This window comes from Hemiscyllium ocellatum, chromosome 25 (genome assembly GCF_020745735.1).
Source record: "Hemiscyllium ocellatum isolate sHemOce1 chromosome 25, sHemOce1.pat.X.cur, whole genome shotgun sequence".
Taxonomy (NCBI): Eukaryota; Metazoa; Chordata; class Chondrichthyes; order Orectolobiformes; family Hemiscylliidae; genus Hemiscyllium; species Hemiscyllium ocellatum.
Window position 1 is genome coordinate 10030399 of NC_083425.1, and position 72089 is coordinate 10102487.

At 43.3% G+C, this 72089-nt stretch overlaps 2 protein-coding genes across 2 annotated transcripts; both read left to right on the forward strand.

Moving 5' to 3' along the window:
* Positions 1-1377: 1377 nt before the first annotated feature.
* p4hb (prolyl 4-hydroxylase, beta polypeptide) lies at positions 1378-34583 on the forward strand. Its single transcript, XM_060844768.1, has 11 exons — positions 1378-1814; positions 13885-14091; positions 17747-17880; positions 20775-20912; positions 27241-27345; positions 27776-27901; positions 29229-29429; positions 30389-30509; positions 31068-31249; positions 31464-31550; positions 33769-34583. Exons 1-11 carry the CDS (start codon positions 1676-1678, stop codon positions 33853-33855), a joined length of 1527 nt encoding a protein of 508 aa, XP_060700751.1. The 5' UTR covers positions 1378-1675; the 3' UTR covers positions 33856-34583.
* Positions 34584-41776: 7193 nt separating this feature from the next.
* Positions 41777-47289, forward strand: ppp1r27b (protein phosphatase 1, regulatory subunit 27b). The gene is made up of 3 exons (XM_060844449.1): positions 41777-42101; positions 44386-44536; positions 46429-47289. Exons 1-3 carry the CDS (start codon positions 41921-41923, stop codon positions 46547-46549), a joined length of 453 nt encoding a protein of 150 aa, XP_060700432.1. The 5' UTR covers positions 41777-41920; the 3' UTR covers positions 46550-47289.
* Positions 47290-72089: the final 24800 nt, after the last annotated feature.

A 72089-nucleotide genomic window follows, 5' to 3' on the forward strand; every position in this document is an offset into this window, starting at 1 on the left:
TTGTGAATGTATTTAATTTGAAGTAAATGTGACAGAATTAGTTTCCGCTTATTATTGCTACTTTCAGTAACAGTCTCAGTGTGTCTTCAGTTTCTTCACGCTGTTGTCACTTTTTTTTGTTTGGGTCAGACCCATAAAGGGTTTTTCCCAACTCACTCCTATTCCTAGTGAAAGGTCAAAACCATAGCATCAGCTGGTCTTTCTCTTTCTGATGAGAAACAGACTCAATGTTTAGTTTCAGTTCCACCTTTCAATTTCTTTTTCATTTTGTTTGTGTCTTTTTAAAATACATATGCTATTGTTATTTTCCATACGTCAAAATAGGAAATTTGTAACCAAGGGTCAATACTGAGGAATTCCAGGAAATGGCACCTGTCAAGCTTTGTTTGCATATAAGATTTCCTTTAAAGAGTGTGAGAAGGGTCAAAACCTAACATTATAGAAAGCAGCCAATACAATTATATATCTGACAGACAAAAGCGTATCCGAGTGTTGAGCAATCCTGGCAGTGTCACAAAATACTAACATCACAGAATAACATGTTAACAGGTCTGCCATAGAACAGAGTGCATTAGGGCTTTGCGCCACTGTTGTAGTGTCCCCACCCCTGAATCAGGAGGCCTGGGTTCAAGTCCCAGTTGTATCACAACATGTCTGAACAAGTCGTTTAAAGTAAAAATAGAAGAGTGTGTAGCGAATTGGCTTTGATGTAGGAGGGGCCTCTCTTTGTGGGTATGGTGTTGAGGGGGGAGTTCTCTATGGGGTGGTTTGCTATCTTTGAGAGGGATAGGTGTGAGAGTCTCTCTGTTGGGGTCGTATCTGTCTTTGGGAGATTTGCTTTGTAGGAGGGGGTCGTGTGTGTGTGGGGATGGTTCTCTTTTTAGTGGTTTTGATGGGGAGGGTCTCTATCTTTGTGGTGGGAGAATTTTTTTAAAGAGGAGTTGATATGGACAAGTGTACCCTTTTGGGGACTTTGGTGTGGGGGTCTCTGTATGGGGGATTTGGGAGCTGGGGTCTCGCCTTCTGTTAATGGAGATTTGGTGTGGGGGGTCTTTCTATGGGTGATAATGGAGAAGTAATTTTAATGGTTATCTCTTTATATAAGGTTTTGGTGCTGGGGAATCTCTCTCTCTGTATGGTGGGGGGGTGCTTTGGAAGTCTGTGCCTGTACTGAGGAGATATTTGAGGTTGGGGGGAGTGGTGTAAGTGGAGTGTTGCATCTGTGCCTGGATATGGTCGCCGCCATCTTTGATGCTGGCAGCGGGGGGCCCGACCGTTGATCCGGAAGCTGCGGGCGGCGTGGAAGTTCCACATCCGGAAGGGGGAACGGGCTCGGCCAATCAGCTTTCTCCACGAGCCGCTCAGCGGGCATTTAAGCGCGTGCGCAGTCGCGGCGCTTTCTCTCGGTCGCCACGTTCCCTCAGTCAGTCCGTCCGTCCGTCCCCCGAGGCCGCACTCTCCCTCAGCCCGGAGCGCCGAGCCCGGCTTCTCGGTCACCGCCAGCCCGCCCTCTGCCTCCCCGCCTGCCGGCGCGCGCACACCGTCCCCCCCCCCCCCCCCCCTCAGAGAGAGAGTGCCCGCCTTCCCTCAGGGTCACCGGGCCCTCAGCCTCGCCGCCGCCGCCGCCGCCTCTACCCCGCTGCCGGAGCCGCACTGACCCTTCCCGGGAGACGCCATGTGGCCTGTCCGCCTGCTCTCTCTGGCCGCCCTGGCCTTGGCCGCCGACATTCCCGAGGAGGAGGAGGTCTTGGTGCTGAAGAAGGACAACTTCGACGAGGCGCTTCAGAAATACCAGCACCTGCTGGTGGAGTTCTGTAAGTGACCAGGGCCACAGCTGGTTAACCCGGGGGCCTAGTAACCAGTCTGTGTGTTAAATGTGGGCTGTAACTAGTCAACATGGGATCTGACTCACAATTGGACAATTGTCCAAAACAAAACTAGCAACTAAACCACTCCTGTAACTTGCAATTGTTTTCCCCTGGAGCTACTAATAAACCATCTGTAACCAACATCTAATCCTAACTAGCAACAAATCTCCTATAACCAGCCACTTTTTCGCTTGTAACGGAGTAATATGCGCTGTCTGTTACTGTTACCTGTTCCCTTTGCAACCAGTAATAAACCACTGGTGAGAACAACTAATAGTAACATATTTAACGTCTAATTGATTTAAATAATTCAAAGTTTGGGAGAAGGTTGTAGCTCGGGTGCTCGTTGTTGTGGTTCTGGGAATGTGTGTTGCAGATGTTTCGTCCCCTGTCTAGGGGACATCCTCAGTGCTTGGGAGCCTCCTGTGAAGCGCTTCTGTGACCTTTTAAATAATCTGTAATTAAACCTTGTTTTTTGGGTCTCGTTTCATCCACTCGCCCCCAGACGTTGAGTTGCACCTTTCCCCTGCCTGCATTTGGATAGCTTCGTCTTGTGTACCAATTCTGTAACTGGTTACATAGTCCCTGCGTTTCTACCCAGATCGGTTCCGTGATGTTCTCACCAGCTCACTGACCAGCTGTGCTCTTTAGCTCCTGGTTTTGTACTCCCTTTTTGATTTATGTTGCCCCTCTTGTGTTCCTGGCTATGTATGTCTGGGGTTAAATTACTTAAAAAGGGAGCGAGGTTGCTGTTTTTCCTCCGGTGGTGCAGACAAGCAATTGTTTTATTTTCAAAAGCTGTGTTTAGAAACTGAAACCCTGCGGATGTTGGCAATGTAAACGAAAAGCGGAAAACGTCGAACACTTCATTGGAGAGTGAAAGAGTTCATGGTTCAAGCTCGGTGAAGACGGGACACTTTTGGAGGAGGCAGGGCTTTTTTTCTTAATTCCTTTTTAGGGTGAGGTTGTACGTGTTTAAACTACACGTACTTAAAGCAGGAGGGATGACAAGACTGAAACTAACTGACAGTTCTGTCGGCCACTAGCGACCCGCAAAATCAAAAGTGAAGGAGGCGGGTTTTCTGCAACTCGGGAATGTTGACGTGTACGAGAGTCAATGGGTGGGGGAGTGACTGCTCTCCAGACCCCCACAGTGGACCGCAGAGGGAGTGTCTGTGGGCAGTACTTTCAGCTAGCCGTTTTAAAGTTAGGCTGACGCGCCCCCTTTTTATTTGCAATTTTAAAAACTCCAGTGTGATGTGTAATCTTCTAACAAATGCAAAGGCTCTGAGGGATAGTTGCCTATTAATATAAAGTACTGTATTGTCAGCATTTACTGTCTTGCTAGTTAGTGACCTTACTTTGATCCAATGAATTTGGAAATTGAAAGGATTGAGATGTGGAAAGATCCCTGTTTGTGGCAAAGGTGAGGGCTGGCTTTAGGACATGTCTGAAATCAATTGTGAAGGCAAAATGCTGCAGATGCCATAAAAGTTTTTAAAAATCTAGAGCTCACTCTGGACAAAGGTGAAGTGCTACATATGGAAGGTCAAGTAAAGATGGAAATTAGTGAATGGCAGAACCCTTGGGAGTGTTGTGTGCAGAGGCGTCTGGGTGTGTTAAGTCCACAGATCACTGAAGGTGGCAGTGCAGGTAGGTAAGGTAATAAAAATGACCTATGGTATGTTCGCCTTCATTGGAAGAGGCATGGAGTGTAATGATAGACAAGTTATATTAAGCTTTTTAGAGATTCAGTTAGGCCATGCTGCAGAAGGGTCTGGATGCTTTGGAGAGGGTACAGAAAAGATTTACCACAGTATTGCCCGTTATAGGGGATTTTAGCTACGAAGGAAGATTGGATTGACCGAGTTTGTTTTCACTGGAACGTAGGAGATTGAGGTGTGACCTGATAGAAGTTTGATTGTGAATGAGATGGATTGGGTGGAAGGTGAGGCTTTCCCCAGGTTTTTTGGGGTGGGGGGGGTGTCTTTAATTTCTAGGGGTCACAGGTTCAAGGTGCAAGGGGTTAAGTTTGAGATCTGTGAGGCACGTTTTCTCTCGAGGATGGTGAGTGCCTGGAACGCACTTCCAGAGGTGGTGGAAGCAGACACAAAATAGCAGCATTCACGAAGCACCTGGGTGAATACCGGAAAAGGAAGCAAATAGAGGGGTATGGATCCTGTAAGTGAAGACAGTTTTACTATGGAAGGACAAAATGTTTGTATGGAGAGAAGGAAGAGAATAGAGTACTAAACTTGTGTGAAATTCCAATATGACCCTTAAGCCATTTACAGACTTGGGATGTGCAATCAAGATAAATGGGTTGGGGTCAATCTTTTCACTTCCCAACATGCACAAGTTTCTGCCAGCCTTGATATTTTGCTTAAAATGTCAATCATGTAAGTTTTAAAAAAAGAAATTGCTACAGGTTGGGAAAGATGTGATTTAATCATCCAGCACAGAAACTGACCCTTCGGTCCAACCAATCCTTGCTGACCACAATCCTAAACTAAACAGGTCCCACCTGCCTGTTTGGAGAAAGTGAGGACTGCAGATGCTGGAGATCAGAGCTGAAAATGTGTTGCTGGAAAAGCACAACAGGTCAGGCAGCATCCAAAGAGCAGGAGAATCAACATTTCGGGCATGAGCCCTTCTGGAATCATTCCTGAAGAAGGGCTTATGCCCGAAACGTCGATTCTCTGTTCCCACCTGCCTGTTTGGCCAATATCTCTCCACATTTCTCCCTAACTGTGTACTTATCCAAATGTCTATACCTATATTCACCAATTCCTCTGGAAGTTCATTCCACATGCAAAAAACTTTTTTTTAAAAAAAACCCTCGTTGCCTTTTTAAGTCTTTCCCTTCTCTCATTATAAATATGCCCCCTAGTCTTGAAATGCTCCATCCTATGGAAAAGGCATCTTGTTTGTACCCTTGATTTTTATGAACACCTTAAGCTAACCTCCCCCCCCCCCCCCCCCCCCCCCCAAACCTCTATGCTCTTGACCTATCCTCTCCTCAACCCAAAGTCTCCATTCCTAGAAACACCCTTGTAAATCTATTCTGAACCCTCTTCAGCTTGATATCCTTTCTATACCAAGGTGATCAGAACTGGACACGTACTCTAGGGGAGGCATCACAATGTCCTGTACAACCGCAACATAACATTCCCAGCTCCTGTACTCAATGGACTGAGCAACGAAAGCGAGCGTGCTAAGCCCAAAGCCTGTCGCATCCTATCTGTCTGATGCAAACTCTAAAGAATTATGTACCTGTGCCCCAGTCTCTCTTCATAACGCTATTCAAAGCCCTACTTTTTAATTGTACAAGACCTACCTTTATTTCTTTTACTAAAATGCAATACCTCGCATTGATCTAAATTAAACTTCATCTGTCACTCCTTAGTCCATTGACCTCATTGATCAAGATCTCTTTGTGAAGTGCCACAAGGATCAGTGCTGGGTCCTCTACTTTATCATTTACATAAATGACTTGGATGTGAGCATAAGAGATATAGTTAGTAAGTTTGCAGATGACACCAAAATTGGAGGTGTAGTGGGCAGCGAAGAAGATTACCTCAGATTACAATAGGATCTGGACCAGATCAGCCAGTGGGCTGAGAAGTGGCAGATGGAGTTTAATTCAGATAAATGCGAGGTGCTGCATTTTGGGAAAGCAAATCTTAGCAGGACTTGTACACTTAATGGTAAGGTCCTAGGGAGTGTTGCTGAACAAAGAGACCTTGGAGTGCAGGTTCATAGCTCCTTGAAAGTGGAATCGCAGGTAGATAGGATAGTGAAGAAGGTGTTTGTTATGCATTCCTTTATTGGTCAGAATATTGAGTACAGGAGTTGGAAGGTCATGTTGCGGCTGTACAGTACATTGGTTAGGCCACTTTTGGAATATTGCGTGCAGTTCTGGTCTCCTTCCTATGGGAAAGATGTTGTGAAACTTGAAAGGGTTCAGAAAAGATTTAAAAGGATGTTGCCAGGGCTGGAGGATATGAGCTATAGGGAGAGAACTGAACAGACTGGGGCTGTTTTCCCTGGAGTGTTGGAGGCTGAGGGGTGACCTTATAGAGGCTTACAAAATTGAAGGGCATGGATAGAATAAATAGACAAAGTATTTTCCCTGGGATCGGAGAGTCGAGAACTAGAGGGCATAGGTTTAGGGTGAGAGGGGAAAAATGAGACCTAAGGGGCAACGTCTTCATGCAGAGGGTGGTACGTGTATGGAACGAGCAGCCAGAGGATGTGGTGGAGACTGGTACAATTGCAACATTTTAAGAGGCATTTGGATGGCTACATGAATAGGAAGGGTTTGGAGGGATATGGGTCGGATGCTGGAAGGTGGGACTAGATTGGATTGAGATATCTGGTTGGCGTGGACAGTTTGGACCGAAGGGTCTGTTTCCAAGCTGTACATCTGACTCTATTATCTAAATGGTCAGTGCAGCTGGTTATCTGTATGTATATCTATGCTTGCACTATATCCACTTGTTAAAGATATGTTAACACCTGACTTTTTTAACACGTTAATTTTGTACATGATTATCAATGCAAAATCTGCTGAAAGTGTTTGTCAAAGATGCTTTAGGCAGTTGTTGCTTACAGTGAATCAAGAAGTTGGCAAATATTTTACTTCATTGCACCAAATCAGTTGAAGTCTGGAATCAGGATTTGCAAGTCCTCTTACAAGGAAGTAAAAATCAAATGTGGCAGGCACCATAAGTAGAATTTTTGCGTAAGACTTTTTAAAAAGTAAAAGGAAGCTAACTGGCTTAAATTGCTAGTAGATTTAATAGTGAACCATGAAGGTACAGCAGGTTTGTTTCCTACATTCTATCTACTTTCATGGGAATTTTGTTCTCATTCACTTAGTTAAATACTTAACGTCAAAACTTACTTGGCTTGCACACTGATTTGTTTAGCAAAATCCTTTAAATTACAGGGAGAGGTAAGCGTTTTGTATAGAAAGCCTAGACATGCCACAGCCTCTAGCTTCAAAGTTTCTAATTTTGACTACTTTGGAATGTGTTGGTATAATTGTAAACTGTGCTCTCTTTTGCATACAGTGTGATCACTGTCTTGTCTTGTAAGAAGTTGAATTAAAGCCTGTATTGAAGTACCTCTTGTCGTTTCTGTCAACTTGACAGTTTGGGACTAAGACTGCAAATTATAAAGAAGGTGCCAGAGATGTTGTAAATGGTTCCAGCTTAGGATTTGATCCATTGGGGCACTGGAAAAGACTAAAATGGAGCAAGATCTTTGAGGGTGTGACAAGGTGATATAGATACAGATGAAGGTATCCTGCTTGAGTAAGAAGATCAAAGCTGGCTGTCATAATGCAATAATCACTAAATAGATAAAATAGGAATTTTAAGAGAAACTACTTAATCCAGGGCAGGATTAAAATGTACTGCTTGGAATGGCTGAGGCTGATTTAGGGGAACAAAGATGTGCTGGAGTTTGGGGGCGGGGGGGGGGGGGGCGGGTGGTGGAATGGGAAGTTATGAAGTAAGATGCTGATGGGCGGAGCCTTTTGAACTGTGTAAGCACTGATGCAGGTTCAATGTAATCTGATATCTGAGCATACAGAACAAGGGTGGGGAAAACTTAGTGTTTGCCTGAAATCACTGCTGAATTGTTATGAAGTGTTGTTTGTGCAATGACTCTGATTCTAGTTATCTCTTGTTTTCTTGAATCAAGATGCTGCTTTCTGTTGCTGCAATTATTTTAGTGATGGTGTAACTTTACAGTGGACTTTGCCATTACAAAGATAAATGAGTTTCTTTGATTAGTTGGGAGCCATGTTCTGTACTCCTTTCTGACCTTACAGTATAGATTAAAGGAACTTGGAAATAATACCCTGAAAATTACATTTTTGTGTAGACTATCCTATCCCTAGTAAGGTGCTAGCGCCTGTTGGATGGAGTTGAAACAAATCTATGGTTCTGATTTTTATATCAATGTGTAATTAGAAAGGGATTGGAGTTAGAGATTCCTTGACTCCAGATTGTCGGTCAATTGTTATGAAACTTGTATTAACAGAATTTTTCAAAAAACTCCACCATATCCTTAGTATGAAGAGGCCCTCCTTGCAATACAAGATCTCTCATTTGAGGTCTCTGCTACAGATTGCTGTCTGTGAGGTAACTCTGGTGCAAAGAGACATCATTCACGTCTTTTAAAAATGCCTGAAAAGTGGTTTGGAAGGGTCTATACTGAGTAACCTCTTAATGCAGGCCTTTACTCTCCACTGTTCCCAAGAATGCATGAAATGCTCATTAGTTGCTGCTCAACAGCTGTGAACTCAGAAGCTGCTTTTCATCTGCATGAAACATTCTTGCTTCCAACCAATGTCTAACCTCCAGGACTACCATACTGAGGAATGCACTGAATTGAGTTGTCACTACAGCCTTATTGTGACGAGTTTGCAATTGATTGAACTTAAATTCAGTTAAAACCTGGAATAAAAAACTAGTTTTTGTAATCGTGCCCATGAAATATCTAGTTCAGTTTTTTTGTGAAGCAACTTTGGTCTCCTTGTCCAGTTTGGCCTGCATGTGACTTGATCCACATTGAACATCAGTGGTGTTTTTTTTCTTAACTGCCCTCTAAAATGGCCTAACTAGCCACTTGGTTCAAGCGCAACAAATGCAGGCCTTGCCAATGCCCATATCCTATGAATGAAAGAATAGAAAATGGCAATTTTGGACTCTGAGGCTTTCTAACTGAAATCTTTTTGGTTTTGTTTAAAAATGTTTACATTCTGTGGAATGAAGAGTACAGAGGACATGCCAGGGGCAGCACTAAGTTTCAACCTGGTGAAGCTATAAATCCGGACTATTGTGTACCAAACAGTATAACTAGCAAGTGGACAGAGCTAGTAGTCTCAGACTAACAGATTAGATCCAGCCTCTGCAGTCCTGCCACATAGAGTTGAATGGTAATGGACAACTAAAAACCCACTGGAGGAAGTGACTCCACAAAATCCCTATCCTCAGTGGTGGAATAGAGTGCATCCAGTGTGTAAAACAATTTAAAGCAATCTTCATCCATAAGTGCCAAATGGATGATTCATCTTTGGCCATTTCCACTGGTCCCTAGCATCACAGATGTTAGTCACCAGTCCCTTTGCTTTACTTCTGGATAGTTTTTTTGGCATTTCGGAAATGGTTTTGGGGTTCCTCGGTCAAAATCCTGGAATGCCTTAATGACACTGGTCTACCTACAGCACGTGAACTGCAGTGGCTCAAGAAAGCAGCTCACCACTCCCTTGAGGGTCACTACAGACAAGCAATAAATGCTGACCCAACCAGCAACACTCACGTCCCACAAGTGAACTAATATAACTGCATGTCAGGCTATGCTGAATGTAGTTAGCCCAATTGTAACTTGATTAGTTTAATAATTCTTTTTACTATTGAGGCTTTGCCTCAGCACACGTGGCATTAGTCTTGTTGGTTATGTTGAGCTAATTGATTTTTTTTTGCCTGTGGAGTCCTGCCTCATTGCTCAATTCAATTTGCTCATTTTAAATATTCAATGGGTGGATGTTTTCCATTGTAGTACTCAGTCACAAAATTCAAAGTGATCTTGTCAAGAGTTGTATGAGTTTAAGATTCGTGCTGGCTAAAATCTGGATGCTGTTAGTGTGGATCATGAGGGAATGTGAAGATGCCTCTCCCACAAGAGTTTTCATTGTCTAGTCTAGATATTGCTTACTGAATAATGTATCATGAAGTTCACTTGAGTCGCTCTAATTGCATGTAGGTTAAGTTTTATTGATCTGTAACACAGCACATCCTAGAATCGATATTAAATAATGATGAGAACAATTTCAGCTCAAAACTGAAAAAGTGACTGACATTCCAGTGAATCTTCAAGGGCTATGCTATATTTTGTTCAAAGTCCTAGTTTTGGGATTGCAGTTAGGCCATGGAGTTGGTTTTCCCCTATACACTTGCTGGCTATCCTTTTGTCAGATATGGGGTCACTTTTTTTAATGGCGTATTTAAAAATAAGTGTCAGAAGTTGGGTAAAGTGCTTTTGAATATTGACTTTTTCCTATCCAAGCTTTGAATTGGAGCAGTGTATAAATGCAGAGTTCTGTTTAGAGTAGAAGCCTGCCTTGGCTTGCCAGACAGACACTCTACTGTTTAAGGGTAGACAAGCAGCCTTGCTGTGTTGTGGCATTAGATTGGTGTGATGCAGGTTCAATGCTGCATTTCATTTTGAGATGAAGTGCAAACCAGTTGCATTCATGGACTTGCTCAAGGTGTTCATTGAAGTGTGTACGCACAGCCTATTTTGATTCTCTGACAATTCTAGGTGGTATGACGAGGGGTGGAGGATAATCTTGAACAAATCATTGTGCTACCATGTTTTAAAAATCATTGTCTTGTCACTGATCATTTTGGTTGACTTAACTGCAAAAATACTTCTATGCCTAGAGCAGAAAGCATAATCATACCCAGACTGCTGGTCCTTTCATTGCCCCCACTATTCTAACCTGTGCTTTGCACCTTCACTTGAAAAGTTGCTCACTATAGCTCATCTCCCATGAAAAATTAATTATTAGCTGTTCAGTTTTAAGGTTGCATTGGTTGAAGGGGTATAATTACTGGCTGAATACACAATCGAGATGTAATAGGATGTTGATTAGCCAATCTACTGATATTGGCTAAACTTTTATCTGGATAATCGGGCTGTTTAATCTGCCAGAGACCGTTCCCTTATTCCATGTCAAGGGTATTGGATAGCTCAGTTAGCTGGATGACAGGTTTGTGGCCATGATGTCAATAGCATGGGTTCAATTCCTGCACTAGCTCAGATTTCCATGAAAGGCTCTTCAACCCTTCCCTTCTATAGGAATAGTGCCAGAAGACGGAGGATTCCTTTGCTCAAGAAGGGGAGTAGGGGCAACCCTGGTAATTATAGACCAATGAGCCTTCCTTTGGTTGTGGATAGTGTTGGAAACGATTATAAGAGGATTTATAATCTAGAAAGGAATGATTTTATTAGGGGTAGTCAAGTGTTTTGTGAAGAGCTGGTCCTGCCTCCAAACCTTCCTTTTGAGAAGGTGACCAAACAGGTGGATTAGGGTAATGCATTGCTGTGGTGTATATGGATTTCAGTAAAGCATTTAAGGTTTCCACGGTAGGCTATTGCACAAAATATGGAGGCATGGGATTGAGGGTGATTTAGCAGTTTTGGATCAGAAATTTTCTAGCTGAAAGAAGGTGGTTGATGGGAAATGTTCATCCTGGAGTTCAGTCACTAGTGGTGTACTCCAAGGATCTGTTTTGGGGCTACTGCTGTTGGTCATTTATAAAAATGACCTGGATGAGGGTATTAATATGCATTAGTAAATTTGTGGATGACACGAAGGCTGGTGGAGTTGTGCACGTTGCAGAAGGACGTTGCAAGTTAGAGGGGCATCAATAAGCTGTTGAGCTGTGGGACATGAAGTTTAATTTGGACAAATAAGATGATTCATTTTGGAGGAAATAACAGGAATACAGAATACTGGGTTAGTGGTAAGATTCTTGGTGTAAATGAGCAGGGAGATCAGTATCCAAGTGCATAGATCCCTGAAAGTTGCCACATAAGTCGATAGAGTTGTTAAAAGGCATACGGTGTTTTTGGGTTTTATTGGTAGTGGGATTAAGCCATGAGGTCAAGTTGCAGCTGTACGCAACTCTGTTGCGGCCGCACTTGGAGTATTGCACACAGTTCTGGTCACCGCATTATACGAAGGATGTGGAAGCATTAGAAAGGGTTCAGGAGATTTTACTAGGATGTTGCCTGGTATGGAGGGAAGGTCTTGAGGAAAGGCTGAGGGACTGGAGGCTGCTCTCATTAGAAAGAAAGTTGAGAGGTGACTTGGAGACGTAAAAGATCAGGTTAGGGTGAGCAGCGAGAGCCTTTTTCCTCAATAGTGATGGCTGGCATGAGGGGACATAGCTTTAAATTGAGGGGTGACAGATATTGGGCAAATGTCATGTAGTTTCTTTACTCAGTGAGGGTGTGGAGTGCTCTGCCTGCAATACTAGACTCCAACCGTAAAGGCATTTAAATAGTCACTAGATGATCAAATGGATCATAATGGAAAAGCGTAGGTTAGATGGGCTTCTGATTGTTGCACCAACCTGTGAAACCATTGAGGACCGGAGTGTCTATACTGCGCTGTAATGTTCCACGTTCCCCTTGCCAGAAGTGTGGTGACCCTCCGGTTTATCCATGTTCGTGAGCGAGTAGTCCTCTGGGACTAAATTTATCTATCTTCACTATCAGATGTCACCCTGATGGGGAGTGCAGGTGAGGCAAAGCTGCAACTTGTATCACCTTATTCTTTCCTCCCTCCTGTCCTGGAGGACACTGCATGCCATCATGCTTTCTAACATCTGTTTTAAATGTTGCTGGCCACTTGCAGTAATGTAAAGGTATTGCTAAGTGTTACAACCTGTCCATTGACTTGAGTGACTCTTTGAGCAGTCAGTTATTTTGCAGCCCAGTGTTAGCAAACTGTCACAATTGCTTCTCTCCTGTTGCTGAGCAAAGGACTGCTGCTCCCTGTGTATAGGATAATGTTAACTGGTGGACTGTCCCATTAATTTGTCACTTCCATCTCCTTATTGACTGAATATTGAAATGATCTGAAGGTCATCTGCCCAGTAGTACCCAACCAATGGAGTTAATTGTACCATACTTTAAAATGATGCTCGCATTGGTTGGAGGACATGACTCCGAATGTGAGTAAATGTCTGGGTGTTGGATTTCTGTGGCAAGTTTTTCCCTCTGAAATAGCTTTTTCCCTACTGTCCTGTTTGGTTGTAGTGAGCTGAATTTGAAGTGGTTATGCTGTATTGAGTTTCCCAGTGGTCAGTACAGACAGGAAGAATGTATACAATGAGCTCGTGATTTGCTGCATTGAATGAAGGTGTTGCTATGCTTTCACTGCTGTCGTTTTGTTTGAGTTGTGTGGTTTTGTTGTGACCAGCTGCTACATCGATGCATATCGTCTGGAACTTTTCTTGTAAATGCTGAGTTCCCTGCAGAAGAGTAGGATATGCATTGCAGCAGTTACAATTGCAAGGGAGTGTTGTGTGGAACCGAAGGCTTTATTGATCATTTGAGGGGTTGGAACTCCATTTCTCTGCGGATGGTATGTTTGTCTGCTTGTCCCACTCTTGCATGCTATCCTACTAATGCATTGTATCCCAACCACTGGCTGAAGTAAACTTAACCATTTGTTGTTATGGTTCTGTTCGCCGAGCTGGGAGTTTTTGTTGCAAACGTTTCGTCCCCTGTCTAGGTGACATCCTCAGTGCTTGGGAGCCTCCTGTGAAGCGCTTCACAGGAGGTTCCCAAGCACTGAGGATGTCACCTAGAAAGGGGACGAAACGTTTGCAACAAAAACTCCCAGCTCGGCGAACAGAACCACAACAATGAGCACCCAAGCTACAAATCTTCTCTCAAACTTTAACCAGTTGTGGAGGCTGATTTTATAAAGTACTTGATTTTTGGAATATCAAAAGATTCGGTGGCTATTCTGAATTAAGGAGTTGAGGCCTGGGTAGATCAGTCATGATTCTCTTGAATGGTGGGTCAGTCGTAAGGGGCTGAATGGCATAACATTCTAATTTTGTATGTTCAATGCAGTTAGTTTACATATGTGTGAATTTTGTCTTCCTTTCTGAACTCATTGCAATATCTAAATATAATCCTAACTAAATATGTATCCCACTGCCATTAATCTATTGCGATATTTATTCCACTTTCTTAGAATGTGGCAAAGGCTAATTATAAAATTTTAGAGCTTTTAACACTTCAGAGCAAATGGGGTGAGCTGTATTCTTTCTATGTTTAGACTTTGTATTGGAAATCCTGGGATCGGGGATATGCTGAAATGCAGCATCTCAGAAAAATCGATGATACTTTAGCTTTGTTCTAAATGTAGGCCTTGTTGTACACTTTCAGTTGTTGCCTGAAATGTTTGCTTTCCCTACAGATGCTCCGTGGTGTGGACACTGCAAGGCGCTTGCTCCTGAATATGCCAAAGCAGCTGCAAAGCTGAAAGAAGAAGGCTCTGAGATCAGACTTGCAAAAGTGGATGCTACTGAGGAGTCTGACCTTGCACAGATGTTCTCAGTACGGGGATACCCAACCATTAAGTTTTTTAAAAATGGTGATAAGACCAACCCTAAGGACTATTCAGGTAATATTTAAACATGGTCCAATTAATGTATAAATAACTTTGGATTGTACTTTTCAACTATTTAATTTTCCACTTCTGAACTTGAGCTATCAACTTTTGTTAGTGGCTAACTTGTCAGAATTGGGCTGAATGGTCTGTGTAGATCAGCTCCATTTACAATTTAATTGCACATGGATGGTATAGAACCGATACACTAAATTTACTCAAACTAATTGCTTTTTTTTCTTGTTACTGCCAATTCCTTAGCCACTGTCCTTTCTTTGTCTGAATTTCTAACTAGAACCTCTTCAAAGTTACAGCCCAGAAAGTGGCCATTCAACCCATTGACTGCACTAAATTAACTGTCCAGATCCACTTTCCACCACCTGAACTTAGCCTCGCAGGTTCTAGAGTTTCAGGTGCCATTTTAGTTACTACTAAAAATGAGTGAGTTTAAGATTTTTTGCCTTCACCATCACTGAAAAGTGAATTCCAGCATCCCCTGGTAATTGATTCACCAATTAGGGGAAGTAGGTCTTCCCTACCTTTTTTTTTCTATCTGGTCCCCTGCTAATTTTGTGCATCAAGTCACACCTCACTGCCTCTAAGGAAAGCAACCCTTGTCGATCCAAACTTTCATAGCTGCAGTTTAAGTCCTGGCAACATTCCTGTGAATCTCCTGTAGGCCAATGATGTCTTTCCTGTTTTGGTCAATGAAGGTAGACTGTACTTTATTGGAAAACTAACCCCTTCAGGGACCTATGGATTGGTTTTATGGTGTCTCTTTTTCTACACCTCTTAATATCCTCCATTTATTGTGTATTCCCTTGTTTGCCTTCAAATGCATTACCTTTCAAGTTATGTTGAAAAAATGGTAAATGGAATTCATTCATTCATCCAAACCATGGGTGTTGTGCTACAGTCAAGTCATCCTCTTCAGTATCAGCTACTTGGCTACTCTGCAAATTTCGAAGTTGTGCTCAAATCTAATTCATTAACATAACCACAACAAGACATCCACATTGAGCCTTGTGCAACATGACAGGAAACCACTTTCAATTTGCAAACACAGATCTATGGTTATCCTTTGTTTCCAGTCAGTGTCAATTTTGGATCTAACTTGCTACTTTCCCTGTCCCTTGGGTTTTCATTTTTGCAATTTGACTCCCATATGCGACTGTCAAAAATTGTATAAATATCCATTGGATTGCCTTTGTAAATCCTAGTTATTTCTGCAAAACGCTGACTTCTTGGTCAGACATTACCTTCTCTTAAAGCCATGTTGATTATCCACACCTTTCTAAGTTAACTCATTCTAATGGACACATCCCAATATTTTGTCCTTCACCCAGGTTGGACTGACTAGACTGTAACTATTCATTTCTGTACTGCAGAAATCTAGATAGTGCTTGGTCAGCATTCTCTTAGCATGAGCAAGTTTGATTTCCTTCATGTGGTTTCACTCATCTTTGTCTTACATTTTGTGCAATTTATTACATGGTTTTTGTTTCACTTTTGAGACTGAAAATCCTGTTTCATTCAGGTTTGTTGTCAGTGTTTTGGAAGTGAAATCCTAGTACTTCACACTCGAACATGATGCCAAAATTATATCACTTGTGTTGGCTAGTATTCTCATTTAAATCTCAACGTATAATTGTGAATGTGAAACTTACATCTGAGGGCTGCAGCAAAGGAATTTAAGGTTGGGAAATTTTTTGGTAAAGTCTTAACTGCATTTTGCATTTCAGGTTATGACTTGAGCAATTTTGATCCAGACCCAAGTGATAAAATTAGTCACCTGAAGCATCAAAATGGTTAAAATCCTTTGAAGTAGAAATGAATTCAAATTGAAGAAGAAAATGGAGGGAGCTATATTTGACCTATGCTTCTATCAACCAGGACTGATCTTTATCCCACTATTGCTACCTGCACTTTGACTTTTCCTTGACCTCTTACTAGCTCCTTTTTATCTTGCACCATTGTCCTGTTCCACATCTAACTACCTACATCTTTCACGGACCTCTCCTATCTGCTTCGCCTCACTCCCTGCTGTCTCATTCCTTTTTTCATTATTATAGCCTCTTGCATTTTCAATTTTTCCGACTGGAGGTACTTGGGCTGAAACGTTAACTGTTTCTCTCTACAAGTGCTGCCTGATTTGCTGTTCATTTTTTTTGGGGCAGGTATTTTAAATTCCTGAGTTTCTTCAAGGTTACCCTTGGAAGGCATGAGATGCTTGTTTTGGGATATAGTTCCTATGGCCTTTATTGTTCACATCCCAGTTAGTAGTATACTGGTATAAACCTTGCAGTGAGTGGCTTATTGGTGGTGGGGGGGACATCTGTTTTAATTCCACTTAGACCTTGGCTGATGTCCAATCATGTGAACCTCATTTTGGATCACGTGGCAAGCATCTTTGGACATGGAAGATCTCTGGGAAGGGAGAACCTCAGCTGTGAACCTTGTGATTTTCTTCTTGAGTTGCCAAGTGATTCCCTGGCTACTTAACAAAAGAGCTCCATCTCCCTCCCACTTCTGCAGTATCTCTTGTCAATTCAGTACCATGTCATAGGGATTCATACTGTGATTTATTGATAAGATTTCTTGCATATTGAGACTGATGTTCTATACAAAATTATTTTCCCTATCTGACCACAAAAACTAACATGGCAAGAACAGATCTGATATTTGACATTAAGTCAAAAAAGTATGGATATTGCTGTAGTAATCAAGGTAATGGGTACTGGCTTCTGGAACTCTGATCTTCGGAAGCCAGTACTTTGAAAGTCTGATTATAATGGTTTGGTTTATTTTTAAACTGAAACCTGTTTAACTTGTGTTTAACAATATGGGGGGGGGGGTTGCCAAAGCACTTTGAAGTTTCAAATTCATCTCTAGAACAATAAACAATCCTCTTAATTAGCAACCTTTCCCCGAAACTAGGCTATTTGCAGAGCTCTTTCCTTTGGGCCTGCTTTGAAAGAAATTAGCTAGTTCTCAATTTTTAACAAAGATGCCATTGCATTTAAATGGTAATGGTGAGCACTATCTTATACAATGGGAGTAAAGCTTCATTATTCAGTTTCCATCAGCCAGTAACTCTGAAGTTCAATGCTCCAGGAACTTGATTACAACACTCAGCCAAAGCCTCCAGTTCATTAGCAAGTTTTCAACAATACTAATCAAAAGGACTTGCCTAACAGTTGCATGTGTGGACCCTGTTCATACTTTGTGCATTGCACTGTAACAGATCATTTGGTCTACACTAATGTTTATGCTCCACATGAACTTCCAGTTTGCTTCTTGTTGCTCTTTATTTCTTAATTTCTTTCTCCTTTTGTGTGCATATCTATATTGCCCTTCAGTGCATCACTGGAATGTTAAGTCTTCTAACTTCTGGTTCTGGTGAAGGGTTGTCAAACTGCACTTTGCCTGTCTGCAGGTACTGCTTGACCTGCTCTGTATTTCCAACCTTTGTATCATGAGAAAGCCTGAAGTTAGCTAATGTTGCTTTTCTCCTGGATTGCCAGTGTTAATAACAAGGTTGGCTCTATAAAGTGCACAATAAAAAGGTTAGCCAATGACCCAAATGGCAACCCTCATTACTTCATGAACTAGTTGCTCACTAACAAGTGTTCCTTTTTTTAAAAAGTTCTTTGATCTTCGGTTTTGTTAGCTGGACGACAGCATGAAGATATCATGAACTGGCTGAAGAAGCGCATGGGACCTGCAGCAGACACCATTAAAGAAGCAGATGCTGCTGAGAAACTTGTGGACTCATCAGACGTGGTGGTTATTGGGTTTTTCAAGGTACTGATTATTTAAGTTTTCAGGCAGACTGTTGTGGATTTACCACCAGGAGGGTAGTACCGTGTGAGTAAGGGCCAAGTGCTACATTAGCCACTCGTGATTTGGGAGAAGTCCGTTTTTTTTTGCAGCTGCAGATGATTAATGTAAGAAACAGGCAGACCTGCCCAGTGCTTCCCCTTTCATTCCCTTGAATGATGCATTACTTCCACAGAAGTAGATTGAAAGTCAGGTTGAGGGTGGTTGGAGTTTCCCTAAATTAAACTGACACTGTAGCCTTGATAGAAGTTTTAACATGTTGCAAACTAGCAAGTCTACATGTTACTGCTTCTGTATGGAATTCTAATAGAATAGCAATTAAAGAATGTCTTGAGCATGTAGTAAGTGGAGGCTGAGATAGACGAAATGATGAAGATGCTAGGTTTATTTGTCCCCTGCTTCTCCATGCACATTTATTGCAGCAACAGTTAGAGGATTGAGTTTTGTTTGCTGTGATAATACTAAAAGGTAAAAGCTTAGCAATACTTTAAATTCTGTTATTTGTAGGTTGCACAAACTAATGAAGATTCTAAAGTATAACTCCAATTCTGGAAATACCCATGGATCAGGCATCATCCATGAATAGAGAAACAGTAAATGGTTTTTGATTAACAGCTTGTCATCAGTATTTGGTTAGCAATATAATCCTGGGTCAAAATCCTTGAACTCCCTCCCTAACTGTGTGCGCCTTCACCAAATGGACATTGGTGGTTGAAGAAGTCAACTCGTTGCCTTCAGCTAGGGATGGGTAGTAAATGCTGGTGCAATCAGTGAGTGTCTCATGCTATGAACAAATTTTTTTAACAAATAAAGTAGTCTCTGCACTCTATATCCTCTCTCTGCAGGAATGCAGATTCTGCTTCAGTGTGTACCATCCGGTCCAATGCTATTCCTCTGTCTCTTTCGGATTTGAGACTGACATTCTCCTCCAGTTTGACTCTTGCCAGGATTAATGCTTTACTGGTCCTGATACAGATTATCACTAAAGACTAGTGATGGAGTTTGGGGAATACTGTTCCACTCATTTCTGCTGACCTGCTCTTCCTAGATTCTTCTTTCCTCTGCATTCTGTGTTAAAATGGCTACATGCAATCTGTCCTTTTTGTTAGCTGCAGTCTTGATTTGAACTGTAGTAAAACAGCAGCTCTAAACCAGTCCTCCCAAATTTAAAATTGTTTATCTTCTAACAAAGTCTTGGATCTGTAACTTCAACTGTCTAGTTTACACTGACTTCCTTACATTTAACAAGTCAAACTTTCTTGCTGCCCTTATAACCTAGTCCCAGCCTGCCTGTCAATCTTTAGCTTTGTAATCCTTCAGATGTCCTTTGCTACAACAGCATCTCTTTTCTCCCATTGTTTTGATAAATGCTTACTGAATGACTACATATCCAAGTTAGTCCTGACGCCTTTATTTTTAAGAAAAACTAATTGTTTTAACCCACTCTTAATTGTCTTGGATTTTCTTCCTTGAATGAGTGCTAGAAAAATGCAAGCTGAATCCAGTACAAAGCTTTGGCATCAATCCTTCCAAATTACTATAGGTCAGTTCTAATTTTATTGTTCCTGAACACTACGAAGGATCATAAAGTCCAACCGAGTGGTGCTTTGAACCCATGATGGAAGTGTTTTAATCCCGTGTCTTTCACTTCCCCTGTTGTGATTTAAGGCCATGTAGCTCACTGTCTGCTGTCATCCAATAACAAGGCTGACTTTAGTCCAGCAGTCACTTCACTTTGCTTGCCTGTTTTGTTCTCCATAATTCTCAACTCTCATCAATCAAAAATCTAAATTGCATTGTGACAGTTTCCACTGCTGTCTGGGGAAGAGAATAGAGGAGAGATTCCTCCTACGTTGAAGGGGTGGCCCCCTCATTAAACTGTTTCCTGTTGGTGGTTCTTTCTTTTCCCTGAGGGGAAGCATCCTTTCATCACACTAGAGAACTGTAACTGGTGCAGTGCCTGCAATGATGGCTTGAGTTTGAAGTGATTTGAATACTTAATTCCTTATCATATTCTGTCCTTGAATAGGACAGATAAGGAACAAAGCTTAAAAACGTGTTGCTGGAAAAGCACAGCAGGTCAGGCAGCATCAAAGGAACAGGAGAATCTACATTTTGGGCATAAGCCCTTCAGGAATTCCTGAAGAAAGGCTTATGCCCGAAACGTCGATTCTCCTGTTCCTTTGATGCTACCTGACCTGCTACGCTTTTCCAGCAACACCCTTTTAAACTCTGACCTCCAGCATCTGGAGTTCTCACTTTCTCCTAGATAAGGAACAAAGTTTTTCATTGTTTATGTCATTGCTGCTACGTGCTGTTTTCTTCTGTTGCAGAGTTGCTTATTTGGACTCCTGGATGAGATGATTTAATTCTTTATCCTGGCCCTTGAGTATATGACTGGCTGCTCAGTGCATATGTGCTGAACAGCTTCAGCCTTTCAGATGCTCGTTTTGAAAAGATGTTCTTATTGAACAGAATTTCTTTTAGCTTTCTCAACATCTTTTCATCTGTACGTTTTTATTAGCACCAATGCTGTCAACTTGTATAAAACATTATTAAAAAGACAATTGTCACTGAAGTAAAACTTTAAAACCTGTTGCATCTTTCTCAATCTTTCACTTTAGCGCAAGTATTCTGAATTAGTGTATGGTTGCTAGATAGTGATATTGGTAGTTCATGTAGTCTGAAAGTTGATTTTAATTTGATCCTCCTGAAATACAGTTGCCATTTAATGAAAGCTCTATGGTCTTACTACAGTAAGAAAACCCTGCCATTTTGATTTTTGTAAAACCAGCTCAAACTTGCATGGCTCCTGAGTGGAATGGGAACTTATCTGAATAAAATGGTTTCCCTTTCAGGATATGGAAGGTGGCGATGCCAAAACATTCCTGCAGGCTGCAGAGACATTTGATGAGGTGCCATTTGGAATCACTTCAGAAGGAGACCTTTTCAAAAAATATGATGTGAAGAAGGATGGTGTTGTCCTTTTTAAGAAGGTATTTGATTAATCCATCTACTTTGTAGCAGGTTTTGATTGTTAGCCTTGGCTGTTTGTTTCATTTTGAAGCAAATGGTCTCCAACTGGAGACCAATTCCACTCCTGACTGCAGTCGGCCCAGTGGTAATAAGATGTACTCTCGGCTAGAAAGCTGATGATGACGTTATACTTTTGTCCTCTACCTTAGGTAACCATAGGTTTGTAATATTGGTGTTGGGCTGTTCTTGCAGCGACTCTTGAGAATTTTGACTGAAAAGTGCAGCAGTACAATCAAATTCTTTCTAAACTTGATTATCCGCGACATTTTAAGTGGGGCTGTCCACAAGAAAGCTTCAGGGTTTTGAACCTTAACATTGAGGGCTGATGCTAGGAATTACTTCAGTGTGATGGAATTTCATGTCTCCAACACTTTGCTGAAGCAGAATTAGTTTGAAAAACTTCAAGGCTGATGGGTCTCTATCAGCAAGGGAATTAAGAAGTCAGATGTACAGTAAGCAAACAGACCCTTCGGTCCAACTTGTCCATGCTGACCAGATAACCCAACCCAGTCTAGTCCCACTTGCCAACACCTGGCCCTTCCTATTCATATACCCATCCGGATGCTATTTTAAATGTTGCAAATTGTACTACCCTCCACTTGCTCTGGCAGCTCATTCCATACGCGTATCACTCTTTGCACGAAAACACTGCCCCTTAGATCACTTTTTATATCTTTCCCCATTCGCCCAAAACCTGGGACTCCCCCCACCCCAGGGAAAATATTTTGTCTATTTCTCCTATCCGTGCCCCTCACCCTCTGCTCTAGGGAAAACAGCCCCAACCTGTTCAACCTCTCTCTGTAGCTCAAATCCTCTAAACCTGGCAACATCCTTGTAAATCTTTTCTGAACCCTTTCAAGTTTCACAACGTCTTTCTGATAGGAAGGAGACCAGAATTTCCTGCAGTATTCCAACAGTGGCCTAACCAATGTCCTGTACAGCCACAACATGACCTCCCAACCCCTGTACTCAATACTCTGACCAATAAAGGAAAGCATACCAAACACATTCTTCATTATCCTATCTACCTGCGACTCCACTTTCAAGGAGCTATGAACCTGCACACCAAGGTCTCTTTGTTTAGCAACACTCCCTAGGATCTTAGCAGGACTTGTACACTTCATGGTAGGATTTGCTTTCCCAAAATGCTGCACCTCAATTTGTCTAAATTAAACTCCATCTGCCACTTCTCAGCCCATTGGCCCATCTAATCAATATCAGATAACTTTACTGACCACTACAACTCCAATTTTGGTGTATGGAACATTTTGTTTAATGGAGCTAAGAATCAGATCCAGCAAATTGAGTGATAGTGACACAGAAGGGATGAGGAGATTGCCTTACTTCTTTATTCCAAAGGGCTAGTGATTGGATTCTTTCACTGGGAGTGGTGGAAATAGCTTTCGGTGAACTGTTCTTAAAGCTGTCCCATACCTTCCCAGTATAGGTACTGAAAGTTAATAAAATTCTTTTGAGTGCACTCTAGTCAGATTCCAGTCTGTGACTCCCATGATTGAGTAATAAATGTGCAATAAATAGCTCGTCTCAGTTACTGATGTGACCCCTGTGTTAATGTCTTTGGATTGCAGGGTGATCCACTCATTTCTATTGATCTGGCTGGCATGGTTCTGAATTGCAAACAAGTGTTACCTATTTTTTTCCATTTGGAACCGCCAACACATTGCTAAATAGCTGAATTTGTAACTATTTGTTAAATATTTGAAACTGGAACCATGTTAATTACCCATGGCAGAGCTGTAGTCTCCAGCCATTAAGTGCAGCTGTTGCATATTTTGTAGGTTTGATTGACCTTGAGCCTACGAGCTGGTACCAGTGGGTGGCAGTATTTGAATGTTAAAGGGAAAGCACTTGAGACGATAGCTTAAATAATTCTTGTTTCTGATGCTTCCATGTTCTAAAAATATCCAGACTGCCTGCAACACATTTTTCTTTCTGCATAAAATTGTCATACAGCTAATCTTTTAACTTTAAATGTGAAACTTTTTTCCCCCTGAGGTAAGGTGTAGGAGGTTAAAAAAAAAACTGCAGATGCTGGAAACCAGAATTTAGATTAGGGTGATGCTGGAAAAGCACGGCAGGTCAGGAGCAGGAAAATCGGTGTTTCGGGCAAAAGCCCTTCATCAGGAATACAGGCAGAGAGCCTGATGGGTGGAGAGATAAATGAGAGGAGGGTGGGGGTAGGGAGAAAGTAGCAGATCTGAATTTTTAGACCCAGGGCTCCTGGCATTTTCTCTCTGGAAAAACAGAGGTCAAATAACTGGGAATGATCCTTATTCCCACGGTGAGGACTATTAAACCACCTGCCGCAGTCCATCAGTTTCCCATGTTGTAGTTGGAGTGAGCTGAGTAAACAGGGTATCAGGTAGTTGTTCAGTCCCCTATCATCCATCCGATGCACTCAGGGGGGTTACTAGCTAGTTGCTAAAGAGCTCAGTTTTTGGAACATAATGCTTGAAGGAAAAAAAAGCAAGAACTATTTGTCTTTGCTTTCTGATCAGTAGAACCCATCCGCCAGTTCAAATGGAAATCATTTTTTTTAAATTTTAAACTTTTTTAATTTACTGGAACTCTTGATCTGGTAACCGCCCTTCTTTCTGCTTCACTGCACAGTCTAGTTTCAAATGATTCCCTGAACTCACCATTTCTGGTGATAAGTGAGAAGTTTGAAACTTTATGGTTTTGTTCTCCCTTGTGTGTTCCCTTTTTTGAATTAAGGTTTTGAGTATCATGTCATTAGCATGGATTTTAGATGGGCTGTTGTTGGGCAGGTGGGGCTAAGTGTTTAGCTTTTATGCAAATGGACAGTTGTGCGGAAGATTTTCTTCATCCCATGACTAAATCCTCATCTGTGGGCATTCTGCAGTGGGAACAGCGTCTCTGGGTTGACAATGAGCGAAATAATAGAAATATACCAACTTGAGTGACACTGTCTTATCTTTATTGTAGCCCAACAATCTTATGCTGCAAACTCAAGGGCAATTGTCAGTGAATTGGCTCTATGCCCTGTTAATGGGGACCATGCCCAGACTGTGATGTAAAACCGAAGTTAAATGTAAATCCTTATAGCTGCAATTTCCAGGGAGCCACTGGGCAGCAGGATTGATCTAAATGCATTCACCAGCTTTGGTTCATCCAAGCCTTTTTGGAGCTCCTAGGAAATATTGGCTTTGGCTTTGACTCCACATTATTAAATTTGAAATTCAATTATTTTTAACTATTTGGAAATCATTACCATAATTTTTACATCCCATGGTATAGCATCATAAACTGAGCCCTGCTAATCCTAGAATTGTACCAAATGTTTGAAGCTATGCACACTACCCCCAATTTACATGACTTTCAGATAAAGGTTGATGTTGCACTCAAGATTTCTGTACTAAACAAAAGTTAAGTACTGAGTAAATAGATGTAAACCATTGGCATATAGCACAATACTAACTAAAATTCTAATCCCTACAAACTCCCCCCTCACAGGCAACATATAAGGAAAATTGTTCAGAGGTAGAGAAAATCTAGGGATGTCAGCTCTATGGTCATTGCTTCCCAATTCAGATATTGAAATTGTATATTGTCTTTCTCTGGAAGCTTCTGGTGAATTGTATAGAGAAACTAATTTTACTATGACAGGTCTCTGATTTATCAGTTCAGAGGTCTCCACTTGTAGCAACTACTACAAGAAAGGCAAGTACTTTTCTTCAGGTTTCATCTGTAAGCCCTGTTTACTGTCCTATCTTTGCCTTATTGTGACCAAGTGATATTTTGAATGTTCCTTGTTCAGACAATAAGCAAAGTAGCTGGAGTTTCCCATGTTTGCCTTCAGTCCTATAATTACTGAAATGGTTGTGTTTTTTTTTTAAGGAAAAGATCTGGTTTGTTTTGTTTCCCTGAGTGACTTTTTTTAAAAAAAACTTTGTGGGAGGTTGCTTGGCATTTCACTAGTGATCTTAGTCTCCTATTGTTTATCAGCTAATCATTTTTAAAATGAGGTCAAGGAACTATTGAGCAGCAAGTAAATGAAGTAAGACCCATGTTTGGTCGTGGTTGTACCTGGAATAGGTTATTTTCTGCAGTGTTGAGTTGAGGGCTGGACACTTTAGTGTTCCCTATTTATTGTGAAAGCAAGCTCCCTTTTTCCTGAGTTGTCATTCCTGATACTTGAGTCACTAAGCGGGGATCAAAGTATTCTTTTCGGCTAAGCAGATGTTGGGAAATGATTTGGAATTTAATGTGTCACTTCATTCTTTTGCTGTGGGAGGCACGGTGGCTCTGGCTAGCACTGCTGTTCTCTCAGCACCCACGGACCTGGATTCGGTTCCCACTTCAGGTAACTGTGCTAACTCCACACAGACCTTTTGTGTCAGCGTGGGGTTCCTCCGGGTGCGCTGGTTTCCTCCCACAGTCCAAAAGATGTCGGTCATGTGAATTGGCCAAGCTATTTTGCCCATGTGTTAGGTGCATTAGTCAGGTAAATGCAGTGAAATGTGTGGGTGGGTCACTCTTCAGTGTCAGTGTGGACTTGTTGGGCTGAAGGCCTGTTTCCACACTGTAGGAAATCTCGTCCTCTTATGCTTTGGATGTTGGGTCTTGATAGTCCCAGTTCAAGCACAGGATTATCATGTAATTCCCTGCCCTCACATACAGTGCGTGTGGCCTTTGAGATTTGGCCGTGCTTCCAGTTCTGAGTGACCATTTCCAGTTATGGTTTTAAGTTTCATGGGGAGGTGGGGATGAGCAGTGCTAACTTAAGATCATGATCCCATGTGTTTGAACTAGTTTGATCCACTTGTCACCAGTTCATCCCACTAGATGTACAGATTTAGAATGTGGGCTTCAAACTGAATGCTGAGTCAGAAAGGATGATCATAAGCAAAGCACACAACTTTTAAAAGGGGAAATGAAGCCAGTTGCATTTAATTTCCTGTTACTAATGTTAATAATTTCTTTACGTTTCATCACTATCAACAAGTAACAACACTTTCACTTTTGTTTTAAGCCCTTCCTGAGTGGGAAATGCTTCATGATCTTCTATCTGTGCTAACAAAGAAGAGCATGTAACTCTCTGGATTTTTGTGGTGTGTGGGAAAGACTGAAATTCTGGCTCAGCACTGGTATTTTCAATGGGTGAGATACCACAATTAGTTATGCTGTGTGCACTGGAGATGTGCAGAAGTTTTTTACTTTTTTTTTACAAAGTGGTTTATTTTTGTCAGTCTGTTTAGCAGCCACAAACCATGGGGTATTGAGTTTAAATGATTAGGAGACTTGAAGAACTTGTCTACTGTCTTGATGTGAAGTGATGCACGTAGGCAGAATGCTGGAGTAACCTTTCACTTGTCACTAGTGGCCTTCAGACTTCCTAGATACTGTTGCAGTGTAGTCTGCTAGTTGTAGGAATTCCAAATCAGTGTGTAATTGTCCGTCCTCTCTCGGTAGGGAAAGTAAGGTGACTGGAGCTTTTCTTCAAACAGCTTAGTTGCATAAACTATAAAGAGTTATTGAGCTTTTATTTTTAGCTTTGATATGGTGCAAGCCTCATTTAGTGCTTTCTACTGCTAAACCTGATCTCGTGTGTAATTTCACACTTCCTGATGGCAGGTATGCCTTAAGCATGACTTAATGCACAGGCAGGAAGATGATGTCCATAATTTCCTTCTAAACTGGGGACTCAGTGACTACTGGATGACTATACATCTATCTATATATGAGTTAGTGTTAATGGAACTGGGGTTGTAATGCAGATATGATGTTTCTAATTGCAGCTGGGTTGGTCTCTGCTTTCCTGGTATGTTTTTACTCCCTGCCTCAGGACAAAATTGGGATCTGTCTAAAGGATCGTCCTAGATGGATGAGGCTTTGTACAGGAGGCAAATTAAAATTATCAATGCAGAATCAGGCCATTCACCTAATTGTCCTTACTGCTGGTTATGCTCCCCAAAATTTCCTGCCCACTAACACTCTCTGCAATGTAATTTTTATAACCTTCTCCATGGTGTGCTTTTTGAGCTTCTCAAATGCATTCATTTCAGTTTTGTGCTCCCTGGGTGGCAGGCTCCACATTTAGACTATTTTCCAGGTGAACATTCAATGTATCAAACTGGTCAACTTCCTTTCAACAACCTCTGCTTTACATCTTGAAATAAGGAGGCCAAAACTGGCCAGTGTGATTTATCGTTGGACATTGTGTAATAAAACGGCCGCTTTCTCTATGTAAAGTGTTTCAGTGGATATTGAATTTTTTTAAACTGACCAATGTTACTTCTGTTTCAGTTTGATGAAGGTCGTAATACCTATGATGGTGAAGTTACAAAGGAGAATATAATTGAATTTATTAAGAGCAACCAACTGCCTCTAGTTATTGAATTCACTGAGCAGGTACAAAAACATCTGGTTATTTTTGGGAACTGGGTGCTTAGTGTGATCCCTCCTAAACCTATGGATTAGCAATGGCACTGTTGATTTTTCTCATGATGTATGTTGAGCGAATATGTATAGTGCCTTGAATGAAATGTGAACAAATTTTGTAAGTTGGCACAACTGACCATCTCTTGCCAACTGCTTGCTGCCATTGTGTATAATAGCATGTTCTAAAGTGAGTGACTGTATATTAATGTACTATAGTTGTGTTGCAACAGTTGGCTGTTGGGAAGATGTCACTCCACACAGAATTGCAGCATGACCCACCTTGTACTTCAAATGGGCATTAACACAATTCTGTGAAGTATTAATGTTGGGTGAGCGTGCTGGTAAAATGTTTTGCAACAAATTGGGTGAAAGTTCATTCCCGAGTGATGTTCTCTTGCAGTCTGCACCAAAGATTTTCGGTGGTGATATCAAGACCCATATGCTGCTGTTCATCCCCAAGAGTTCATCAAGCTTTGAAGAAAATTTGAACAATTTCAAGAAAGCAGCGGAGAGCTTCAAGGGCAAAGTGAGTGCATGCTTTGGCATTGATCTTTTCTAGATCAGACATAATTATGGTGAAGTTTTAACCCGTGGCTTAAATGTCAAAATTCCATTGATGAAAATGGAAAGCCAGTGTATATCTCCTAACTATATCTCTATTCTAGTCTAATTAGAGTTCTTTCACATTTAATCTTAGCTGAAGTTGAAGTGATCCACTTTGGATCGGAGTGGTGATTTAGTGGCTAGTGCTTAGACACATGTAATCTGAAGCGAATGGGATTTTGGTTGTAATCGCGATTGATCTGACATTCAAGCGAACAACTAATGATCAACTTCCACAATCTTCCATTTTGATTTTGGCATCGGGCTGCTTCTGTATTGAGCAGATTCACCATGATAGAGTATGAAGGGGTTACACTGATAACTGGCTTGTTCTCTGGAATTTAGAACTTAGAGTATTTACAACTGAAGGGATTTGCTAAGGGCGAATGTTTGCCTCCAGTAGTGAGGGGCCATCAACAGCATGTTTAGGAGCGAAGCCATGACTTTATCAACCAGCTAGCTTCATCAAGCTGCCACTGAAAATACTATGAGCTCCAATCTTTCTCTACTACAAGCAGCATACCTTGCAAATGGGATCTCCTCTCCAGTCCATGCACTGCACGCCAGTCATAACTTTTTTTTTGTGCCCTTTTCCCATACCACTGTGATACTTGTAATCTGAACCCTAACTGCCTGCCTTCATGTGACTTTTAGTTTACATAACACTTGAATTTAGATTTTATTTCCTTTGATCAGGTTCAGTTAATAGCATCGGAGTGCTTTTATATAAGTTAGCTCAATCCTCAAAGCAACTGATTCATCTGGACTTGTATTATTGCAACACTATAGACTGTGTTTCTAACTTAGGATCAGAAACACAAGTGGACTTGCTAACTCCAGCTGTTCAGCAACATGATCCCAGACTTTGTCTCAGTTTCTACTTTAAATCCTTAAGTAATATTCTAGTTAATATACACTGGCCATGAATTAGATATTGGGGTGCTATTTGTCGCTAAGACCCAATTGTATTCCTTTATCTACGTGCATTGCTTTTGTAGTGGATGATTAGCAATGAAGTAAAGTGCTTTCTTGTCTCTTGTGTTAAGCTTGGGCTGTTTGAGTGCCCAGGTACTGAATCCCACCCTGATATACAGAAATCAAATTTGATATGAATTGATGTTTATATCTCTGCCTTTGGAGGAATGACTGTCACTTAATAACTAGGTTTTAAGGATCTTTCCATCCCCATGTTTGAAGCAGCTCCTTTTGATCTTTCAAATGAACCTGCCCCTTCACAACTCTCCCACCAGATCCTCTTCATCTACATTGACAGTGAAGTCGAGGATAACCAGCGGGTTCTGGAGTTCTTTGGTTTGAAGAAAGAGGAATGCCCAGCCATTCGCCTCATCACTCTTGAGGAGGAGATGACCAAATACAAGCCAGAGAGCAAGGACATCACTGTAGACAATGTCAAAATGTTCTGCAACCAGTTTTTGGAAGGGAAATTGAAGGTGAGACATCTTCCAAATCACCAGGTACTGACTTTCTGTCTGTGGAAACCTGTTTTATGAACTGTGTAGTTTTCTTTAAGAATGTTGGTAACCGGAGGTGAATCGTGGATAGTATTGACCTGTTTAAGGGGAATCTAGGCAACAGGGAGAAAAGAATTGAAGAATATGCTCGTGGTTTGAGATGAAAGTGTGTGAATGCTCTTCTGGGGCAGTGTAAATGGCTGGATGCTATTTGGAGTTGTAGATATTGGCAGACTTCTACTGTGCTCAAGTGAGTATCATCTTTATTTGATAGTAATGCAGTGTTCCATTTTTCAGTTGCATTAATTTACACTTGTGGGTAGTAGTCCATTTCCCTACCTAGCCAGTGTGATATAGCAAGTAGATGGTGAAGGGGTGTGAGGGTGTTGAGAATAGTGAGTGTAGAGGGCTTGTAAAGCTGAGGGCAGTTCATAAGCCTGGTGAAGTATTTGCTAATTATGTAGACACTGAGGATTTAATTAGGTGGACTGTGAACTGTAGCCTTAATGTTTGGATTTATAATGGGAGGATGTCAAACCAAACTGGAAATGTCAAATGAACTGGGCTGATTATTTTATATGGTTAGAGTAGAACATATACCAAAACATTATAAGTGAAACTTATCACTCACTGGATGTGAAGGCCATTTAGTGTTGAGGGTAAAAGCTAGCTAATGCTTTGCTTTATCTTTATTCTGAAGTTGAATGCATGACTCCATGCCAGATGTGTCACAGGTTTAATTATGATGGGGACTGTCCTTCCTGATGGCATGTATTACCTATCAGTCGGCAGTACTTGCATGTGCTTCATCTGAAAAATACAAGCTCTGGGAGCAATTTAAATGTTTTCACTGTCACGTGTTTAACATCAAACATAGCAGTGACTATCCTGGAGCTGAAAACTTCAAGGTGTGTTTTTTTTTGCTTTGACTCCTGTAGCCTCATCTCATGAGCCAAGATGTTCCTGAAGACTGGGACAAAGAAGCGGTCAAAGTTCTTGTTGGCAAAAACTTTGAGGAAGTTGCCTTTGATGAAACAAAGGACGTTTTTATTGAATTCTGTAAGTGTGACAAGCGCTTCAATGCGGTTCTGTTCATTGGCCTTTCCGTTTAAGTATACCTCTTAAAGTTTTAAAAACAAATCTTTTAAGGTAATATTTAGTCATTTAAATGGTGGCTAGTGCATGTACACCTAAAGAGGCCTTGAAGTAGAGTTGTAATAGACTTTATTGGGAATAATTGTGCTTCCATGATCCAGCAGCCTTGGTACTGCTGTTTGCCAGACTGGAGAAGGGAGGTCAAGTGTATTCAATACACACACCTTATTCTATCTTCAGTAAAGACCTCTCCTTGATTTGCATGCTAATTGGATGAATGTTTATTCCAATTGGAGACCAGAACTGAACAAAGTATAACAAAGTAAAGATCAATCTAGAGTCACTACAGGGAAAGCTGAAAGTGCTATGGGTACCAGATGAGATCCCTTTGATTTTTAGGAACGTACGGTTTGTAATGAAATGAATTCCACATGGGCCCATGAACTAGGGCATGTGCCAGCAACTGCAATATTACAAAAATCTGGGGGTAACTTACTGATATAAAACATTCTCTTGCCACAGATGCTCCATGGTGTGGTCACTGTAAACAGCTGGCTCCTATCTGGGAATCTCTGGGAGAAAAGTACAAAGATAATGATAAAGTAGTAATTGCAAAGATGGATGCCACTGCCAATGAAATTGAATCGGTGAAGATCCATAGTTTCCCCACACTCAAATTCTTCCCTGCCAGCTCTGAGAGAACGGTGAGTGTTGGTCCACAGATCTCAATGAGACCAATGTTTTGTTCTGGTATTTTCATTTAATAACTTGCAATAAAACGTGGCATTGCTGTTTCACAGGAGGTGCCGAAATATTTGATTCTCCAGTTACTGAGTTAAACATAACCATGAAATGTCTTTAATGTGAATATTTACACTTACCATTTCTCTAACTTAAGATTTTAATGTCTGTTTACAGATTATAGATTTCAATGGTGAGAGGACACTTGAATCTTTTGTCAAATTTCTAGAGAGTGGAGGAAAGGATGGAGGTACCATTGATGAGGTAAGTAGAACTAGGATTGGTGAAGGCCAGTCTGGCCAGGTACTCTGGTTTTGACTGTGACTTAGAAGGTGGTAATATTGAACTTGTGGTGTTCTGAGGTGTTGATAGTTCTACTGTGGTATGTAATGAGCTTCACTGTAATGACATGTGGTTGCAGTGTGACACTTTTTTACCCAGATCATGCTGGCTGCTGTTAGAGTTGGACGTATATGTCCATCACGTAGTTTTGTTGCATTGGGGAATACTAATCTGGATAGCATGTTGTAATACCCTACTACTTGTTAATTTCTTTGAACAATGGCTCAGAGCTGAAATGTGAGGAAGCTGGAGGGATTTAGGAGGGAGAAAATAACATGCGTTTAAATATACTTAATACTATTTTAAAAGCACCCAGTATATTTTTGGCCTCAGTTGGACAAATACAATCCACATTCCTTTGTCCTTAGACAATTCGATCTTCCCAGAATATCAGAGTTGTTTTCCTGGCAGTCAAATCTAATGAAGTAGAAGGACGAGTGCATGTTGGTGTTCATTTTAAAAAATGTTGACTAGTTTTAAATGTAAATAGCTGTATGTCTTTGACACCTCTTGTTTGTTTGTTTTTGCTGGTCAAGTGTGCTGCCTTCAAATCCCTGCTAACTGCTTTAGATGTTATCTAAAGTGGCTAAAAGCTTAGCACACTTGTGTTCGTTGCTCAGCCCTTTGAATTAAGGAGTTAGGATTAGATTAGATTACTTAGTGTGGAAACAGGCCCTTCAGCCCAACAAGTCCACACCGACCCGCCGAAGCGCAACCCACCCATACCTACTTTCACCCCTTAGCTAACACTACAGGCAATTTTAGCATGGCCAATTCACCTGACCTGCACATCTTTGGACTGTGGGAAGAAACCGGAGCACCCGGAGGAAACCCACGCAGACACGGGGGAGAACGTGCAAACTCCACACAGTCAGTCGCCTGAGGTGGGAATTGAACCCAGGTCTCTGGCGCTGTGAGGCAGCAGTGCTAACCACTGCCACTGTGCCGCCCAAATGTAATGTTCAGGTTGTACAAGACGTTAGTAAGGTCTCTGAATACTGTGTCCATCTGGTCATCCAGTTGTCGGAAGGATATTAAACTGGAGAGAGTTCAGAAGAGATTTGCCAGATGTTGCCAGGAATGGAAGGTTTGAGTTATAAAGAGGCTGGGATGTGTTTTCACGAGTGGTATATGTTTTTTCCTAGGGTGGGAATTTCAAGATTGGGGCTACACTTTGTGACAGGAGAAATACTTTTTAAAGAAATGAGGAGCAATGTTTTTGAGGGTGGTTTGTGTGTGTAATGAACTTCCTGAGGAAGTGGTGCATGTCAGTACAATGCAAGCTTTACAAGAGGCTTGGATAAGTACACAAATAGGAAGGGGTTTGAAGGAATATGGACCAGGAGCAGGCAGCTGGGGCTAGTTTAGTTTGGGGTTGTTTGGCTTGGACTGAAGTCTGTTTCTGTGCTGTATGACTGACTCTATAATAGCTTTCAAGATGAAAGACGAGGATGGAAATGACCAACTCTCATTGATGCAATCGTGCAACTAAGGGGGAAAACTGGCATCTGGTAGTCCTGAAATTCTGAAAGGGAGATTGCCCTGCTTGAAGGGGAAATGGGTGTTTAACTATCTAGTCAAAATCTAGATGCCTGGCAAAAACAATGGACCAAGTGATTAAGAACATGTCTGCCAGGCTTTTCTTGAGCTTTATTCTGTTGAATTCTGCATTTGAGTAACAAATCTTCATTTCAGGAACCGCCACCCTAAATGATTGGATGGGTCACCGAATAAGTCATCTAGGGTTCTCTGTCCTTTAATGCTCACATTCCCTCCCCTCCCTTCTCCACCCCCACCTCAGCCCATAAAATGAGGCTGGGCTGAAGGAAGAGAAGTTTTACCTGAAGTGTATAGCTATCTGATCCGTCCAGTAGAGGCTGTGACTACTTGTTTGGGCACTAGTGTGATTTAAGCTATTGATCCTATTTTAAGCATCTGATGCCTCCAGATGCCTTTCTCATTCTAGAATGCCAGTAAACAGTTGACAAAATGGTGTGCGTTTGGCAGGTCGGGACTGTGTTCTTGGAAAGGGAATGATGGTTGAGGGGAGGAAACTGAAGACGTGTGAATTGATACTATGAGCAGCTCGTTCTAGAAATTGGTGCTGCCTCTTAATACCTGCATCTGTCTGTTCACACAGGACCTTGAAGATCTTGATGACGATGAGGAAGCGGAGGAGTTAGAATCAGAAGACGAAGAAGCCGATCATCTTAAAGATGAATTGTAAAATTAATTGCAGCCAAAAACACTACTTTTTTTGTACAACTCAAACAGTAAACATGGAATATTTAACATCAAGTTCTGAGTTGATAAACCAGGGAATATCCAAACAATTGTCAATGCACAACGTGCGATTGCTATCACTTAATTTATTAGGGATCTTCATCCTTAATTTTTGAAGCCACAAACTGATATCTACACTTGGGACTTTTTTTCTTGTTACTGATTCATGTAATGTACTTTTGTACAGGGTTTTTAAACTTGTTTGTATTAACATTACATTTGACTAGTGATGGAAGGTTGTCTCTCACTTAGTGTCTGTGTTGCCTAGAAAGTGATGAATGTTGAACTAGGGGCCACTGATTTTTGGGGCAGGGCAGGGGGAAGAAATATACAAGCCATTAAAATCCATCAACTGCAGTATTGTTAAAAGGATGTGGCTTCTAGTTTTACATTTCAGGGACACACTTCTGTTTCAAAGTGAACTTTTTGATGTTTGAATCTGGATCCAAGCTGATTAACATTTGTTTTTGCTGAAGGGTGGGGTGGGGGGGAAACCATGCAACAGTTGAAGGGTGGGGTGGGGGGGAAACCATGCAACAGTTGAAGGGTGGGTGACAAAGCTTCATATGTGAATTGTGCAATTCTTTTGAGCATTCCGAGCTGTTTAACCAGAGGCAAAAGATTTGGTGGTCAGGATAAAATTAAAGGAAAATTAAACTTTTTTTTTCTCCATTCTGTGACTTCTCCTTTCATTCTGTTTAGCTCATTTTAAGAAAAAAACTTCTTGATTGTATTAAGGCTTATTGATCTTAAAGATGTTGTGTTGGGATTGCTGGTCAGCCATTTTCAAATTGAATTATCTCCAGGAACTAGCTCCCTGCAGTCTTTATAGTGGAGCCTCTCAGCAAGTCTGACTCAATCAAGTTGATCATGACTGGGCTTTAAAATCCAGTGTACTGGATTTGTAGATCCATAAGCTGTGTTTCAGAATGACCTGTCCATAATGTCTCATCTCGACCTTGCTAGATCTTTCCTTTCTGGGCTGCCCCATCCTGTTCAGATCCACCTTTTCTATTTGGTGGATTTATTCAGGAGCAGCATAGTTCAAACCAGGTTGCTCCCTATGCACCAAGATTAATTGTACTTCACAGCAGCTTGCACAGTTATTTGGAAGTCAGTGAAACAATTACTTCCAACCCCTACAGATTCCACTTAATGAACTGGTCAAGGATTCTCTGCTCAGTTTGTACTGACCTGAGAATGGCATCTAAGTTAAGTTGGAATAAATTACCTAAATCTAAATCCTGACCTGGTTTGGACAGCAGTAAGGGTATGCTTATTTGACAGTACTTCAGTTGGGAATTGATCAGGGTTGATTGTTTGAGTAATGGGCGAGGATGTGATTGTCTAAGATCTGACTTCAGTGCATCATGGAAACCTGGTGGTATCAGACCATGTGAAGAACTGTTTTAGGGATACATGGTGACAGGACATCAACATCTGAAAGTTTAGTCTGCACCTGTTTAAGATTGCTTGCCTTGCCCAGTCCGCAGTGAAGATCCAATACCTCTGGCCTTGCCAGCATACAAGAACTTGTTTAATCATTACTCTTTCCATTTTGTATATGCTGGTCTGAGTTGCTTTTTCAACAAGGGGAAAGTCAGGAAAATGAGCCACAAGGGTGAAGTTTCTCATGTTTGACTGGGGAAATTTTGTTAACGTAACAGTTTTTTTTCTGTTGCTGAAAGCAGCCATTCTGAAGCAAGCAATAGTTAACTATTTAAATGTTAGACCTTGGGGTGCTAAATCATCTAATTTCTGTTAGTCTATCTTCAGTGTACCTACCTGTATCTGATTCAGCTCCTTGACTCTAATGAACCTTAGGTCCTAGGGAGTGTTGCTGAACAAAGAGACCTTGGAGTGCAGGTTCATAGCTCCTTGAAAGTGGAGTTGCAAGTAGATAGGATAGTGAAGAAGGCGCTTGGTATGCTTTCCTTTATTGGTCAGAATACTGAGTACAGGAGTTGGGAGGTCATGTTGCGGCTGTACAGGACATTGGTTAGGCCACTGTTGGAATATTGCATGCAATTCTGGTCTCCTTCCTATCGGAAAGATGTTGTGAAACTTGAAAGGGTTCAGAAAAGGTTTACAAGGATGTTTCCAAGGTTGGAGGATCTGAGCTGCAAAGCTCATATGGAGAGCCTGAACAGGCTGGGGCTGTTTTCCCTGGAGCATCAGAGGCTGAGGGGTGAGCTTATAGAGGTTTACATAATTGAGGGGCACGAATAGGATAAATAGGCAAAGTCTTTTCCCTGGGGTTGGGGAGTCCAGAACTAGAGGGCATAGGTTTAGGGGGAGAGGGGAAAGATATAAAAGAGACCTAAAGGGCAACATTTTCACACAGAGGGTGGTACGTGTATGGAATGAGTTGCCAGAGGATGTGGAGGCTGGTACAATTACAACATTTTAAGAGGCATTTGGATGGGTATATGAATAGGAAGGGTTTGGAGGGATGTGGGCTGGGTGCTGGCAGGTGGGACTAGATTGGGTTGGGATATCTGGTGGGCATGGACGGGTTGGACCGAAAGGTCTGTTTCCATGCTGTACATCTGACTCTATAGCCTGTTTGATTTGCTTGTTGCTGGTTGGACCTGTTTATTACTTGATCCTAGGTGTCCTTGAAGGCAGTGGTGAGCTGCTACCTTGAGCACTAAGATAATCATCTAGTACCATCTTTGAAAAGGCCCAGTTGATCAATGTGATTGGATTGTGAGCCTGTACATGTCCCTGTGAAGTGAATACCAAAGGGCTTTGGGGCTTGCCCTCAGCTGCTGGCAAACTGACCTGATGGTGAACTCTTTCACAATCCTGAGCTCTCTTAAAATTCCCTTCTCAAAGCCTGGTTTGTGGTAATGTGAATCACATGAGCCTCTAATCCAGGTAAACATGCTGACTTAGCTGTTTTGATATTTGATTAGATTACTTAGGTGGAAACAGGCCCTTCAGCCCACCAAGTCCACACCAACCCTCTGAAGAGCCACCCACCCAGACCCATTCCCCTACATTTATCCCTTCACCTAACACTACGGGCAACTTTAGCATGGCCAGTTCACCTAACCTGAACATTTTTGTGCTGTCTGAGGAAATTGGAGCACCTGCAGGAAACCCACCCAGACACTGGGAGAATGTGTAAACTCCACACTGTTGCCTCAGGTGGGAATTGAACCTGGGTCTCTGGCACTGTGAGGCAACAATGCTAACCACTGTGCCACCATGTTGTTTTGACCTCCCAGCTTGCAATTGGTGTTTAAAATTTAAATAGAAGTGTAGCCATGTACAAAACCTGGAATTCTGTGCATCTTTCTGGAACTTGAGTAGCTGTAGATGGTCAGCCTTGTCATAAGATCAGAAGTGGAGATGTCTGCACAATGTTCAGCATTATATTTGTGACTCTTATATCGAAGCAGTCCATATTCAAATGAAATAAACTGGGCAATGTCCAGGTTTGTGCTGATATAGCAAGTATTTGTCCCAGGCAATGACTGCCTCCAGTACAAAGCAACCTAGCCACCACCAATTTACACTTTAGTGCTGTTACCATCACCGAATTCCCCCACTGTCAAAATCTTGGGAGTTGCTGTTGCCTAGAAACTCAAATGGACTTACTATCACTACTGGCTACAAATAACAGGGCAGAGGCTAGAAACCCTGCAGCAAGTACCACAAGTGAGTGATGGAGTCCTCTCCTTGCCTAGAAGGGTACGTTTCCAACGACGCTTGAAGCTTGACACCATCCAGGAGACAGCAGCACATTAGGTTGTAAGTACAGAAAACTCCACTCCCTTCAACGCTTAGTAGAAGCAGTGTGTATTAGCTAGAAAATACACTGCAGACATTCACCTGGAATTGATAGCACCTTCCAAAGCCATCACTTCCATCTGATGGAATAGCGCAGCAGATACATGGGAACGCTACCTGCAAGTTCCCCTCTAAGCCACTCACCACCATGCCTTGGAAATACATCACTTCGTTTGTGCGCCTGGGTCAAAATCCTGAAATTTCCCTCCCTAAGGCAATTATGGGTCAATTTTCAGCACAGGGATGACAGTGGTTCAAGAATGTAGCTCACTGCTGCCATCTCAAGGGCAACTAGGGACAAGCAACAAATGCTGGACCTGTGCTACCATTAACATTTGTAGACAAGGAAGAAGTATTGTGTTTTAACATCTGCTTTTTGAGGGAAACAACCTGAACTCACTCCTCGCCCAAATCTCTCCGGTTTGCTGCTAGCAAAATTCAGGGCATGTTACACAAATCCCACATTCCTCTATTTTACCCTTTGGGTATTTTAAAGAGTCTTTTAAACTGTTTCGTAATACCTGTTCTTTCTAGTAGCTACAAGTTTTTACTTCTAGTTATCCAGTTACTACCTACTTTCTTGCTTTTAGCCATGTTTTATAATTATACTTTTATCCAATAAAACTATTTTTAAAAAGTACCTCTGAAACTCCCCTTCCTAAAGCTGTTCCTGATTAAAGCATATGTTTTATCACTTAAACTGACCACAGAGCAATGGAATTGTTGCAATGAATTTTTGTAAGCTTAAAACCTCTTTTTTGCTTTGGTGTTATTGTTAATGATATATTGACATGAATATAGGACAGAATGGGCATCCTGGCCTTCATGCTTGAGCCATGTACTGCATGTTCGCAGTCATATGACATGTAGTTCCTTGTATTAGAATGTAAAAGTTCACTTCAGCAATTTAATCATGTGCATTCCAGATCATGAATTCTTAAACTGCATTCAGGGGACAGCAGTCTAAATTTAACCTTGTCCATTAATGACCAGGAAGCTGCTAGGATGGGACAGAATTTGCAGCATAAAAGCAGGCCAGCCAGTCTGTGTTGTTAAAGCTTCAATTGATCTTTATCTAATCCCATCAATATCTTATTCCTGTTCTCACTTAGTGTATCCTTTAACGTGTCTGCAGACGATACCTTTCCTGTTCCCTTTTGGTTGTGATCTTCTCTGCAAGTGACAGCATTAATGTAAAGCCACAAGTAATGTGTTAACAATACAGTCAGTGAATTGGTTTGAAGTGGGCTTGTGAAACATGGCAGTTGACGTGTACCGCATAATCCCATAAAGCAGACAGACTTGTTTTTAATTAGGCAGGTGAGTTCTATACCTGCTTAGGAATCAGTATCTTTGGGTGAAAAGCTGGCAGTAAAATAACTGATTAGATCTGCAGCAGGAGCAAGTGAGGACTGAAAGTGCTGGAGTCAGTGTTGTGCTGGAAAAGCGGAGCAGGAGAGGAGAGTTGACGTTTTGGGCATAATCCCTTCAGGATCTGGCACAGGCCATTCATTGGAAGGGAAAGGGTGCCCACAGTAATCAGGAAGGTGAGCTGGAAGTGGATTAAATCTGTGTTTTAGATTTCAAAGATTTAAAAATTCATATATTGTATGTTGAAGGTGCGATTACATGAAACCAGGAGAGAGTTGATTTTTATTTTTGAAAAGACTGTGATATTCAAAGATGTTGGTGATGGTAAAGGGAGGAACATGCACATTCATGAGGAATGAGATGGAGCTGAATGAACCTAAATCCTGAGACCACGCTGGGTCAGGCATGTTTGGGAAGATGAGGTCATGTTCTAGATGTATACCTGCTTCAGAACAGTGGGGAGAATATAGCTGTGAGTAAGAGGAATGTTAAAAAAAAAAATTACACTTTGAAACCGAGCAGGAGAGGTGACAGTTGGGACAATGATCTGTCCCAATCATTTACAGAACAGAAGGAGACCTTTCATCCAATCGAATCAATGCCAGCTCTCCATGGAGCAATCCAAAAATATTTTCTATTTACTGCATTATTCAAGCACTTTCTTCAATTTTTTCCAAAAATATGCCCTATTTAACTCAAAACAAGATACTGCCTGACCTACTGAATTTCAGCACTTCTTAAAGCAGATTGTGATTGATGATTCTCATGATGTTGGTTTGGGGTTAAATAATGGGGGAAATTCATAATGATGGCTGTGGATTGTCCAGGCCGACCAGATATCCTAACCTAATCTAGTCCCACTTGCCAGCACCCAGCCCATATCCCTCCAAACCCTTCCTATTCATATACCCATCCAAATGCCTTTTAAATGTTGCAATTGTACCAGCCTCCACCACTTCCTCTGGCAGCTCATTCCATACACGTGCCAACCTCTGCATGAAAAAAGATGCCCCTTAGGTCTCTTTTATATTTTTCCCCTCTCACCCTAAACCTATGCCCTCTAGTTTGGATGCCTCCACCCCAAGGAGAAGACTTTGTCTATTTATCCTATCCATGCCCCTCATAATTTTATAAACTTCTATAAGGTCACCCCTCAGCCTCCTGGGGTTCCCGCTCCAGGGAAAACAGCCCCAGCCTATTCAACATTTCCCTATATCTCAAATCCTCTAACCCTGGCAACATCCTTGTAAACCTTTTCTGAACCCTTTCAAGTTTCACAACATCCTCCTGATAGGAAGGAGACCAAACCTGCGCACACTATTCCAAAAGTGGCTGAACCAATGTCCTGCACAGCCACAACATGACCTCCCAACTCCTGTACTCAATACTTTGACCAATAAAGGAAAGCATACCAAACTCCTCCTTCACTATCCTATCTACCTGCAACACCACTTTCAAGGAGCTATGAACCTGCACTCCAAGGTCTCTTTGTTCAGCAACTCTTCCTGGACTTATACACTTAATGATAAAGTCCTGCTCTGATTTGCTTTTCCAAAATGCAGCACCTTGCATTTATCTAAATTAAACTTCATCTGCCACTCCTCAACTCATTGGCCCATCTGATCAAAATCCCATTGTAGTCTGAGGTAACCTTCTTTGCTGTCCACTATACCTCTGATTTTGGTGTAATCTGCAAACTTACTAAATATCTCCTATGTTCACATCCAACTCATTTATATAAATGAAGAAAAGTAGTGGACCCAGCACCGATCCTTGTGGCACTCCGCTGGTCACAGGCCTCCAGTCTGAAAAGCAATCCCCCCACCACCACCCTCTGTCTGTCAGCAAGAGGCCCAGCAACTAGCTTTCCACAGAGTTCTAAGGTACACCTGATCAGGTCCCAGGAATTTATCCACTTTTATGCATTCTAAGACACGTAGTACATCTTCATCTCCAATATGGACATTTTTCAATATGTCACCATCTATTTCCCCACATTCCTTACCTCCCATGTCCTTCTATTTCCATCCAGAAGGATAAGGGCAGCAGATACATGGGACCACCACCTTCTGCAAGTTTCCCTCCAACCCACTCACCAACCTGATTTGGAAATATTTTACAGCAATTGGGAGTGACAGAAGAGTGGACCAGGGTGTTCCAGAGGCAATACTTTGTAGAGGAGGTTTTGGCCATCCTGCTCCCATGATTGCATCTGGAATAATAAGGAATTCATCCCCTACCCACCCACCACAAACCCGTCCATGTCATGTGCACATTCTCTGTAACTGAATGAAAGTCCCAGCTCTCATTCTCCCTCGCCCGAACTTGATAAACAGGGACAATTTGTCCCCCTGAACACAGCAAAAACCATGACTATAAACAGCCGAGTTGCAAAACTGTGTAATCTCCCTCGGGATAGCAGCTGAGCTGTGGGGATGTTGCAACTTGTGCTTGGTGAGATGATAAGTTTAACTGGAGGAGGATGCCCAAGGTGAGGCTGGGGTGGGATCTTGTTTCGGGAAGGATCATGCACCTTCTGATCCACCCCCTCCCGGCTCTGCGACAGGCAAGAGGATCAGCTCCATAACATGCAACTTGCAACAGGTGCTGAGTACGTCAGGCACATGTGAGAGAGGGTGTAGGTCCGCCCTCTGTCCTCCCTCAGTGAGTCAGCTCTCTGTCCCCAGAAATAGAGCAAGCTGCTGTATAAAGCTGGGAGCTGTCACTGACAGGGGGATGGCTTACTGAGCAGCAGCAGTGCAGCTCACCACTCAACAGAGGGAGAAAGGACAGGCGCTTATTCTGTCTTTAAACGCTCAGTGGTGGTCCGAGGCTTTGCTATGAAATACTACACAGCAGTTTCCAGGTGTGCGGTGCCAACTAGCAGACTGAAGCCAGTCCGCACAGTCCACTTCCCCAATGACATAGTCTTCCTGGATCACATCCGCCAGGGTGATCTACAACAAGTCGGGCGCTTCATCAGAGCAAGCAAGGTGAAGCTGGACACCTTATACCTGACCGGTGAGTACAGCAGTGCTCAGTGACTGGAGGACCTTATACCCGACCGGTGAGTACAGCAGTGCTCAGTGACTGTAGGACCTTATACCTGATCGGTGAGCACAGCGGGGCTCAGTGACTGTAGGTCCTTATACCTTACCGGTGAGTACAGCAGGGCTCAGATACTGTAGGTCCTTATACCTGACCGGTCAGTACAGCAGGGCTCAGTGACTGTAGGTCCTTATACCTTACCGGTGAGTACAGCAGGGCTCAGATACTGTAGGTCCTTATACCTGACCGATCAGTACAACGGGGCTCAGTGACAGCAGGTCCTTATACCTTACCGGTGAGTACAGCAGGGCTGAGTGATAGCAGGACCTTATACCTGACCGGTGAGTACAGCAGGGCTCAGTGACTGAAGGGCCTTATACCTTACCGGTGAGTATAGCAGGGCTCAGTGACTGAAGGGCCTTATACCTTACCGGTGAGTACAGCAGGGCTCAGTGACTGGCGGACCTTATACCTGACCGGTCAGTACAGCAGGGCTCTGTGACTGGAGGTCCTTATACCTGACCGGTCAATACAGCAGGGCTCAGTGACTATTGGAAGGCTGTTGTGAAACTTGCAAAGGTTCAGAAAAGATTTACAAGGATGTTGCCAGGGTTGGAGGATTTAAGCTATAGGGAGAAGTTGAACAGGCTGGGGCTGTTTTCCCTGGAGCGACGGAGAGGGGTGACCTTATAGAGGTTTACAAAATTAAGAGGGGCATGGAGAGGGTGAATAACCAAGGTCATTTCCCAGGCAGGGGGAATCCAGAACTAGAGGAAATAGGTTTAGGGTGAGAGGGGAAAGATTTAAAACGGATCTAGGGGGCATTGTTTTCACGCAGAGGGTGTATGGAATGAGCTGCCAGAGAAAGTGGTGGAGGCTGGTACATTACAGCATTTAAAAGGCATCTGGCTGGGCATATGAATAGGAAGGGTTTGGAGGGATATAGGCCAAATACTGGCAAATGGGAAAGATTAATTTAGGATATCTGGCCAGCATGGATGAGTTGGAGCAAAGGGACTGTTTCCATGCTGTAAATCTCTATGTCTCCATGCCTACCCTTCTCCCCCACAGGGAGAGAGGGGATGGGGAAGTAGCTGCTGGGGAGTAAATTCCCACCAGCACCACTCATTGTTGGCAAATAGGGAGATTTACAAAGAAAATTCAGTGGCATCTGTTTGGATTAAAACCATCAAATGTTTTTGTGCATCTGTCCCAATAAATACATCTTTATTTAAAGGGCTGTCGAAATGACATGGATGAAATACTCTGATTCATCCTGCACTTTTCTATGGCATAGGCAAACTCTCATCAGAGAGAGAGACAACTGGTAGTGGTTTAGCCTGAGGGTCCTCAAGTGAGGAGAGAAGTGGGGTCTTTCATAGTAACCTCAGGTGGTGCGGGAATTGAACCCATGCTTTTGGTCCACATTGCAACCAAAGGGCTAGCCCCTGTTACTCTCTCATTATTACATGCTCACACTTTCTCTGCCATACCTACATTACTGTCACAGTGTTACACACCGCCCCTATCGCAGTTACCCAGTTTTTGGTTCCAGATTTCCAGGAGTACCAAGAGCTTCTATATTAAATGCTGAATTGTATATGGCCGGGGGGAGCAATTTACAGACAGAGTTGTGGGATTTTCCTAGCCCATAGATTGACTCTAGTATTTAAGGCTGAGGGGTGGTGAATCTGATTGGGATGTACAAACCTCTGAGGGGCATAGATAGGGGCAACAGAGAAACTTTACCCATTAGTAGAGGGGTCAATAACCAGGGGGCACAGCTTAAGATCAGGAGCAGGAAGTTTAGAGGGTATTTGAGGAAAGTTATTTTCACTCCGATATCTGGAACCCACTGCCTGAAAGGTTGGTAGAGACAGGAATCCTCAAGGCATTTATAGTAAATTAGTTGAACACTTGAAATGCCATAGTATATCAAACCAAGTGCTGGAAAATTGGATTAAAATGGATGGATGCTCGATGACCAGTGTGCACCCAACGGGCTGAAGGGTCTCTAAAAAGTCTGATTCAATTACTGTAGCTGCTCTGCAAGTAATGAAACCTTCTGGCGGGGGCAATATTATCTGTCTGGTGTGCTCTGGCTGCTTCCAGAATGAAATGTGAACTGTACAGATTGCAATGCATTCTAAATTAATTCGCTGTCAGATTTACTTCTGTGAAATTAAAGAATTGCTCTGACAGTGGGTTTTGGAAGCTCTTTTCTTAATTAAATGGTTGGTTTGTATTTTAATTTTAGGAATGGCAGCGTTACACGAGGCAGTCCTGTCCGGAAATTTGGAATGTGTGAAACTGCTGATCAAATATGGGGCTGATGTTGAGCTGAAGGACGAGAATGGATGGACTGCACTCCACATGTGCTGCAGTGACGGGCACTTGGAAATAGCAAAGTAAGAAACACACACACATACAGACAGACAGACAGGCAGACAGATGCACCCACACCCACACACAGATAGACTGACACACAAACACACACACAGGCATACACACACAGATACACATGCACACACGCACACACACACAGACAGGCATACACACACACATTTTACATCAATAGAACATTCTGTGAAGAGGATTAAAAACTAAATGTTTAATTACAACATATCTGAGGTGCTTAAGTGACCTGATCAGGTACACATTAGAAAACCACTCCTATCCCTTAGAGAATCTAGAACACAATGTCACCATCTCAGAATAGATGTTTGATTGTTTAGAACTGAGGGAGAAGACATCTCTTCAGTGAGAAGGGAGTGAATCTCTGGTATTCTCTAGGTCAGAAGATTGTGGAAGCTCAGTTGTTGACTGTATTCAAGGGAGGGTTTCATAAGAATTTTACATTCTTAGGGTATTGAGGAATGCAGAGATTGGGAAGGAATGTTTTGGAAATGAAAGATCAGCCCTTTTTGTTTTATTAATTCAGGTATTATGGACATCACTGACAAGATCAGCATTCCTTGCTCATCCCTTAATTCCCCTATTGCCCTTGAAATGAATCAGTGTTTAAGCCCCAATTATTCACAATGCTTTGTGGACCAATTGTAATCATTCCAAATGTACAGCTGAAACAAAATGCGATGGGAATGAGTTGTAAAGAAAATGCAGAGGTTTCAGAGTGACTTAGACAGGCTGAGTGAATGGGCAACAGCATGGCAGATGGAATATAATGTGGATAAGTGAGGGCTTATCCACATTGGCAGGAGGAACAAAGGAGCAGAATGGTTCTTAAACTGAGAGAGCTTAGACTGTGCGGATGCCCAAGGGAGCTGTGTCATTGTTCCTAAATTGCTGATGATTAGCATGCAGGCAGGGGCTCTCTTGTGTTGAGTGGTAATGTCCCAACCCCTGGACTGAGGGACCTGGGTTCAAGTCCCACCTGTTCCAGAGGTGTGGAACAACTTCTCTGAACAGGCTAATTAGGAAAAATAACCTTATATAAAAAAAAACAAAAATGAGCACGCAAATAGAGCAAACAATTTGGAAAGCAAACGTTAGCTTTTATTTCAAGAATTTGAGTACAGAAGCAAAGAAATCTTGGTCCAATTGTTTGAAACACTGCTTAGATTAAACTTTGAGTTTAGTGCACAGTTCTGGCCTCTTTGTTTAAGGAAGGGTATACACCACACAGAGAGTACAGCAAAGGTTCACGAGACTGATTCCTGGGAGGAGAGATGAGGAGAATGGACTTGTATCCTTTGCATTTATAAGGTTGGATGTCAAGGTCTCAGAAAAATTACAAAACTCTCGAAGGGATGGACAGAGTAAACACACAAAGGCTATTTCCCCAGGGTGTGGGGTCTAGAAACAGGGAGGACAGTTTCAAAATAAAAGGGAACTCGTTTAAGATTGAGATAAGGAGGAACGTTTTTACTCAGAGTGGTGGCAGTTTGGAATTTTGTACCTCAGACACCAGTGGAAGCTTGGCTGAGAAGAACATTCAACACAGTGTTTGACATATTTCTATTTATTAATGACATTAAACGATACGGGGATGGAGCAGGAACATGGTGTACAGGTTCATATTCAGCCATGATCTGGAATGGCAGAGAAAGTTAAAGGGGTTGAATAGCCTACTGCTGCTCATATTGTCATTTTGTTGGCCGTGGGAGATTCTTGTGTGTAAATTGACTGTCATATATCCTACATTACTGCAGTTAACTAGACTCCAAAAGTACTTCATTGGATTTAAATACGGAGAGTCCTGTAGTTGTGTGAAAGGTACTATATAAATGAAACCTTGGATATTTCTGTGGTAAAAATCATTTGTGTCTGACCCATGTAGGTACCTGATGTCTCAGGGAGCCAGAGTGGACGTGGCGAATGACGATGGGGAGCTGCCTAAGGACCTTATTGATCCTGACGATGTCAAATTGCGGGCACTGTTTGAGCTCAGGGACGGCTGAGAACACTCCTTGATTCAGGCATATTTCACTCCCAGACAACACACCATGACTAGCACCAAGAGCAGAACCAATGTTCAGTCTGTGACTCTGGACAAAAAGTGCTCATGTTCCTCTGTCAGCCTGGAGAGGTTTGTGAGCTGCAAGTGCAGTGTGAGATCGGCAGAATTTCTTCAATCATTTACATATTTGCTTGAGTTCACTTCCTTTTGAATTTTGACTCTCTGAATATCATTGCTTCCAGTCTTTTTGAATGAAGCTATCAACGGGTTAATTGATAAGTTTAAAGAATTTTCCGTTTCTGCTGCCAACTGTCAGGGTTTCAAGATTTTCAATGATCATGTTCAGCACTGACTGCTTTTGCCAGGCCCTATAATGATCTGAAGAATAACAAGTCTTACAAACATTAGTGTCTTAATTTGCTATGATTCCTTGTTTATCCCTGCGGCTTCCTATAGATCCAGGCCCTCCCGATGACTTACCTCCAACTATCGCTGTAATTAATACCACTTAGGACAAAACATAATACTTATGTGAATGTAAAATTTTAAAACTGTGGTGAACAATGTTTGCTGCATTTTAAATGCCAGAGTAAGATACTTATTTAAAAGAGCTATCAGTTATCTTTCCTATTACACCCTTGTTTGACTTGGTGCCAACATTTTTTCTGTAATTTATGCACTTGGGGACATTGTATTGTGTTAATTTTGTTCTGTAGATGCAAGTTTTTGTTATAATATGGACTGGACCATGTTTTGTATATTTATGAATGATTAAAGTTCTACATTTTGTTACTAGTAGTTGTGCAAATCAACGTCCTATCTCTTTTGTTCATTTTCCTCTTGTGCCTGAAATATTCTAATTATCTGTCTGATGATTAGATTACCCACAGTGTGGAAACAGGCCCTTCGGCCCAACAAGTCCACGCCGAAGTGCAACCCACCCATACCCCTACACTTACCCCTTCAGCTAACACTACGGGCAATTTGGCATGGTCAATTCACCTGATCCGCACATCTTTGGACTGTGGGAGCACCCGGAGGAAACCCATGCAGACACAGGGAGAATGTGCAAACTCCAAACAGTCAGTTGCCTGAGGCGGGAATTGAACCCTGGTCTCTGGCGCTGTGAGGCAGCAGTGCTAACCACTGTGCAACCCACAAATCAGTATATTGTTTTTAAACAATCTGGTGCAAAAATAGGGATTACATTTGGTGATCTTAATAGATTGTTCAATTTTTCAAAACTTTCTTAAGGTTTTTTTTATTGTTCTGTAGCCTAAAAATAGTGGCTTCAAAGAAACCTAATCATAAAGAGTACCTCAACAATTCCAGACCAACAAACCAAGGTTCCTGCATTAATCAGTTCTACAGTTTCTCCAAGAGATCGCCTTGTTACTAACCATTGGAATTAGCGCTAGACTCTAAGGAACTCAATGATCATTGTATGTAGTGATTGTGGGTCAGCCAAGTGGGCCTCATTGAATATGAGAAAAAAGTGGGTACTGCAGATGCTGGAGATCAGAGTCTCGATTAGAGTGGTGCTGGAAAAGCACAGCAGGTCGTCGATTTTCCTGCTCCTCAGATGCTGCCTGACCTGCTGTGCTTTTCCAGCACCACTCTAATCTAGACTCATCGAATATGAGTTCCCTGATTGGGATTGGTGGTAATCTGGTCCAATCAGAGAGATCTGGCCGACACCGAAAAAAAGAGGACGTCTGCCCTTTGATGTGAAGGGCACTGCTTGTCACTGGCCACCCGGGTGTTTTCCTATCTTCTTGGTGGTGGAAACTGAATAAAGATTCGTGCACTTTGTGTCTCTCACTGTGTCTCACACCTGCACACACACAGAACATGGGTCTGGGGAAAAAAGAAGCACTACCGCAGTTAGGCGGCAGTGTGGGGATAAAAAATAATAAACAGGAGATTGAGTGGAAAAAGAAGAAAAAAGAGGGCGTCAGGCATTCTCACACTCTGAGAGCTGCCTCTGAGGGAGCTGGACCAGTGTCAATAACTGAGGGTGACTTGGTGACGAGATACCAGCCTCTGTGGAGTTATTCCAATCGGGATTAATGCTGGACTTCAGGCAGTTTAGTGATTCCTGGGCTTGGCACTGTTTAAATGTAGTCACTGATTTAATGTAGAAAGTGTGGCAGTGAATTTGTACATGGGCAATTTCCAACAAACAGCAATGTAATATAAACACAGGTAATTTGGGTTGATGGATAAATATTGGTTAGAACACCAGAGAAAGCCAGCTGCTCTTCTGTGTAATAAAATCTTTAAACTGTGATGGGAAGTAGGAGCTCAGTTTGATCTATTTTGTAGAAGATAGCAGCTGGTCAGTACAGCATTGGATGGTCAGCCTATAATATGTACTCAGCTCTCGGGAGTGGATCCTGAACCTTTCGGGTCATATGAGACAATAATGTCAGAGACATTAACCTGATTAGGAGCACTTAACAGGATGTGCTCAAAGACTGCAAATCGGTTGAACAGTTGGAGGGCCATGAAGTAATCTCCTCCTGGCAGACAGAGCTGAGCTTTGGAATTAAATAGTTATTGGATTGCAGCCTTTCTTAATGTTCATTGGCAGCTGATGTTGGGAGTGGTTATCCTCTTCGGACCAATTTCTTGGCAGCTCCTGTGTGTAAAGTCACCACCTGCTGTCAGACAGGCAGCCCAGAAGATTCCGAGCTGTTGCGGACTGTGTTATCTACAGCAGGGAGGATCTGGGCTGTGCTGAGGCTGTTATCTGCAGCAGTGAGGGTCTGGGCTGTTGCTGAGGGTGTTATCTACAGCGGGAAGGGTCCAGGATGTTGCTGAGAGTGTTATCTGCGGCAGGGAGGGTCTGGGCTGTAGCTGAGGGTGTTATCTGCAGCAGGGAGGGTCTGGGCTGTAGCTGAGGGTGTTATCTGCGGCAGGGAGGGTCTGGGCTGTAGCTGAGGGTGTTATCTGCAGCAGGGAGGGTCTGGGCTGTAGCTGAGGGTGTTATCTGCAGCAGGGAGGGTCTGGGATGTTGCTGAGGGTGTTATCTGCAGCAGGGAGGGTCCGGGCTGTTGCTGAGGGTGTTATCTGCAGCTCAGAGAGCACCAGAATAGGAAAGTGAATGTGTCAATGCCAGTGAGAACAGGATAACGTCTCCCTGAGCGAAATAACCTCTTTGCACAACTCTGTGCAATTCTGATTTTCTACAGATCAATACATGGCAATGAGAGAAAAGTTATGTCATTGAGCCATGTAGGACAGAAGAGAGCCTTTGGTCCATCAGGTCTATACTATTTAGTACCTGCTGGAACAGACCAGCAGGATGCTGATTGATTAAGAAGTCCACATAATCAATGTCAAAACGCATAGTATAGTAGAAACGTAATGCAGGAGCTATACACATTACTGCCTTACTTTATTTACAGCGTAAATCACTTACACAATAATGCAACTTGGCGGAAATAAAACTTACCGACCGCGAATCTTCTCCAGTACCAGTGGTGTCCCACAAGGATCTGTGTTTGTAGCCTCAGTTATTCACATCATTTATTAATGCCTTGGATAATGAATGGCACAGAAAGTCACAGATCCAAATTTGCTGATGACACAGAGTTAGGCGGCATTGTAGACAATCTAGATCACAGCATTAAATTACAAAGGGATTTTGATAGACTAAGTGAATAGGCAAGATTTTGGCAGATGGAATTCTATGTAAGCAAGTGCGAGGTAATCCATTTTGGACCAAAAAAGGATAGACCAGGGAACTTTCTAGATGGTAGGAAGTTAAATAAAGTAGATGTCCCAAGAGATCTGGGGACTTGTGGGTGGCCTGGTGGCTCAGTGGTTACACTGCTGCCTCGTAGCACCAGCGACCTGGGTTCAATTCCAACCTTGGGCAACTGGTTGTGTAGCGTTTCTCCCTGTGGGTTTCCTCTGGCTGCTCTAGTCTTCTCTCATAGGCCAAAGGGTGCAGAGGACTTGCAGGGTAGGTGGGTTAACCATGGTTAATATGGAGATTGGGTGCAGACCCAATAAGTGGTATAGTAGAAACGTAATGCAGGAGCTATACACAACACCATGTGCAGACCAAATAAGGCTGCTTGTCTTCTGTCCACACTGTAGAGATAGCAGCATAGATGGTTAAAATGTCAGAAAGAGATGATAATCAGAGCCAGATCATTCTGGAGAGATGTTGGGAAGCACTTTCACACACAAAGGGTGGGAGAGGTTTGGAACTCTCCTCCAGTGGGTACAGGATCGGCTGTTAATTTTAAACCTGAGATAGTTTTTTTTTGTTCAGCAAATGTATTAAGGGATATGGACCAAAGGCAGGTATATGGAGTCAGGCCACAGATCAACCACGATTTCAGGGAATTGTAACACAGGATTGAAGGGCTGAATGGTCCACTCCTGTTTGAGTAAACCTCTGCTTTAAAACAGAAATGAAAAATGTTTACACTGGTCTTTTCACAGTAAAGGAATGAATCATATGTAATAGATGCCTACTTAGATTAAGAGGTCGATTATACTCGAAATGTTTGTGACCTTTACAGACTGAGACAATGCAGTAGACAAAAGGTAAGGAAAGTTTTGAACAGAAAAGTCATACTGTTTTATTCACAAACTAATGTCAAACACTCCTAGGATTGTCAGTAAACAGGAAATGATCAAAGATAGAACAAGGTTGTTGAGTGTCACTGTCACACTGGGAGAAAGTGAGGTCTGCAGATGCTGGAGATCAGAGCTGAAAATGTGTTGCTGGAAAAGCGCAGCAGGTCAGACAGCATCCAAGGAGCAAGAGAATCGACGTTTCGGGCATGAGCCCTTCTTCAGGAGAGTGTGCCAAACAGGCTAAGATAAAAGGTAGGGAGGAGGGACTTGGGGGAGGGGCGTTGGAAATGCAATAGGTGGAAGGAGGTTAAGGTGAGGGTGATAGGCCGGAGTGAGGGTGGGAGCGGAGAGGTCAGGAAGAAGATTGCAGGTTAGGAAGGTGGTGCTGAGTTCGAAAGTTGGGACTGAGACAAGGTGGGGGGGGAGGGGAAATGAGGAATTTGGAGAAATCTGAGTTCATCCCTTGTGATTGGAGGGTTCCTAGGCAGAAGATGAGGCGCTCTTCCTCCAGCCGTCGTGTTGCTATGGTCTGGTGATGGAGGAGTCCAAGGACCTGCATGCCCTTGGTGGAGTGGGAGGGGGAGTTGAAGTGTTGAGCCACAGGTGGTTGGGTTGGTTGGTCCAGGTGTCCCAGAGGTGTTCTCTGAAACGGTCCGCAAGTAGGCGGTCTGTCTCCCCAATATAAAGGAGGCCACACCGGGTGCAGCGGATGCGGTAAATGATGTGTGTGGAGGTGCAGGTGAGTTTGTGGCGGATATGGAAGGATCCCTTGGGGCCTTGGAGGGAAGTAAGGGGGGAGGTGTGGGCACAGGTTTTCCATTTCTTGCGGTTGCAAGGGAAGGTGCCGGGAGTGGAGGTTGGGTTGGTGGGGGGTGTGGACCTGACAAGGGAGTCACGGAGGGAGTGGTCTTTTCGGAACGCTGATAGGGTAGGGGAGGGAAATATATCCCTGGTGGTGGGGTCCGTTTGGAGGTGGCGGAAATGACGACTGATGATATGATTTGGAGGTTGGTGAGGTGTTAGGTGAGGACCAGTGGGGTTCTGTCCTGGTGGCGATTGGAGGGGCGGGGCTCAAGGGCGAAGGAGCGGGAAGTGGAGGAGATGCGGTGGAGAGCATCGTCGATCACGTCTGGGGGGAAATTGCGGTCTTTGAAGAAGGAGGCCATCTGGGTTGTTCGGTATTAGAACTGGACTTCCTGGGAGCAGATGCGGCAGACATGAAGGAATTGGGAATATGGGATGGCGTTTTTACAGGGGGCAGTGTGGAAGGAGGTGTAGTCTAGGTAGCTGTAGGAGTCGGTCGGTTTATAGTAAATGTCTGTGTTGATTCGGTCGCCCGAGATAGAAATGGGGAGGTCTAGGAAGGGGAGGGAGGAGTCTGAGACAGTCCAAGTAAATTTGAGGTTGGGATGGAAGGTGTTGATAAAGTGGATGAACTGTTCAACCTCCTCATGGGAGCACGAGGCAGCGCCGATACAGTCATCGATGTAGCGAAGGAAAAGGTGGGCGTGGTGCCAGTGTAGCTGTGGAAGATGGACTGTTCCACATATCCTAAGAGGTGGCAGGCATAGCTGGGGCCCATGCGGGGTGCCCATGGCTACTACCAAAGGAGCAACACGACAGTTGGAGGAAGAGCGCCTCATCTTCCGCCTTGGAACCCTCCAACCACAAGGGATGAACTCAGATTTCTCCAGTTTCCTCATTTCCCCTCCCCCCACCTTGTCTCAGTCCCAACCCTCGAACTCAGCACCACCTTCCTAACCTGCAATCTTCTTCCTGATCTCTCCGCCCCCCCCCCACCCCCACTCTGGCCTATCACCCTCACCTTAACCTCCTTCCACCTATCGCATTTCCAACGCCCCTCCCCCAAGTCCCTCCTCCCTACCTTTTATCTTAGCCTGCTTGGCACACTCTCCTCATTCCTGAAGAAGGGATCATGCCCGAAACGTCGATTCTCCTGCTCCTTGGATGCTGCGCTTTTCTAGCAACACATTGTCACTGTCACACGTCAATCACAGCCAATTAATACTACAGTATTTACAATATCTTTTCAATTGGAGCAGTAATGCTGTCCATAGCAAAGCGCTGGGATCTATGCCATACAATGCTGGACAGATAGAGACAGGTCAGCTTTGGCTCAGCTTTGGTTCTCCCAGTATCACTAAATACCTTTACCCAGGGAGTGTGGCTGACTCAGAGAAGGCAGGATGGGCAAACATGCCATGGGCAAACTGGTTGGTTTAACTCTATCAAACCTGGGGCATGAATTACAGAAGTTGTCACCATGAAGGAAAAGAATGAGATGACCAACAAGAAGAATGGATGCTACTGATGTCCACTTGAAATCACATGGAACTGCAGACAAAGGACAAGGGATACTGAGCAGTGCTGAATTGAGGAACTATAGGACCATAAAACCATAAGATATACAAGCTGAGGTAGGCCTTTCAGCCCATCAAGTATGCTGTACCATTCAATGGCGATCTGATAATCCTCAACTCCACTTTCTTGCCTTTACTCCATAACTCTTGATTCCTTTACTATTTAAAAATCTACTTCAGCCTTGAACATACTTAATGACCCATATCCACCAGTCCTCTGTGGTAAAGAATTATATAGATTCACCATCCTCCGATCTTGCGGGTAGTGAAGGAGGCAGTTGGTATGCTTTCCTTTATTGGTCAGAGCATTCAATACAGGAGTTGGGAGGTCATGTTGTGGCTGTACAGACATTGGTTAGACCACTTTTGGAATATTGTGTGCAATTCTGGTCTCCTTCCCATTACAAAGATGTTGTGAAACTTGAAAGGGTTCAGAAAAGGTTTACAGGAATGGTATCAGGGTTGGAGGATTTGAGCTACAGGGAGAGGCTGAACAGGCAGCGGCTGTTTTCCCTGGAGCGTCAGAGGCTGATTGGTGACGTTACAGAGGTTTATAAAATCATGAGGGGCATTGATAGGGAAAATAGACAAGGTCTTTTCCCTGAAGTGGGGGAGTCCAGACGAGAGGGCATAGGTTTAGGGTGAGAAGGGAAAAACCTAAAAGGGACCTAAGGAGTAACTTTTTCACACAGAAGGTGGTGTGTGTATGGAATGAGCTGCCAGAGGAAGTGGTGGAAGCTGTTGCAATTACAACATTTAAAAGGCATTTGGATGGATATATGAATAGGAAGGGTTCAGGTGGGCCAGGTGGGATTAGATTGGGTTGGGATATCTGGTCGGCATGGACGAATTGGACCGAAGGGTCTGTTTCCGTGGAGTTTGCACGTTCTCCCCGTGTCTGCGTGGGTTTCCTCCGGGTGCTCCGGTTTCCTCCCACAGTCCAAAGATGTGCTGGTCAGGTGAATTGGCCATGCTAAATTGCCTGTAATGTTAGGTAAGGGGTAAATGTAGGGGTATGGGTGTGTTGCACTTCGGCGGGTCGGTGTGGACTTGTTGGGCCGAAGGGCCTGTTTCCACACTGTAAGTAATCTAATCTAATCTCTGCCTTAAACGAGCAAGCCCTTATTCTGAGATTATGCCCTTTGGTCCTAGATTCTCCCAGAGGGGGAAACAACCTCGTGTCTCTGCCCTAAGTCTCTTTTATATTTCTATCAGGTCACCTCTCATTCTTCTAAATTACAGCGAGTATAGGAGCAATCTAATCAACCTTTTCTTGTAAACCAATCCTTTCAAGATCAGAATCAGCCTATTAAACCTGCTCTGGACGTTTCCAATATCAGTACAATTTTCTTTAGGTAAGGAGTCCAAAGCTGTGAACAGTATTCCAGCTGTGCTCTGACTAGTGCGTTGTGTACATTTAGTGACAGCGCACTATTTTGTGAGGAGAAAGTGAGGACTGCAGATGCTGGGAGATCAGAATCGAGAGGGTGGCGCTGGAAAAGCACAGCAGGTCAGGCAGCATCCGAGGAGCAGGAGAATCGACGTTTCTGGCATGAGCTTGAATGATGAAGGGCTTTTGCTCGAAACGTCAATTCTCCTGCTCCTCGATGCTGCCTGACCTGCTGTGCTTTTCCAGCGCCACCCTATTTTGTTCCCTTTGAAATAAAGGCCAATATTCCACTTGCCTTCCCTTTTAGCCGCTGAACTTGATACTAGCTTTTTGTAATTCACAAACAAGGACACCCAACTCCCTCTGTACTGTGGCCTTCTGCAGTCTTTCTCTATTTAAATAATAGTCAGCTCCTCTATTATTCCCTACCTATTTGTTTCTTGGTGGTACAAGAATAATTGATGATGATGATAATTTTCCTTCATTCATTTTGATATGGATATTATTGATAAGGCCATTCCTCATTGCTCTAGAGAAGACGGTGTTGAGCTATCTTCTTGCATCATTGCAGTCTAAACATAGCGACATCCACAGTGTTGGTGTGGAGTGAGTTCCAGGATTTTGACCCAGCAACAGTGAAGGAACGGTTGATACACTTGCAAGTTAGGATGGCATGTGATTTGCAGGGGCTAGCATTCTTGTGTTTCTGCTGCCCTTGGATTTCCAGCTAGTGCAGATCACTTATTGAAGCCCTTTTCCTGCCTTGGAAGACAGCAGTAAATCCAACAAAAGAGACCTTCCTGTTTCATTCTATAAGAGGCTATGACCACCAGGTGGCGTAGCAACCCACTTTCATGAAATGCCTGGATTGGTTTCCTACTCCCTCAGTCTCTGCAAACCTTACAAATGCAGGGGGGCAGAAAATAGACGCGATTCTTCATGGAAATGGTTCCATGATCTTCCAACCTGCTCTGTTTATGTGAGTACACAACTAACACAATCATCACTGAAAAGAGAGATGTGACAGTGTCCATTTTGCACTCATCAGGTCAAATCCAAGAATGCCAAATTTCAAATCACCACAGCAACTTATATCACTGGAGAAAAAAAGCTAATTGGTTGAAAGCAAACACTGATTGACTGCAGCATGGCTATGGTAAAAGCAACAGTGGACCGTGGGTTCCTAAATTCCTGGGAAATTCAACAAAAGCAACATCTTTCATCATGTTCCTTATGTTTGCAGAGCACTGGTGTGAGCGTGCGAATGTGTGCCATTTCAAGCCAGCGTGAATAAGGTATGTTATGAGCTCAACACATTTTCCTAATTTGGTTGTTAGTGCAGTGCATTAACGCACTCGGGATTGTTCAGCAAGTCACTGCACAATCACTGAATCACATTTAAAAGTAAACCCTTTGTGTTTTGTGAGTGGTCGAGCACAGTTTGCACTCTGTCTATTACAAACAAGCAAAACAACTTACTGTTTAATGCAATCAGCCAAGTGTGCGATTGTGATTCAGTAAGGGTGTGCTACACTGTCAAGAGATGTTATCCTTCAGGTGATACATTACACAGAAGCCCTACCTATTCTCACAGGCCAGTGTAAAAGGTGCCAGGCCACTATTTGCAGAACAGCAGGTGAGTTCTCCCTGGTGTTCACTCACATATTGCTGCTTGTGTGGTCAATTTAAGTCCAACTTTTCTTATATTACAATAACTTTGCTTCAGCAATGACTTAAATGGTAATAACGCACTTTGGGATGCTCTGAGGTCAGGAAAGATGCTATTTAAGTGCAAGCTGCTGCTTTTTTCCTGGGTTAGTCACCGATGATGATCGAGGCAGCTGAAGCGATTAAATGCCAGATTTCCTGAAGGAAGGTACAGAGGTGTGAACATTCCAAGAGGTTGCTTCATGGTGCAGCAGCCTTTCTAAAAACCCTGTGGGATCTATGGAGCTGTGGAATGTGGTCTTGCTATCCTGTCTGCTCCCATCATTAAAATGGTCTCTGACAGCTACCAGGCAACGGGAAATTTGTTTTGATAACATTGCATCATTGAAGCATGCACTGCAGCTGTCTGTCCACTAACCACCAGCTTCCTGTCACCACATCATCCTCTCAGGTGTCGGAGCTGCCCTGAGCAGCATTCCCTTTAATCACAGGCACCTCCTCCTTTCTGAATAATCTCAACAATGTTGCTGACAAATAATAATTTTGGGGATGTGTGAAAATAGAGCAGTTCCTTTAATGAGGGGATGATTCAACCCATGTGCAGTGTGTCTGCAGCGTTACGGCTATTTAAGTGAGTTACAGGAGCTGATGAAGTTTAGGAATACTGTAATTTGCTACACCACGTTATACAGATGGGAAAAGTGCTATTGCTGTCTCGCGCTCTCCTGTGCTAAAGTAGCTGATGGTCATGGTATGCAGTTCCCTCTAACCTTTCGTCAAGGGGCCATATTTCAGCTATAAACAGACAGTGATGGTTGGCGGACTTTCTCGTTTGAGGGCTGACAGACCAAGCCCAATCCAGTCTTTACTGATATTTATAGACATATTTTCCAATTGCATTCATCAGTTGAGGGAAGGGTCTTATCTGGTTCCTTTTTTTGGTCCTCATCAGTTGGTGACATTGTGGCGGTTCAATCCTTTCAGATTTGCGCCCCAGCAAAAGGTCAGCAGGCCCAGACCTGACCAGGCCAAACCCAAAGATTCAGACATTGCTGGATTCCCACACTACGACCACCCGCTTTCACCTGGAGACCCATGTAATGCTCTGGGGACCTGGTTCGAATCCTGTCATGGCAGATGGTTGTGTTTGAATTCAATAAAAATCTGAAATTAAGAGTCATAGAGATGTACAGCATGAAAACAGTCCAACTGGTCCATGCCGACCAGATATCCTAAATTAACCTAGTCCCTTTGCCAGCATTTGGCCCAAATCCTTCTATACTCTTTCTATTTATTCAACCATCCTTTTAAATGTTGTAACTGTACCAGCCTCCACCACTTCCGTTGGCAGCTCATTCCATACACGCACCACACTCTGCGTGAAAAGTTGCCCCTTAGGTCCCTTTTAAATCTTTCCCCTCTCACCCTAAACCCATGCCCACAGTTTTGGGCTCCCCTACCCTGGGGAAAAGACCTCGCTATTCATCCTATCCATGCCCCTCATGACTTTGTAAACCTCTGTAAGGTCACCCCTCAGCCTCTGATGCTCCAGGGAAAACAGCCCCAGCCTATCCCTATAGCTCAAACCCTCCAACCATGGCATCATGCTTGTAAATCTTTTTTGAGGTCTAATGATGATTGTTATCTGGTTCAGCAATGCCCTTTAGAACATCTTGTTTACATGTGACTCCAGACCCACAGCAATGTGGTTGATAATGTAACTGTCCTTCGGGCAATTAGGGGAGGTAATAGCTGCTGGCCTAGCCAGTGACACACTCACCCTGTGAACGAATGAGAACAATACAATGGGCATGAGGCAGGTCACAGGCGAAGAATGTTGTGGCAAATACCTCACCTCCTGACTCCCTGAAGCCTGTTAAGATCCACATGGCATAAGTAGGAGTGTAACGAGTACAATTCCAACAAGACTTAATAAAGCTTTACACAATCCAGGACAAAGCAGCCTGCTTAAGTTGTACCCCGACCATACGCTCGTTCCCTTCATCAGCAATGTGGAGTGACAGCAGTTCTCAACATGCCAAAGGGGCTTCAGGCAACACCTTCCAAACCCATGACCTCTACCATCAAGGGGAACAAGGGTAGTAGATACATGGCGGGAACACCACCCACTACAGGTTCCCCTCTGTGCCACAAACCAGCCTGACTTGGAAATATATCACTGCTTCTTTACAGTTTCTGTGCCAAATCTTGGAACTCCATTTCTCACAACACAAGGACCCCAGCAGTTCAGTATAGTGGCTCACCACCTGAGGTGATTTAAGGCCAATTAGGGCTGGGCAAGTTGCCTACATCCCTCGAGTGGTGAAAAAGGGTGGTTGTGGGGATGAAAGGACAACAAATTTGTTCTGTGCCATGATGCCGCCCTGAGTTGAGCAGCCTGCAAGACATCAGTTGCAGGTGCAAAATGGGCAATTATATGAAGGTCAGTAGGTTTCCAAGTCTGCCAAGACTCAGAAACTGCTGGGATAAGCCCCAACACACACAAAAGAAGTTGCATCAAGACGCTATTCAAAAGGGCCACAACACACTGCAGTACACCAGAACTGCAAAAAGAGGAAGAACACCTCTACAATGTATTCGCCAAAAACGGATACCCCCACAATTTCGTCAATAGATGCCTAAGGGAAAGACAACGGAATGAGGACATGCCACAACCCAAAGGACTAGCCATGTTACCATACATCAAGAACATTTCTGAACTGACAGCCAGACTACTACAACCACTAGGACTCAACAGCACACAAACCAACAGCCACTCTCCGACAACAACTCACCAGGATGAAGGACCCGACACCCAGCATGAGCCAAACCAATGTAGTGTACAAAATCCCATGCAAGGACTGCACAAAACACTACATAGGACAAACAGGAAGACAGCTAACGATCCGTATCCATGAACACTAATGAGCCACGAAACGACACGACCAGCCATCCTTAGTAGCCACACACGCAGATGACAAGCAACATGAGTTCGATTGGGACAACACTACTATTACAGGACAAGCCAAACAGAGAATAGCCAGGGAATTCCTAGAGGCATGGCACTCATCCACAGATTCTATCAACAAAGACATTGACCTGGACCCAATACACTGGCCACTGCAGCGGACAGCTGGAACTGACAACCGGAAGCAGCAGAGACAAACCACTATAAATGCCAGAGCAAACAACACAGCAGCGCTTCACAGGAGGCTCCCAAGCACTGAGGATGTCACCTAGACAGGGGACGAAACATCTACAACACAAATTCCCAGCTCGGCGAACAGAACCACATCAACGAGCACCCGAGCTACAAATCTTCTCCCAAACTTTAAACTCTAAATTATTTATTGACTGGTTTTCCAAAACAGTCAGAATTTGATTCACATTGGACAGTTTCTGCATCAAAATGAGTGAACGGGAGGAGATCACAACTGCAGATTCTGTCAGGTTTGTGTCAGCAGAGATAAAAGTTTCTTTGAAGTGACTGATAATGATGCCTCAGCAGTGACTCACTGGGTAGCACTGTGTCCCTGAGCTGAAAGGTGGGGAGTTCAAGTCCCATTCCAGAGATTTGAGTATCTAACCCAGACTGCCACTTCAGTGTTTACAGAAAGGTGTGATAACAATGCAAGTCTTTTTTATACCATGTAGCTCCTGTGCTCAAAAATCAGATCTTGCTTTTTAAAACTCTGGAACATTAATAGTTCTGAGAGACATTGAGGCCCACGGTCACTACCAACAACAAGATCTTCGTAAAATAGCTAACTGTGATGTAGAGGATGAGGGATTCCCTCTGGCAAGCAGCTGGTGTGATGCTGGGGCGGCAGAGTTAGAAGAGGGAGATCAATAAGTCATTACACCTCACTATCCAAACAGGAGGATCCATGGCTCAGGGCTCAGCATCCCGTTTATAAACTCCAGCCACAGTGAATGGATTGTATTTGATATAACTAGCTAGTCCCTTGTGTAATACCTCACATTCAGGCAGAGGATACTCAGATGGATATTGTCAGGCGTATTAGACTATGTAACACGTAATTCAACACAGATATAGAAGTAGGCCATTCGGTCCATCGAATCTGCTCCACCATTCAATGAGATCATGAGTGATCTGTAATCCTGTATTCCACGGGGGCCTTTTCCACATAACACTCAACTTCCTTAAAGATTAAAAATCTATCTCAGCCTTGAATATACAAAAAGCTTTTTAATAATAAACATCTATGGGATGACGAGTGTGTTGGTTGATCAGATATTCCAGTTGATCAAGAGGTCCACATAATCAATACAAAAACACACACTAATGTAAAGTAATGCAGGGGGTATACACAGCACTTATACTTTATTTAAAGCATAAATCACAGATAATAATGCAACTTTGGTTTAAATAAAACTTTCTGGCAAAGAGTCTTTTTACTTGCACTCTCAGCTGACTACTTGGAGATTGCAGAAATGTGATAAAATGCAGTAAACCTCCGATATTTCAGAAATATCATTTTTGTTGGTTTATCGAGAGTGCCAAATCGAACACAATTTGCTGTAGTTAACAGCTCAGCCTCCACAGCCTTCCGCGGTAGGGACTTTCACACATAGACCACTTGCTGAGAGAAGAAATTACTCCACTGTCTTAAATCTGACCCGCAATTCTGAGATTATATCTTCTGGTTCTAAAAGGTAAAAACCACCATAGAGCTGCACTCTCTTTAGAGTTTAACCTGAGGGTCACCACACCTCAGGTGAGGGGAGAGGTTGAGAAGGAGAGTCCTTCATGGTGACCTGAGCAGGTGTGGGAATTGAACCCACGCTGTTGGCATCAAAAGCCAGTCATCCAGCCAATTGAGGTAACAGAACCTCTTGTTTGTCCTAGAAACAACCTCTCCACCTCCACCCTGACAAGTCCTCCTAAGAATCTGCTGTGTGTCAATAAGCTCACAGCTCATTCCTCTAACCTCCGATGGGCTCAGGCCCAATCTAGTCAATCTGTCCTCATAAATCACTCCCTGTATACCCCGAATCTTCTCATAAGGACAGTCAATCTGTCCTCATAGATCACTCCTTGTATACCCCGAATCTTCTCATAAGGACAGTCAATCTGTCCTCATAAATCACTCTCTGTATACCCCGAATCTTCTCATAAGGACAGTCAATCTGTCCTCATAAATCACTCCCTGTATACCCCGAATCTTCTCATAAGGACAGTCAATCTGTCCTCATAAATCACTCCCTGTATACCCCGAATCTTCTCATAAGGACAGTCAATCTGTCCTCATAAATCACTCCCTGTATACCCTGAATCTTCTCATAAGGACAGTCAATCTGTCCTCATAAATCACTCCCTGTATACCCAGAATCTTCTCGGGACTGCCACCATTGCCCGTACATCTATCCTTATATAAGGCCCAGATTGTTCATATTTTGCAGGCTGATCCTGCCAAAAAAGTATTGGATTTCTTTCCTGGAGGTTTCTCATTTATTGCCTCTCACTGTCTGATTCTCTCTCACACTCTCTTCATTTTAACAGATGAGAGATCATTAAGAAAGAAGTTTACAGCCAATGGAGTACGGAACATTGTTAGCGTAGGAAGCATAGCTTTGTGAAGACTCGTCACTGTTGTAATCTAGGACACTTGGCAGACACTCTGCGCAACACAAGATACCAAAAACAAGAATGATGATGTGTAGATAGGGTATTGTTGTTGTGATGTTAGTTGAGCAATAAATATGGGCCAGGTCTTTGAGGATAACTCCTCTGCTCTGCAGGACTGTACCAGGAGATTGGCAGCACTAGCACCTGAGAGCAGGCTGGGCCTGTCCCTTCAACATGACATCCGAAAGACAGCCCCTCAGTCAGTGCATCACAAAGACAGCACCTCAGTCAGCGCGTCACAAACACAGCACCTCAGTCAGTGCATCACAAACACAGCACCTCAGTCAGTGCATCACAAACACAGCACCTCAGTCAGTGCATCACAAACACAGCACCTCAGTCAGTGCGTCACAAACACAGCACCTCAGTCAGTGCATCACAAACACAGCACCTCAGTCAGTGCATCACAAACACAGCACCTCAGTCAGTGCGTCACAAACACAGCACCTCAGTCAGTGCTTCATAAACTCTCCACCTCAGTCAGTGCATCATAAAGGCAGCACCTCAGTCAGTGCATCACAAACACAGCACCTCAGTCAGTGCATCATAAACACAGCCCCTCAGTCAGTACATCACAAAGACAGCACCTCAGTCAGTACATCACAAAGACAGCACCTCAGTCAGTACATCATAAAGGCAGCACCTCAGTCAGTGCTTCATAAACTCTCCACCTCAGTCAGTGCATCATAAACACAGCACCTCAGTCAGTGCATCACAAACACAGCACCTCAGTCAGTGCATCACAAAGACAGCCCCTCAGTCAGTGCATCAGAAAGACAGCACCTCAGTCAGCGCGTCACAAACACAGCACCTCAGTCAGCGTGTTACAAACACAGCACCTCAGTCAGTGCATCACAAACACAGCACCTCAGTCAGTGCATCAGAAAGACAGCACCTCAGTCAGTACATCATAAACACAGCACCTCAGTCAGTGCGTCACAAACACAGCACCTCAGTCAGCGCGTCACAAACACAGCACCTCAGTCAGTGCATCAGAAAGACAGCACCTCAGTCAGTGCATCACAAACACAGCACCTCAGTCAGTGCGTCACAAACACAGCACCTCAGTCAGTACGTCACAAACACAGCACCTCAGTCAGTGCGTCACAAACACAGCACCTCAGTCAGCGCATCACAAAGACAGCACCTCAGACAGTGCATCACAAACACAGCACCTCAGTCAGTGCATCAGAAAGACAGCACCTCAGTCAGTGCGTCACAAACACAGCACCTCAGTCAGTACGTCACAAACACAGCACCTCAGTCAGTGCGTCACAAACACAGCACCTCAGTCAGCGCATCACAAAGACAGCACCTCAGACAGTGCATCACAAACACAGCACCTCAGACAGTGCATCACAAACACAGCACCTCAGTCAGTGCATCATAAACACAGCACCTCAGTCAGTGCATCACAAACACAGCACCTCAGTCAGTGTATCACAAACACAGCACCTCAGTCAGTGCATCACAAACACAGCACCTCAGTCAGTGTATCACAAACACAGCACCTCAGTCAGTGCGTCACAAACACAGCACCTCAGTCAGTGCGTCACAAACACAGCACCTCAGTCAGTGCATCACAAACACAGCACCTCAGTCAGTACGTCACAAACACAGCACCTCAGTCAGTGCGTCACAAACACAGCACCTCAGTCAGCGCATCACAAAGACAGCACCTCAGACAGTGCATCACAAACACAGCACCTCAGTCAGTGCATCAGAAAGACAGCACCTCAGTCAGTGCATCACAAACACAGCACCTCAGTCAGTGCATCACAAACACAGCACCTCAGTCAGTGCATCACAAAGACAGCACCTCAGTCAGTGCATCAGAAAGACAGCACCTCAGTCAGTGCGTCACAAACACAGCACCTCAGTCAGTACGTCACAAACACAGCACCTCAGTCAGTGCGTCACAAACACAGCACCTCAGTCAGCGCATCACAAAGACAGCACCTCAGACAGTGCATCACAAACACAGCACCTCAGACAGTGCATCACAAACACAGCACCTCAGTCAGTGCATCAGAAAGACAGCACCTCAGTCAGTGCATCACAAACACAGCACCTCAGTCAGTGCATCACAAACACAGCACCTCAGTCAGTGCATCACAAACACAGCACCTCAGTCAGTGTATCACAAACACAGCACCTCAGTCAGTGCGTCACAAACACAGCACCTCAGTCAGTGCGTCACAAACACAGCACCTCAGTCAGTGCATCACAAACACAGCACCTCAGTCAGTACGTCACAAACACAGCACCTCAGTCAGTGCGTCACAAACACAGCACCTCAGTCAGTGCATCACAAAGACAGCACCTCAGTCAGTGCATCAGAAACACAGCACCTCAGACAGTGCGTCACAAACACAGCACCTCAGTCAGTGCGTCACAAACACAGCACCTCAGTCAGCGCATCACAAAGACAGCACCTCAGACAGTGCATCACAAACACAGCACCTCAGACAGTGCATCACAAACACAGCACCTCAGTCAGTGCATCATAAACACAGCACCTCAGTCAGTGCATCACAAACACAGCACCTCAGTCAGTGCATCACAAAGACAGCACCTCAGTCAGTGCATCAGAAAGACAGCACCTCAGTCAGTGCGTCACAAACACAGCACCTCAGTCAGTACGTCACAAACACAGCACCTCAGTCAGTGCGTCACAAACACAGCACCTCAGTCAGCGCATCACAAAGACAGCACCTCAGACAGTGCATCACAAACACAGCACCTCAGACAGTGCATCACAAACACAGCACCTCAGTCAGTGCATCAGAAAGACAGCACCTCAGTCAGTGTATCACAAACACAGCACCTCAGTCAGTGCATCACAAACACAGCACCTCAGTCAGTGTATCACAAACACAGCACCTCAGTCAGTGCGTCACAAACACAGCACCTCAGTCAGTGCGTCACAAACACAGCACCTCAGTCAGTGCATCACAAACACAGCACCTCAGTCAGTACGTCACAAACACAGCACCTCAGTCAGTGCGTCACAAACACAGCACCTCAGTCAGCGCATCACAAAGACAGCACCTCAGACAGTGCATCACAAACACAGCACCTCAGTCAGTGCATCACAAACACAGCACCTCAGTCAGTGCATCACAAACACAGCACCTCAGTCAGTGCATCACAAAGACAGCACCTCAGTCAGTGCATCAGAAACACAGCACCTCAGACAGTGCGTCACAAACACAGCACCTCAGTCAGTGCGTCACAAACACAGCACCTCAGTCAGTGCATCACAAAGACAGCACCTCAGTCAGTGCATCAGAAACACAGCACCTCAGACAGTGCGTCACAAAGACAGCACCTCAGTCAGTGCGTCACAAAGACAGCACCTCAGTCAGTGCATCAGAAACACAGCACCTCAGACAGTGCGTCACAAACACAGCACCTCAGTCAGTGCGTCACAAACACAGCCCCTCAGTCAGTGCGTCACAAACACAGCACCTCAGACAGTGCATCACAAACACAGCCCCTCAGTCAGTGCATCACAAACACAGCACCTCAGTCAGTGCATCACAAAGACATCACCTCAGTCAGTGCGTCACAAACACAGCACCTCAGACAGTGCATCACAAACACAGCCCCTCAGTCAGTGCATCACAAAGACAGTACATCATAAGTTGTTGCAATGTCCACTTCCTGGATGCTGTTCATTACATTTTTATCTCATCAATTGTTTTTGGCTGTATGATAAACAGACCCCTCTGTATTACTTTGGAATAACATACAATATAAAATTAACTGCAAGAATTTACTGTGTTTAACATATGACAGTGGAAGATAGGCTCAATGAGGTATAATTTGTTGAGAACCTGTCATTTATACATATCTGTACGGCCTTTGGTGCCCGTCATACAATTATAGAGGGAGACTTTAATTGTATTATGGATCCGGAAACAGACAGGATTCCCAAGAGTGCCGCTGGAGTGTCTCCCAGATCTAGGCAACTGGCGGATCTGAATAAAGAATTAGGATTGGTAGATGTATGGAGATGTCTCCATCCACAGGGTAGAGATTTTTCTTTCTACTCTAATCCACATAAATGTCACACAAGAATTGATATGTTTTTTGCCTCATCGATTTTTCTAAATTCTATATCAACCTGTAAAATAGGTACTATAGCAATCTCCGACCATGCCGCTGTATACATGGAAACTAAGGTAAAGAACAATGGGACATCCGCTCGGCATTGGCGTATGGAACCCTTCCTGATAAAAGATAGCAAATTTGTAAAGTACTTCTCTCAAGAACTTAAAACTTTTTTAGAAATTAATACAGGTACGGCTAGCAATCCATCAATGATGTGGGAGACCATCAAAGCTTATGCACGAGGTTTGATCATCTCCTATTCAGCGACCCAGAGGAAAATGAAGGGAGAACAACAGCGTCTGCTCGAAGCTCGCCTAAAAGCAGCCGAAACAGCATACGCTGATAGACCTTCTATCACAAAATTGCAGAGGATTACAGCTCTTAGGACAGCTTTAAACACCGCGCTTACTCAAATGGCTAAAAGGGAAATATTATTTGCGAAACAAAGACTATATGAATATGGCGACAAACCGGGTAGATACCTAGCATTTCTTGCAAAGAAAAAGAAAGCCCCTCAAGCTATTCTGACTATCAAGGAAAGTACAGGTACCCTGATTTATGATCATAAAAAGATCAATGCGACCTTTAAAGAATTTTATTCTGAACTATATAAATCGCAGGACTGCGAAGATAGGATTAGGAGGATGCAGTCATTTTTTCAAAATTTGACCTTCCCGGGCCTGACTCCGGAACAGGTGTCGGCCCTAAATACCCCTTTAACAGTCCAAGAAATACTTGAGGCAATTAGGCAACTTCAGCGCGGAAAAGCACCGGGCCCGGATGGTTTTCAAGCTGAATTCTATAAAGAATTTACAGGAATATTGGCTGACCCACTTATGGATATGTATAATTTTGCGTATAGTCAGGTCTGTTTCCCGCCCTCGCTGAAAGAAGCAAATATTTCTCTTATCCTCAAAAAAGGAAAAGACCCAGAAGACTGTGCATCTTACAGACCAATATCCTTACTAAATGTAGACTTTAAAATTCTCTCAAAAATGTTAGCACTAAGACTAGAAAGGGTACTGCCATACATCATAAAGGAGGACCAGATGGGATTTATTAAGGGCCGCAGATCATCCAATAATATCAGAAGGGTCTTGAATATGATCCAAGCCTGTCATCAGGGAAAGATACCAGGAGTAGTAATTTCATTAGATGCGGAAAAGGCATTCGATAGGGTTGAATGGTCATATTTATTTTACACATTGGAAAGGTTTGGCGTTGGACAGGTGTTTACCAAATGGGTCTCAACATTGTATAATGACCCCAAAGCAGCTGTTATTACTAATGGGTTAAGATCGGATGGCTTCAGTGTGGGTAAGGGCTGCCGTCAAGGATGTCGTCTCTCACCATTGTTGTTTACGCTGATAATCGAACCATTAGCAGAAACCATCCGGACTGATCCTAATATACATCCTGATCCCGAGGATTGGTACAGGCAAACACAAAATTACCCTCTATGCAGATGACGTTCTCTTATTCCTCAGTAATCCTTTAATGTCAGTGCCACGTCTAATTCAAGTTATTAATACATTTAGTGCATTCTCAGGCTATAAAATTAATTTTTCAAAATCGGAAGCCATGCCAATGGGTGGTCTGGCTATGATACCCCACCTAATGGACGGATCCCCTTTTCCCTTCCGTTGGTCCCTGGAGGGTTTCTTATATTTAGGTATTTTTATCACGTCAGTATTTGGTCAGCTGTATAGGGCTAATTTTGTACAATTAATGGAAAGGATAAGGCAGGACCTCCAGCGATGGAGAGACCTTCCGATTTCCTGGCTAGGGAGAATAGCATTAATTAAAATGAATGTTCTGCCCCGTCTCTTATATCCTATGAGAATGCTCCCGCTGATGCTGCCAAGGCTAGCCCTACGTAAATTATATGGCTGGTTGGGCTCCTTTATTTGGAACCATAGACGGCCCCTTATTAAGCTGAAGAAGCTACAGCTTCCACAGGCAAGGGGAGGACTGGATTTCCCAGACTTTAGGAAATATCAGTTAAGCTCCCTACTAAGTTACATAACTGATTGGGTTTTGTCTGATCCACAATCAATCTGGTTGGATATCGAAGCCTCCCAAATAAAATATCCACTTATTAACCTTTTATTTTCAGATAAGAGGAAAATCATTACAGACCACTGTAAAAATCCCATAATATTAAACACAATTAAGGCCTGGAATATAATGCGGCAAAATGAGGGTAACTCACATAAAACATCCCCCCATGCACCAATAGTAGGCGCATGGGAATTCCAACCAGGGATTACAGATGCCACCTTTAAACTCTGGAGATCCAGGGGCATCTCATGCTTAGGGGACCTATTTAAAGATGGGATCCTGATGTCCTTTGAGCAGCTGCGTCTGAAATTCGGAATACCTAATGGGGATCTCTTTCGATACTTCCAAATTCGAGATTATATACAGAGGAAGACTACATTAATAGATAGTCTTTATAAATCAGAGAACGTAATGTCCTACGACCAGCGGGGTATCCTCCGTTAGTACTATATACCATTTGCTACATGATGGAGTCTCAGGAGACATGGATGACCTGCTTAAAACATGGGAGCAGGACTTGGGGCTAGAAATCTCTGAGGATATGTGGAATGACATTTGGGAAAATGCTAGAAGAATTACTATCTGTAACAGAACTCAGGCTATCCAACTAAAGATACTTCATAGGGCCCATATAGCTCTGGCTCGACTGGCAAAATTTAAGGCAGGAGCATCTCCAATGTGTCCCAAATGCAAAATAGAGGTGGGTACTCTTGTACATTGTCTGTGGACTTGTCAGAAAATCCACAGATACTGGACTAAAGTAGCAAGTACCCTGACAGAAATTTTAGGAACGGAAATTAGGGTGGATCCTGTATCTCTCCTTTTGGGCTTTTCGAACCTCTCATCTCTGGATATGCATGGGAAGAGACTATTTTCTATTCTCTCTTTCTGTGCAAGGAAAAATATTTTGGTGAACTGGGTGGCTGAGGGCCCCCCTGGACTTTCAAATTGGCACAGATTAATTATGGAATATATCCCCCTTGACTTCCTCACAAATATGGTGCACCGAAAGACTGAATTATTTTATAAAATATGGCAGCCCTTTATGAATTATATAAATGCAGATATTTCGGCCATCCTAACAAGGGCTTTTATTTAGTGAAGATTTCAGACCGGGCTGCTCCGGGGCCCCTTGGGAGAGGAATCCTGCGCGAATACGGGTTTTATTATATTTGATGTTAATACATTCCGAGCATGTAAGAGACTTAGGTATACACTCTGGTTAGTTATAGGTTAGATTAGTAGAAAGTTGAGTTTTGTTTTTTTTTGGTTCTCTTTTCTTTTCTCCTTTTTTTTCCTCTCTCTTTTTCTTCTCTTTGTTAAATTTTGACTATTGTATATATGATTTAATTGTACATCAATGTTTGTATTTGAGAGTTTTGTTTATTTTTGTAAATTTGCAAAAATGTTAAATTTCCAATAAAAATATCTATATAAAAAAAATAAAAAAAATACATATCTGTACATGGATTGGAATATAGGGTTCCCAGTTGGTTGCTTTCATCTGAAACATACTAATTGTTAACATTACCATACATAGCCACAGGCCAGGAAAGGGAATGGCTTATTTGGAGTTCCTGCACCTGATCACAATGTACAGTAGTGACTGACTGAAAATGTTTGCATTCATAGGAAACGGAGTAGGCCATTCAGCCCATTGAATCCACGTAATCATTCTCAGGAACAGGAATAGGCTATTCAGTGCATCACGCCTGTTCCACCGTAGCTGATTTGTACATTAAAGCCATTTACCCACCTTGTTTCTTGTAACTTTTCATAATCTCCTCGGATGCTGCCTTAACTGCTGTGCTTTTCCAGCACCAGTCTAATCTAGAATCTGGTTTCCAGCATCTGTAGTCATTGTTTTACCTTAATGTCAGCAGCTCCTTGATTGGGGTGGGGGGAAGAATTCCAGATTTTCCCTCCCACCTTGTGTGAAGAAATGCTTCCTAGCATCACTCCTGTATGGCCCATGTCAAATTTAGGCTTACCAGCCAGAGAAAATGGCTTCTCTGTGTCGAAAGCAAATTGATGAAAGATCCATCTTCCACAATGTGAGCTCATACATGATGGTGCCAGAGAACTGCCGAACCCATAGACAGCCGACAAATTACAAACCCAGAGCATAAACAAATTACTCAGTGCGCCATATCGGAGTCTGGAGCGTCCTTCATTTATCCCTCTCTTTCCCTACATTGGAGCTAGGAAAATGGGGAGAAAGTGAAGGAAGAAGGAAGGAACGATCAAAGAAGGAGGGAAGAGAGAAGAGTGGGGATAAGGGGACAAGGGAACAAAAGAAAATAAGTGTCTCATGTTCCCACTTGGCTTTCAGGTTTTTTGCTGGTTTACAAATGTAGCAGCTTGTTATTTTTATTTTTGTATTCGTGGCAATCAGATGTATCACAGCCTAAGTACACTAAACCTGTTAGAAACTACGTAAAACTAATGTACAAGTGAAATCTGGAGGTTTTTCTTAATTCTTTGTGGGGTGTGGGCATCGCTGGCTGGCCAGTATTTATTGCCTGCCCCTAGTTCCCCTTGACGTCAGGCAATGTCCTAACGGGGGATATGACTTATATACTTTCCTCTCAAGATGAACAATATTCCTGAGGGTAAAACAAAATTCCTGTCTTAAATTCCCACCACATCTAAAGCAGTTTGGCAATTCTCTCTATTCTTTCTCTGAAGACTCCTTGCCGAAGACCATAAGAAAGAGGAACAGGAGCAGGCCAAGCTTGCTCTGCCATTCAGTGGGATCACTGCCCACGTTTGCTCGGGCACAGCTCCATACACGCCGCCCTTTTGCTGTTGCTTTGCCCATTTTTGCCAAGCCAGTCAGCAGAGAAGTCACAGTCCAGTGTGATCCCATTGTTGGCAATTGTCTCAGATAGAGAATAGGGGGAACTGGCGGTGGAAACCTGCAAAATTTCACATCTTTCTGATGTTGGAGGCACAGAGGTTTATTCCAACGGTTACTTTATCAGGCGATTCAGCTTTGACTGAGGGCCAAACCTGGGAAACTAGATTTGCGTGCCTTCGTAGCTACACCCTGGATAAAGTTGTTCACACCTTGAGTTAACGGCTGTACAGTGCTAGAATTTAGCAGAGACTGTTCTGGAGAAACATTCTGGTGGATTGTGCCCCCTAGTGATGCCTTTGATACCAGCTGATAGGGTTCAATACAAATAAACATGAAACTTTACATGCATTTAAAAAAAAACAGAACCTAACATCCACAATCTGCCCACGTCCCATCCGGTACCTTTCTGTTTCCCGTGGTTTTCACTGCCATTAGCTACAGCACAATGCTGAGGTGGGAGGGAGAAAAACCAGTCACCGTGTACCACGCAGATAGCAACAACACAGGAAGAACAGTGGTTAGCACTGCTGCCTCACAGCACCAGGTTCGACCCTCGGGCGACCGTCTGTGTGGAGTTTGCACATTCTCCCTTTGTCTACGTGGGTTTCCCCTGGGTGCTCCCACAGTCCAAAGATGTGCAGGTCAGGTGAATTGGCCATGCTAAATTGCCCATAGTGCTAGGTGCATTAGCCAGAGGGAAATGGGTCTGGATGTGTTACTCTTCAGAGGGTCGGTGTGGACTTGTTGGGCCAAAGGGCCTGTTTCCACACAACAGGGAATCTAATCTAAACAAGGATTCTCAGACAGCTAAGACTGAAA

What these genes read in the sequence shown, in the direction of transcription:
- p4hb (XM_060844768.1), top strand. Translation starts at nt 1,676, where the DNA reads ATGTGGCCTGTCCGCCTGCTCTCTCTGGCCGCCCTGGCCTTGGCCGCC. An exon ending in GTGTTGTCCTTTTTAAGAAG is followed by an intron (nt 20,913 to 27,240) that starts GTATTTGATTAA and finishes CTTCTGTTTCAG; the next exon opens with TTTGATGAAGGTCGTAATAC. An exon ending in CGGAGAGCTTCAAGGGCAAA is followed by an intron (nt 27,902 to 29,228) that starts GTGAGTGCATGC and finishes CTCTCCCACCAG; the next exon opens with ATCCTCTTCATCTACATTGA.
- ppp1r27b (XM_060844449.1), top strand. Translation starts at nt 41,921, where the DNA reads ATGAAATACTACACAGCAGTTTCCAGGTGTGCGGTGCCAACTAGCAGA. An exon ending in GGACACCTTATACCTGACCG is followed by an intron (nt 42,102 to 44,385) that starts GTGAGTACAGCA and finishes TTTTAATTTTAG; the next exon opens with GAATGGCAGCGTTACACGAG. An exon ending in GGGCACTTGGAAATAGCAAA is followed by an intron (nt 44,537 to 46,428) that starts GTAAGAAACACA and finishes TGACCCATGTAG; the next exon opens with GTACCTGATGTCTCAGGGAG.